At 38.5% G+C, this 72,089-nt stretch overlaps 1 protein-coding gene across 1 annotated transcript; it reads right to left on the bottom strand.

Annotated features, from left to right (window-relative positions):
- Nucleotides 1–28,121: 28,121 nt before the first annotated feature.
- On the bottom strand, nucleotides 28,122–71,624 carry C5 (complement C5). The gene is given in 42 exon segments (XM_067541794.1): nucleotides 28,122–28,755; nucleotides 29,063–29,201; nucleotides 29,928–30,011; nucleotides 32,402–32,491; nucleotides 32,863–32,949; nucleotides 33,148–33,253; nucleotides 33,369–33,443; nucleotides 33,983–34,085; nucleotides 34,787–34,838; nucleotides 35,382–35,463; nucleotides 39,747–39,809; nucleotides 40,248–40,400; nucleotides 41,272–41,477; nucleotides 42,339–42,510; nucleotides 42,927–43,022; nucleotides 43,913–44,072; nucleotides 47,811–47,886; nucleotides 48,353–48,565; nucleotides 48,916–49,005; nucleotides 49,594–49,654; nucleotides 50,448–50,657; nucleotides 52,039–52,178; nucleotides 53,319–53,395; nucleotides 54,608–54,698; nucleotides 54,935–55,135; nucleotides 55,893–55,958; nucleotides 56,315–56,444; nucleotides 56,857–57,006; nucleotides 57,182–57,388; nucleotides 58,523–58,726; nucleotides 59,952–60,152; nucleotides 60,403–60,518; nucleotides 60,877–61,003; nucleotides 63,964–64,069; nucleotides 64,478–64,568; nucleotides 64,783–64,865; nucleotides 66,841–66,932; nucleotides 67,919–67,989; nucleotides 68,648–68,810; nucleotides 69,914–70,106; nucleotides 71,561–71,588; nucleotides 71,591–71,624. Coding segments are annotated over 42 exon segments (5,019 nt in total). The 3' UTR covers nucleotides 28,122–28,625.
- Between the last annotated feature and the right edge of the window lie 465 nt (nucleotides 71,625–72,089).

Raw genomic sequence — 72,089 nt, 5'->3', positions numbered from 1 at the left:
CATATGTAACCTTTCAAAAAAAATCAGGCTTCTAATTTTAGTAAGATATTTTATGGTGAAAGTGGACACGTGACATAAATTTTGGTAAAGTTAATGTTTAAACTGATGGCCTTAAAATAAAGGCCACTTAAGTAAATGGGAGTTTGGGCTGAGTAACAATTACAGGATTGGACCAGAACACCATTCCATCTATACTTCCTGCTCCTATGTGCTGCAAGCTTATTCATAGATGTTCTATTTTCTGAGTGCAGGATAAACAGGGTTGCATACCATAGCATTGTCCTTTATGCTACCAAAATTAAAGGGTTACATGGAAACACTGACACAACCAGAATTCAAGTAGTGTGAGTGGCTAGTGGTAAAGATGAGTCAATGTTTCCATTATAAACCTCTGCTTTCATAGTTTTAGAATTAGGACCATAAAATTCACATTGGCTTGAAATATGACAGAAATTCTCATCCAGAGAATGAATTACTTTTTTAAGAAACATTTTTAAAAATATGTCTGAGTGTGGCCATTTTAAAGGAGGAGTGCAAAGAAATAGAAGTTAATGGTTTCAGAGGGGCTGCAGTAATGCAGTTGGATCAATTTCAGTTTCTGAATGAGAGAGAGACAAAAAACTCAATGTGCTAACAACTCTGTGTGTCTCTGCTGTATGTTAAGTGAGCCTATTCCCTCTCTTTCGTCTTCATAGTTCTGTAAAATATTACACCTTTATCTTAAAAGGCACTAAATTACACAAAGAAACTAAAGATAAGTTTTTGGTACTTTCCAAACTTGAGATATTTCCTCTGGTAAATTTCCCCCACATGAGATCAGTTAACCGAAAACAGGATGTGGCTCACAAAGAGATTAAGATTTGAAGTTTAACTATATTATAGACCCATTGCATTGATGCTGGCTTTGCAGGGGCACTGTATTACTGTATAGGGTGACTTATCAAATTTATATCCAAGAGGAAAATCTAATGCAGGGACATATTTAGACTAAGGGTAACATTTTCAAGAGCACCTAAGTGACTTAAGACATTTAATGATACACAGGTTCCTAAGTGCCTAAATCACTTTTGAAAATGGATTTAGGCTTACAAGTCATTTAGGTGCTTTTGAAAATTTCACTTCGAATACCTACAACATTTTCTCGGCTAAAAGTCTCAGTTTGCAGACAGACACAAAATGAATGGGACCTGGATGCCCATTCAATGCATAGATAGTTTCAAATTTATATAAAATGACTGAAAATGTATGTATGTGTTGGGGCTAACCCTGAAATACTGTTAAAACTAGAAAAAACCTAAGTTAATAAAACGAGGTCAGTCTCTCATGAGATGCAATACTTCCAGTAGTTACAGATGAGGACTCAAAGTCAAGATTCTTGGCTGTATTTCTTATTCTGCTACCGAGATGTTCTTTAACTTTGGGTACATCACCTCTTTGACTGTCTTTACCCAGTTATACCATAGGGGTAAATAATAACTATGTATAACTATGTACATACCTTCCCGAAGTTTTGTGGAGCTTAACTAATTAACGTTAGTTTGCACTGTGCTTTGTGATTTTCAGATGAAAAGTGCTATAAAATAGTAAAATATTATTGGATACCAATCCTTCGCAAATTGACAGCTTTGCCCCCATCCCACGTCTGGTCTCAGATGCATTCTTTTAGGTTGCCTTTGTTGTAATACCTCCCACTGTATTTACTGCTGGTTTTAGCTTTTGTATGTTACATTTACACATGGAGGACCTGGTCCAGCTTTGACTGAAGTAGATGGAAAGATTTCCACTATTTTCAATGGAAACTAGATTGTGCTGTCGCAGACGTTGGGAATCATAATTTTACCCTTGATCCACATTCTACCTCTGGGTTTTTCCAGCTTACATTTACTGTAATGTACTATTATCCTCAGTTTTCTAGTGAAGAAATTAATTTTTAAGGAACAGCCATTGAGGACCATCACTTTGGCACTTGTCAAAAAACGTAAGAGCTGTCCCTTACTGAGCTTGTTTCAGTCATTCACTAAAGCAGTTTCCATGATACAAACCAAGGAGTCATCTTAGCAAGAGAAGTGCAAAGATTAACATGCACGTCCTTGTCATGACTTGCTAGTTAGCTCTGGTAAACTACATTATTGCAGAACAAAAATCAGCTGACAAAAGTACCCAGCTTATCTCTAGCTTTAAGCATCATGATTATTCAAGCCCTGTCTACTCTAAGGAAATCCACAACAGTGTAACTGTATCGCTGTCACTACAACTAGTGCAAACATCGAATGTAGACATGCCGAACTGGCACAAAGCCAGGTTTATCCAGTGCAGTTTTCTCTGGGCTCTCACCAGATTAAACCACAAGGTTAGGGTTCCTATGGGTAGGGGCCTTGGAGCTAGGGTTAGGGATCCTATGGGTTGGGATCCGCGCCCTAGGGTTAGGGTTCATATGTTTAGGGTTCCTACGGATAGCAGCCTGTCTGCATTACAGGTTTTTGCTGCTGTAACACTATTACTGTTGTTACATTAAGGCAATTCACACTGGTGTAACCATATTAAAGTAATTTAATTCATGTAGACTGGGCGCGATCCAGACTGGGAAATTCTTACCTGCTCATTTCCTTTCTAATTGTTTTGCAGGTAACACTGGGGATGTAGGTCTGCCCACCTGGCAGGCCATTAAAGAGTTCTTCCAAAGCTCTGGATATAATACTTTGAAAAACAAGCTTAAATTTAACATCTTCCCACTGTGAAACAGATGGCAAAATAGTAATGTTCCACCTCTATATACACCAATTCATTGTTTGCTATATGAAACCTTGCATTAACACAGATAAACTTCATACCTTTTGTGGGACAGATTATTGGATATTTTTACAGGAGAAAGGAAACTAGCAGATAAGACATTCCCACTCTCTTACATAATGTTTCCATTACTCTTTACTGAAGGGAAGCAACAAGAAAGAAATGGTGTAGAGGGTGAAGGCGATAGTAAACCCAGGGGGACTCTGCAGAGGATTTATATTTAGCTGACTGGAGCACCCTTTTCCTGAAGGAGACATCAATGGACGCTTAAAAGATGAGCTTGTAATCCTTGATGGAAATAGAGAGAACCTCTATTTCAGCCTTGTATCTCTGTTCCACTGAGTAGCTTTAATGTCACTGGAATTGTTTTTTTCTGTGGTTACAGCTATCAACAGTGTATCCAGCTATCAATAGACGGTTTAAAATTATATTTGACCTTTGCATGTTGGACACTATGAGAGAAATATGCTTAAGCTTCCTTAAAACATATCTAACTGTTTTAAGCAGTGTATGGCCCCTGCAATCATGCAGGAGGGAGTTTCTTTTATAACACTTGTCTTAATTTTTAATTAAATCTCAATAAAAACATCTGAAGTTAAAGTGACTCCACCTGATTCTGTTGTCTGCTCAGCCAGACTGTCTCTACCACACAGGGAGAACAGGATATTGCCTGGGGCAGCAACCTGTCTAGTGACTGTTTATGTGAGTGACTGAATGCAGACCATCAGGAATGTACACATTGTCCAATTAGCCTAGGGAAGCAGCTCCTCTAGGGTCACAGGGCCAGCTTCTCAGTTCATCAGTAAATAGCTCAGCTCACTACACATTCTCAGCCTTGCTACCTGCAGACCACCCCCGGTGTGCGAAGTACTAACAAGGTGCACTAATCATACCACTGATTTACTTGCCTTTTACTTTTCTCAACTGAAGCAAATAAGCATGACAAAAATCACCTCTCCTGGCTCTCTTCAGTTAAACACCAACTTCTGGAAGAAGCCACACCCAGATGCTTTGATTCCTGTGTTGTAGGATCACTCACACTCTGGTAAACTGTATCTGTACTGTTCTGTGAATAATGGTGAATTATGAATAGAGCCAAGATTTTCAAACATGACCACTAACATGGGGTGCCCAGTGTGAGATGCCTTACTGAGGCCTGATTTTCAAGAGACGAGTGTTCAGTGCTTCCTGAAAATCAGGCTCCTTTAAAGTTTGTCAAGCTGGGCTCTCAGAACTGAGACACCGTCAAGCTGGGCTCTCAGAACTGAGACACTGACAATCATTAGTTGCTTTTAAAAATTTTGGACTAGATCACCTATACGTGCCTGTGGGACTTTCCAAAACACACAGAAAGACAAGGTCCCATCCCCGAAGGAGCCCATAGTTCCACTCAAAGTTCAGTGACATTTCTACAGTGCTTTCCATAAGAGGTTCTCAAAGTGCTTTACAGACATGGCTGAAATAAGCTCCACAACACCCTTCACAATGGCTATTATGATCCCTGTTTTACAACTGAGGAAACTGAGGCACAGAGAGGTTAAGTGCATTGTTCAAGGTGGCGCAGCAGGACCCTTGCACAACTGGGGACAGAACCTAAGGTTTTTTCCCTTCCAGTCTATATGATCATGCTTGTTACCACATGCAGGCAGAGAGACATGACTAATGAGGAAATCAGGGTCATGAATATTCACAGAGTAAGAGAGCTTTAAGGAGGAATTTGAAAAAGAAAGAAGCAGGTGCTTAATACTTGCAAAAGAGGGAACTTTTTGAAGCATGGAGTGGGATGGGGAGTGAAAGTGAACGAGGGAGAAAGTGGGTGTGGAACATGGCAGATCTTCACCTTGCTAATGTGCAAGCTAACTGTCTTCATGTCTAGATTCTGGAACAAAGTCATCTTTTGACGTCAAATAACTCAGCATCTTTGTCAATGAGAAGCTCAAAAAGTACATCATTGTATACAAGTTCCCAGAAGTAGTCTTAGAACTCAGCCAAGGAAACAAACCTTGAAACTCCATATGGAACATTTGCATCTCGGACTGGATGCTGGAACCACAGGGCAAATGGATGGGACACAAAGAATTTGGGAAATGAATGCTCCCATCTGTTCCAGTTCAGTATCAATGGGTCTTCCTGGAAGAAACAGAAACACAGACACGTTGCACAGTCTAATATTCCATAACCATATCATGTTTTCATAAACTACACTATCATTTGCTGTTCTTTGCTGTTTTGTTGTTGTATTTTCTTTGCAGTAGGTTATGCACAGAAAGAAAATGCAGCAATACTTCATCTGTTTAATTAAAAGCATACGTAAGTATTTCCACTACAATTAACTTTTACTTCACAGGCGAGGATTGGAATGTGTCACTTGTGAACTGGCTTATGGGAAGGAGCGCCCTCTACTGGGGCTGTCTCTTTAGGGAGCTGTTCAGTTCAGAACTAGTGACCAAAGGAAGAGCAGTAACAAGCTACATGTATCAGGTATGAACAGAATTGTATGAAACTTGGTGGTTTTGGGTCATGGGGATTTGGTTTCAATCCATGTTGGTTCAGATGCCCTGTCCTAAAGTCACCCTGGTGTAAATCCATTTACTCCAGATGATTTACACCAGGGATGAATTTGACCTCCTAAGTTTCACTTTGAGTTTTGGATGCTAACCCCAGACTCAAAGTGAAAGTGAGTTGATTCTGCCAAGTTTCTCCTAGTGTCATGTGGAAACTGCAAAATGGTAAATTTCACTCAGCTTTAATGGGAAGCCACAAATGGCCCCTGATTTGCAGAGAGACTGGCTTGAGTTATTTTTGCATAACCACAAGGTGGGCAAGTTTCATACAGTTTGTGGTTTTGTTATGAAAATGTTGCAGAGCTCTAAATGTGACAGGGTGTTTCCTAAGGCGGGAGGGGCTATGTCTCATCTTTGCAGCCATCATGCCCTGAGAGATCATTCCAGGGGCCAAAGTTTCTGTCACAAGAAAATACCATTGCTTTTTTTATTAAAAAATTAATCTTTACAAGAGACCAAAGGCCCCTCAGAAAGACCTATCCCAAGCAGCACCTCCTCTCAGATGTCTAGATGTCTTTATACATTCCACAACTGCTGTGAATAATGAACAATACTTGCCCTGCTATAGAGCCTTCCAGCCAAAGATCTCAAAGCATTTTGCAAACATTAATGAACTGAATCTCAATACGTCCCCTCTCCCCAAACCCAGTGACGTAGGGAAGTAGTATTATTCCCACATTACAGATGGGGGAAATAAGACACAGAAAGGTTAAAGGCCAGGATTTCAAAAATGGCCTCTGATTTTGAGTGTCTCAGGTTTGGGTGCCAACTAGAGATACTTTGGGCTTGATGTTCACATATATAGAATATTTGTAACTTCCACTGACTTCAAATGGAGTTGTAAGTGCTCAGTACCCCGACGAGCAGGCCGGAAGTTGGGCACCCAAAGTCAGAGGCCACTGTTGATGATCATGCCATAGATGACTTGCCAAAGATTATGCAATGAGTCTGTGGCAGAACCTGAACCTCATGACTGCCAGTCCTATTCTATAGCCATAAGACATGCTGCTTCTCAGGAGGTCCAATCCTGATCCCACAGGAGACAATGACAAACATTTGCTAAAACAGCTTTTCAATACATAATAATGTGAAGATCTTAAGGTCTGATACATCCACAAGCTAACCAGCATAGAAACTATTTGTAACCCTTATTGGACTTCAAATCTGTCAGTGTTCCAGAACGGAATACTCTTCATTGAGGGCCTTGTCTGGGATAATTTTGGGGAGAAATTTCTGAATTGGGAAAGACATTATTAATAAGGCAGGTTGATTTTTAGAAATAAGTAAATAAAATGATGGCTATTCAAGAGTTACTGAGATTCTGGCAAGGATGGATCAGTGAGTAGAGTGTGGGTGAGATCAAAGGTGCACAATAAATGCAATTTGTCATATAGCGCTGCAGTGTATTACATGGCTATCATCAACACATACGTTGTATGTGTGTATATTGAAAGTCAGATCCCCAACTGGAGTAAATAGCATAGAAGAGCTGAGGATATGACCCTGTATGTATGTATACATTTTGTAAGAAAAACTTTTCCTTTTAAGAGATTTCCAAATTACTTGTGTTTTTTTAAATCCGTAAAAGAAAAGTTATTTATAGGGCCAAATCCTCAGCTGGTGTAAGTAAGTACAGTTCATTGAAATCTACCTAACCACATTTATTTACACTAGATGGGGATGTGGCCCATAGTATTTCAATATACATTGTAGAGAGATTCTAATAGCTTGTAGGGAAAGAATGCAGGGAAAGAGGTTACGCTTGTAAAGCCAAGCTAGACAATGCAAATCCGTGAGCAAAATTCCTTGAAACCAACCTATAGCACACTAGAACCAGACTCCCAGGCTTTCTATTTCTCTTGGAGTTTTATTTTATCGGCGCCAGCGGGGCTGCCTGTTATTAAGAGTAAATTGATTTTCCATTGTAACCCCTAATTTCCGTGGTTTAATATCTCAGCTGATTCAAAATGCATCCAAAGTAGTGAAATTTTATTTTTGTATTTTATTTTTTTGGTAAGAAAAACCACCTAGGTTTGGGATGTTAGTTACTGATTAGCAAATAAATAAGTGAATCCTAATTTGAACCACAGCACTGCAGAAAAAATGTGTTTTTAAACAATGTGATCTAAGAATGTGGATAAATATAACTATTTATCTGTAAATAACCACCTGTGTATAAAGGATATTGCCTAGTACAGTAGAGAGAGGGCTGGATGTGGCAGTTTTCAATTTAGAATTTCTCTGCTGTTGTTGGTCTAAACTTGAATGTTCTTTTCATGTAGATTATGGGGTTTGATTCAAATTAGTGTTCTCCAGGAAATCAGTTGCTGCTTAAACTTGTATCCAAATTAATTCAGAACGTGAAAAGCAGATTTTAACCCAGGAAATGGAACGTTGTAATGACTTGGCAATTGGCAAAACCAAACTCCCAGCTCCCAAGGGACTGAAACAGCCAAAACCAAATATTTTTCCTAATTAGAGCTGAAAACATTATTAAATATCTTTAAAATTGAAAGCATATGTTAACTCCAATAAGTTGGGCTTTTTACTGGAAAATTACTAGTGCCCTTGCCAAATTTCAGTGGGTTCTGATGTAGGATTCCAACAGGTTAGAAAAAACATTTGCCAACAGACATACAGAGGCATTAACACTTGGATAGCCTGTAAATAAGCCTCTTTAGGTGAGGCCAAATGAAACAAGAGATGATTGATATCAACATTGAGGAGTCAGCCTTTGGTGACAGAATGATAACATTGGATTGCAACAGTGACACTATGTATGTCTTTAAAGATGACGATATCGGCAAACAAGTACTTCCCAAGCTTTTCTGTCAATATTCACTCAAATTAAAAAAAATGAGTTTACTTTAGTCTGAGTTCACTCACCTTTCATGTTCATTCCTGCAACTATTCTTGTGAAGGAGCTTACTGGCAGGAATGTTGGTGGAAACAGCAATTTGGTAATATTTATGGAAAGTGACTTTTGATCTTGTAAACATAAGAAATTTCACTGGGGACTTGATTCTAAGATTTATGTTCATCCAGCCAGGATACAGAATCAACTCCATGCATACTGGTGTCCAATCCAACCTAACCAATGCAGCTTTGATTATGTACTGCTTATATATTATCTACTGACCAAATATTATTCACAGAAACTATTTGGTGAATAATTTGGAATAATGAACTAATCTGAGCAGATTGTAAGGCATTTGTGGGCAATTTACGACCAGAAGAAACAGGCTAAGTGATGTGTTGAATAGATTATTCCCTATGAACTATTTGCTTAGCTCTAACTGGTAAAGAAAATAAAATGAAGAATTAGAATAATAAAGGATAATATAACATTTCACATACTGGGTTTCATTACAAAGTGGTAACGTCCCCTCCTGTGCAGAGAGTCAGCACAACTCCTAAATTCCACTGAAGACCACAGCACTTAGCTGAATTATAGCCAAAGGACTTCAAAGAACACCACAAATTGCACCAGTGAAACATAGCCAATTCTGGAGCGGACAACAGTAACTAACATTCTGCTCCCTACAAAGCAGTGGAGAACCAGAACACTGGAGCAAACGTACAGAAAGTGCTGTGAATGTCCATGCAGACCACACTATGCTTCTGCAGTCTTACCTGAAGGATCTATACACACACACACGAGTGCCTGAAACATAATCACTATCATTAGTCATGCAGCTCGAACAAAGTGTCTATGATTCTGTTTCTGATTCTTGTCTCTGTGCCTGAACAGACTGGAAGTGTTATAAAAGCTGCATGCACAGAACCTCCAGTGGGATCATCTTGGATTGTTTTCTAGCAACCTCTCTTATTACACTGTAAAACACAACACTGATTTTACCAAAAAGGAGGAGGAAACATTTTTTTAAAAAGAGGTCGGTGGATAGGTGATTTCGTTATTTATTGCAGGGACATGGGCAGCAGAAAAGTTATATAGTCACAAAACTACTGGAATTTACCCACTATCTGAACCCTATTTCTTTTACAAGTCATCAGATCCAATTTACTGGGGCAGCCTCTGAATCACATGATGCAAACTTTAGGCTATTACCATATGCAAAATTGCACCGTCCTGAAAGAAACGCAGAGCAGCATGTCTGGGGAAGTTTTGTGCATGCAGTTGTACAGTGTCAGGTAAAGAAATAAGAGCTTTTGGAAGTGCACATATTTTCCTGAAGTAATGCCCATCATGGGTCAGATTTGGCTTTTGCAGTCACAGCCTCATGAGGAGACAGGGAAGGAAGAGGGCTGTAGCACTCAAGTGATTGTGTCCTGGGAACCGTGGCTATATATAACAAAGACAGGCAAAAATCCACAGGGAACACTGGTGGCCCCCCTTCACTCCCTATTCCACCTTTAAAAAGAAGTAGCAAGCACTGTCTCCATTTCACTGCTGCCTAACTGGAGCAGGTGTAAGAAAGGGGAGGGGCTATATCCACACCATTCTCCTGGCTGGTCATTTCCCTAAGGGCCAGATAGTACAAGGGTTCATTGCTCAGCCCAAAGCAGAATGCGAGGGCTAGACTCATCCCCGTGGTGGTGCTAGAACCAGCAGGAGCGTAACAGTGGGAAATGTTAAGAACAAGTGCAGCCTAGGCAGTAAGATACCCAGATGTTGGATTACAGATGTAGCTTTGTGGATCTGAACCTCTGGCCTTGCCCCTTGTAACAGCGTTGCCCTAGTTACAGACATTTTAGATGTGGCAGTAGTCAGTGTGCTGTGGAGTTTCCAGTCACTGCAGTTTGTTTGTTGGCTACAAGAATCTCTTGGCCAGCAGATGACAAACATTACCAGTCTATCTTTTATATTTACACTGGAGCATGGCCAAGGTCTTCAGAGATTGTGATAATTAATGGGATTCGTGTGGTGGGGGAGGACAGTTTATTCAGCTGATAAATATGAGGGCAATAAATGCTTATAAAAACCACAGATGGATGGATAGTAGCACACAGCCATGAATAGTTAAATGGATGCTTTGTCATCAGTACAATCAAAAGGCAGAGAAGGCAACATCTAGGAGTGGGAAGGCAAAAGTGACATACAAAGGTGAGATCGGAAACAATTTGGAGCAGTAGTCATGGCCATACTTTATCTGATTCCAAACTGGGAAAGCAAGCTGACTGCGCTTACCCTGAAGAGCTGCCACTATCATACATGTATACAAAAGAATCATGGTGCATTGTTCTGTTTTTGCATTGATCTGATAGCCTGGAGAAACAGACGCTCTAGAATGAAAAGGTGGCCATTTCTCTGAATGTCAGAGGGTCTTAGATTCCTAGTGATTCATCACAACAAAATAAAAATAATATGGTAGCCTGGACTTAAACCCAAACCCTACTGTCTCAGACAAGCAATTTTATCCTTAAGCTATCACTTGGTCAGGACATAGTTCAAGATTAGTCAAGAAGCAATGACAATAGTTATGTAAAGATACATTTTTTTAAAAAGTAGTAACTGTTAACTTGCAAATTGGATCTCATACTTTTGGTATTGCAGGACATTCTGGAATTAAAAAAAAAGCTCTGATTTGGCACTGGTGGGCTAATCCTAATTTGAGCTGTGGAGAAGCCAGAAAGAGATTAAATATATAAATGCTTTCGGCAGTGCTAGATGAGGAAAGGCTGAAAGAGTGGGAGAAAGTTTGGCTTCTTGTCTCTGATTTGTCATAGTAGCTAGAGCCTGCAGAGTAACTTTCATGACTAGACCATGGAGTGTGAGTTTCACGCATCACTGTGCATAATCTGGTGGAATTTGGTCTAGTCAACTGCATATTAGTTTGGTGCCTACTGGATGAACTTGTGGGTACAATGTGCCAGTATGAAAACCGCTCAAAATGAATTATCTGTTTAATAAGTCAGTAAAATACAAATGGAGAAGTTCTTTAAAAAAAAAAAAAGATAAAAATTGAGGACTTAGAGGCTTATATTGTATTAACCCTGAAAGATATTACCTCACTGATTCAGCCAATTCAATCCTAACATATCTGCCAAGAGAGTTCAGAGTGAACCAGTTTAGAAAGGTCTAAAAAGACAAATGGAATGAAGATTTCACACTTCAGCTATCTTGGAAATATATAAAATAAGGATTTTAAAACCAATGGCTCAAATTCAGCTCTTTCTTACAACCTCATTATCTTCAATAGGACCCTTTGTTTACAGAGAGGAGTGCACATCACTAAAAGCACCTTCGTATTTGACTTTAGAAACCAGGTTGACTTTAGCGGGGAAAATGATTTTTAGACAAATCCTTCTTATACAGCTTCCTAGGCATCCTGCCAAGTTTGATGGAATCAAGTCCCATCATTTGCGTTCTAGCAGAGGTGAGAAGAAATTTTGACTAATGCATACAGCTTTCCGGGCACAGTGCGCTACACGTAATACGTAGGCAGACTGGTAATCATGCGTGCGGAGGCTGGCACTTGGACAGAGTACAAAACTGTCACATTCAAATGCCTGTTTCTTTGAAAGCATTAGGGCTGGGATACAGAGTCTGGAACATCTGGAGACTTGCGCACCCTGTATATAAACAAACAAGGAACATAAAAACACTTTATAAAACTCTGGATACAAAAGGGTCTTTCTGACGTTCAGAATCCCCAGTAAGTGGTAAAACTGTTGGATGTGTTCCAAAATAATTTCCATTTCCTACTCCAAATGGATCCCTTTGGGCACTGAATTTGACAGAATATTTCGTTCTCTAAGGGCCCAATTTTTGTGCTGAGCACCCCCAAAACCTCACTGCCTAAGGCCCAGTCTACACTTAAAATGTAGGGTGACAGAGCAATGCTGCTCAGGGTTGTGTGGAAAATCCACATCCCTGAGCGCCATAGCTATGGTGATGCAATCCCCCGTGAAGACACAGTTAGGCTGACAGAAGAATGCTTCTATTGACCTGGCTACCGTCACTCAGGGAGGCGGTGTTCCTATGGTGACGGAAAAACCCTTTCCAGTGCTGTAGGCTGCATCTACACTATGGGATTATGTTGGCATAACTACAGTTCTGTAGCTATACTGCTCTATCCCCCATAGTATAGGCCTGGCTTAGAAGTCCCTGGAAATGGCCAGTGATCAGAATCTTTTGGGTTAAGGTCATAAGTGTCTGAAGTCACCCAGCCTCCCTCGTCTAGCTTAACGAGCTGGAGACAATGGAAATTTTCCTCATACAATCTGCTCATTTTGAATGCAGGAAGAGTTGCATGCTAGTTCTCCCCGCACTACGTGGAGCTGAAGAGGATAACACATCTTGCTGGGAAGGTAACTTCCCCTGGGTTTGCAACGTTTTAGAGATGTGCTTTTTTAAATGGCTCAGTGGTATTACTCTGCATTTAGAGAGAGAAAATTCTGGGTAAAAACAGAGTAAAAGCTACCAAGATTAACACTTTTTAAAAGTCAATGCGGTACAATTATATTAACGCTGAAGGGGCAGCAGATCTATAGACCAGGGTATAGTTTTAAAAAGGGCTTAAGATGGCAATTAAATAACCGTGACCAGCCTCTCGCAGGGCGGTAAAATTGCAGTGCAGAGCTTTGAGTTTGGGCTGGAGCCCAGGCTCCAGGATCCTCCCCCTTGCAGGGTCCCAGAGCTCAGGCTCCAACTTGAGCCCGAATGTCTACACCACCATTAAACAGCCCCATAGCCCGAGCCCCATGAGCCTGGGTCAGCCGCAGGTGTTTAATTGCACTCCAGTTGTCTCCTAAGTGGCTTAGGGGCCTAAGTCTCATTGAAAGTCAACAGGAGTTAGGCTCGTAAGTGCATAAGTCACTTGTGAAAAGGAGCCTTTGGCTCTAATGTCATTTAGGTGCTTTTGAAAATGTTGCTCGAAGTTTCATTTCAGAAATTAGACTTTTGAATAGTCTGATAGGACCTACAGAATCCAGCTAACTCTCAGCCAGGAAGGCCATATTTGTCAGCAGGTTTTTAGCAATCTTAAGGCTGCTCATAAGTTCCAAACTCCCTCCGCCATCAATGCTTTTCATTAGCACTGCAGCATGAAGATACATTTTTGTGCTTCTTAAAATAAATGAGCTGCCATTTCCCTGAGCCTGTTTAAAATAAAGGGGAAATGGCTTTACACAGCCACCTATTGTTTCTTCCTGTTAGGGAGGTAGTGTGGTCCAGTGGGTAGGGTACCAGAATGGGAATCAGGAGACTGGTTAATTGCCCTGCTCTCCACTGACCTACTGTGTGACCTTGGAAAAAATCACTTCACTGCTCTATGCCCCAGTTTCTTCATCTGTAAAATGCAGATAATAATTCTTTCCAGTCTTTGTAAGATCTACAGATACTGCCAAAAGGATTCACAAACCCAGTAATGTGGTGGTGTTGGTAGGTGGGGGTTGTCAGGTTAAATGCTATTTACATGACAAATCCTGCCCCTACAGTGCTGAATCTTATGCAAGGATCATTGTGCACAATGGAACTGTGTTCTGTGGTTATCATTATGCTCCAGCTTTTGGGCATGAGGCCAGTGGTTCTAATGCTGCGTATTCCCCTTGCTGAGAAGAGCCAGAGGAGCTGCAGTAAACTACTGCAACCCATGCACAACTTATTGCATTTGGCCCTGCTGTATAGACATTGGTTAGAAGTTTTTGTTGCAAACAAGTTCTAGCTCTTGCAAAGTCACTTCTCACAATCTATATCCTGAGTTCTGACATGGCCCTTCTTGACTTTACCAATCACTTACCTCATCTGGGTCCAGGGGTCCAGACGGAAGAAAACCATCCTGCAGACCTTCGGCTGTAATTCTTTCCATCTCCTTTCTCTTGTCTTCATCTGGTTTGATCTGTAGCACAGTGCGATGATTGAAAGTGATAAAGAGAGTGATGTAGAATATGTCATTATATATGCTATGATTGCCATTAGCACTGTGAAACCAGACTATTCAGGGGCAGGCACACACAGTTTCAGAAATAGGGACAATGCAGGTGAGGAATGAGATAAAACTTTTTAACAATAAGAAAAACAAATATTTGGCTTTGTGTTTCCAGGACAGCCTCAGCAGAGCCACGCTATTTAGTGCTTTCAGCACAGTATCATGTTAGCAGTCAACCAGTAGCATTTATTTTTGCTTAGAATGCAAATGCATTAAGAATGTTTGCGTTATCAGTACCCATGAAACGTGCTGGTACAAATAGAACGTAGTCGTCTAGGATTTTTTTAAAGTGTATTTGAGATTTATGTAATTAGCTCAAAAAATGAAAATCCATCAAATAATGGTATGGCACCTTCCATCTGCGGATCTCAAAACACTTTACAAAAAATCACGGAGTAAACCTCACCGCACCATGTAAAATAGGTAAACACGGTTACCCTCATTTTACAGAAGGGGAAACCGAGAAAGAGATTTTTATAATGACCTGCCCAGGGTCAAACAGCGAGTCTGTTGGCAGAGCCAGGAATAGAATCCAGATCATCTCATTCCCAGTAATGAAGCCACAATACTGTTCTAACCTTCCTATGTAACATGATAAACTGTGCAAGATCTTCAGTGCTTGTCATACTGAGTCCACAGAAGCTGTTCTTTCACTGTACCAGATACTTACATGCATAATTCCTAATACTAATAATTTGGCTTATCCATGTAACTCTGCCACAAATTTGAGGAGAAAAGGTAAATTAGTACGCTGATTGAAATGTTCAACATTATCTGTCTCCAGGAGACAACAGCTAGATTTAATATGTACTTGCTTACCACATTACATACACAAACACAATGGGAGTTACAGTTATATACACTAGGGCTGAATTTGGCCCAGTGATCTTAGTCCCCTGCAGAATTTACCTACAATGCAAGTTAAAGGCAGAACCTGTAGTTAACTTATATTTTACCTTGGTTTGCCACAGCCATAATGTTATTTTGAATATAGTTTGTGGTGCTTTTCATATATTAATTTCAATATGCTTTATACAAATTTTCTAGGTTGCCATGTTAGAAGGGATGACCGAGTCAGTGTTTCTGAGGCTTTAAAATCAGATGTGAGAAAAAGGAAGAAGAGTAAGGTACTTCTGAGCATATGCATCACTCATGTAAGAGAAATAAGTCTCCACTATGCGGTTACACTCATACAGCAACACTTTAAACACTGCAGAAATAGAAAACGAGCATTCAAAGGCAGACTGTTTAGACAATCCCAGCAAGTACTTTATTGAAACTCTCTGCCATTTGAGTTTATAGCCTGGTATTGTTGAGATATACAGTTTTCTTCTTCTGTTTCTTAGAAAAGCTTTGGAGATTAATGAGAAAATTACTCACAGAGCCGAAGTTAAAAATCGCATCATCAGTGACTATTTTCTCTCCACACAGTAAACATTCTGGATCAGGGATGTTTCTGAGAGGAAAAAAAAAGCCATTTTCAAGTAAAACTCTTGGAAACGTCATTGCATTCGGGCAGCTAGCCAATGAAAACTAAAAACTCTCATAAAGTCATACTTTGGGCCAAATTCTCCTCTCAATTTTATTGTTGAATCAACTGGGTTGCACTAGCACTAGTGAGAGAGGAATTTGGTCCTTTGCCGGCCACTGTTCAGAGGAAAATTCAAGCCTGATAACTGTTGAATTCAGACATCTGGTGCCAAATTCATACTTGGTATAACTCCACTAAGTTATACTAGGGATGGATTTGGCCCATTTTGCCTTAGAGTTCAGCTAATGCAATGTGCAGACCTGGAATGATTTGAAACTGTTTGCAACAACTAAGCAAAGCATTAAAACTATATACTAGTGACAGTATAGCATCCATGGAAGGAACTGGAATGAGAGCTCTGGAAAATAAAGTCCTCTGTTTATCCACCAAACAGGTATAGCATGGGCTTTGGCACTACGACCTTTTCCATTTAAATTTGATTCTATTCTAGCATGAAGGGACTACCTCTGGGGTGAAGAGCCAGGCTGCCTTTATGCCTGTTCAGTCTGGGCCTCTCTGCTGAGACGGAGAACAAGGAGGCCATTCAAGGTCAGTTCTGGTGGTGGTTTTCAGAACGTGGACACCTGTCTACCGGGAACTGGGCTGAGACCCACCAAACTTATTTTGCATAGACCATCAAGCAGCCATCACGTGATAAATGCTTTTGATCACTACCAGCCCGGATATGAAGGGTGACCCAGAGGTGAAATATCCCATTACAAGTCCCTTCAACCTTTCCATTTCCCAAGGTAAGGGTTGGCATGGGTATACATATGGGACATGTGGGAAGATGAGACTCGTCTCACCGTTTCCTTTTACTGTGTCTCCCATAAGCGTACCATCAAACTTGCTAAAGGAAAAATATCTTGGCTTTGCTCGGAAAGCAAGGTATTTTAAAAAAAAAATCACTAAACAGCTCCCGTGAGCCAAAAAAGTGTCTGTGATTCTATGTGCTGCAGAGATGCTGAAGAATAAGTTTCTCATTCTTCATGACCAGAATGAAATCTCTCAGCTTATGCCTACAGAAGTCTGGCTCCCTGCCTAAGCATTCAAACTCTGCGTAATGCCAAGAAGCCATAAATTATACCCTGGGGTTTCAGCAGGCAGCTAACAAACCAGGTTTTTCAGGACTATGACGGATCTGGGTTCTGGCTATGCTGAGCAGAAATTAACAAACTTTATCATGAATCTGTTGACCCCTGTGGCGTCCATCATGGGGCACAGAAATGTGGGAAGGTTGGAAAACTGTATTCTGTACAACGGAACCGCCTCATAAGCAAGTCAGTGATCACCTTTCAGTTTGCTGTTAGTTGGTTATGTTCACTGCTGTTGCTTTCATTTACGAGACCACGTGATAACTTAATACTCTGGGTCTAAGAGCCCCTTGATCCTCCTTTTCAGAATACTGGTGTTTGCTTGGAGGTTTCTGAGAGATAAATTTTCCAACTTATAACAAGGCTTTGAAAACTGCATTTGTCCATTTTTAGGCCATTTTAGCAGTTTCAAACACCACAGTCATCATTTGTTTCAAGGAGCAGCTGGAATCAAGCTCCTCTAAGGGACTGAAACCTGAGCCATCATGGAATCTTCACAATGTTTCTGTCTCCCTGAAAAGATGCCAATGCAATTAAAATTAAGAAAATATAGGACAGCGTGCTCTGTGGCTCCGGTTCCCTTTTGGTTACACAGGTACAATCCCACTGACGTCATCTGATCTATATGAAATTCACAGGGGTGGGTGAAGGGAAGTCATATAAAGCTCTTAAAACTGCAGAATGAGTTAATATATTTAGCAAATGACAATGCAAGGCATGGAAATATATATATGAAAATTACATTCTCTGGCCAGAAAACAGATTGGGAGGGGGCACAGATTTTCTCTGTCTCCCCTTCATCCCTACTTTTTCCCTTATATAAATCACTGGTTTACTATTATTAGAAGCAGAACCCAAACCTTAGATCTAAACATACACCCCAACTTTCTCCAAATTTGAACTCCATGTCAGAGGCCCCTCTCTACAGCACCATCCCAAGACTGAACCTGATTGCCAAAACAAAATGACATCTCTGCATTCCATAACCTGGCATCAGACAGTGAACAATTTAAAACAAGACTGACTTAAATGGGTCAGTGAAAACCAGTAAGGAAATAAGTAGAATGGGATATTGTGAGAAGCCGCACATTTATGCTCTGAGTAACCAAAAATTCTGTATTTTGGACATCCCAATTAAGTGGTCATGCTTGAAAACTGGGCCTGCAGTCCAACCAAACAGGAATATTGCTTTGAAAGAAGTATGGAAAATGATGGAATTTTTCATGCAAAAGAAATAAAAAAAAAAAAATCCCCAGTTTTGATCAAGTTACGGCCCTTGCTTCATATTAAGGAGATATTTTCATCACATTTTTGTAAAACCAATTCCAGAGAGGTAACAATTTACAATACAATATTGATTCTCTTCCCCTCTCCCCAAGTATGGGCCTCAAAAATAAAAAAAAATATTAAAAAAAACCCCAATCTTCTATAAGAATTTGCCTGCATGAAGAATGTATTAAAATACACTATCCAATATTTATGTAGGCTGCAATTTTGAAAATACTTATCTCCCACTGGCTGTTAGCCTGAATGAAAGCCAATTGGAGTGGTGCTCCTAAATCACCTAGACAATTGTCAAAATCCCATCCTGAATCAATATCCAGTTCAAAGCATGGTATCATTTAACCCCTTTGAGGATGCTGAGACATATAATGTGGCATCTTAATACAAAAAAAAAAAAAAAAACCCTACCAAAAAGAGGCTTAATCCTATAACTTTTACTCACATGAGTAGTTTGCAATGAGATGAGATGAGATTTGTAGGACAGGGTTCCGAAATCATATCTTTTTTTCAACAGAGCCAGTTTTGCTGATATTGTATCTAGTTACAGGTCAGTTTTGCTCATGAGGGCTGTAGTGATACTACCTAATCTCAGTTACTACGTTCAGTATAATAGGATTACCTTAATAACCATTCAACACAGGACATGCAGTAGTTGTGACCACATGGCACCTGTGCTGGATTCTCCAGAAACATTTTGCATAGAGGACAAATATATTTTGAGGAAACGTCAGCCATACGGTTCTCCAGAGCTTCTCCAGCAGTAGGTGAGCTCCTCATTGACGATGCACTGATGTCTGATGATAAATCCTCCAAATGCTGGGACTCTACAGTGTGTTCTGCCATGAAGGTGGTCTGAAGACTTCAGTCTAAAGCTATTCCCATTATTCGTTTACAAACTTCCACCTAAACGTCAGACTCAGTTAATAATCCTGAGAATATAGAGAAAAAAAATACATGAAAGTACATTTTGAGGGTTTTTTCCTCTGAATTGCTGAATGTAATGATGGACAGCCCAGTCAGTCAGTCAATAGATCTAAATGATAAGCATTCACAGGGGATAAAATATTTTTGGAGTACAGCAGGATCATGATTCTCTAAACTATTGAGATAATGGGCCATTTAAATAGAAGATGTTTGGAAAAAACAAGGTTACTTACCAGTAACTGATGTTCATCGAGATGTGTTGCTCATGTGCATTCCACTACAGGTGAGTGCACCTTCTTTCTGGCAGCAGGGACAGGGGGTGGGTTGTGGAATGGACATGAGCAACACATCTCGGAGAACATCAGTTACTGGTAAGTAACCTTATTTTCTTCTTCGAGTGCTTCTTCGAGGAGTCAGGGGAGGCTCCCTGACCAGAGATGCAGGCACCGGAGAAGTCTCGATGGGCCGGGACTGGTGCATCTCTGCACTCGACCCTGCCTGTACCGATGGCGCAGGGGATTGTCCGTGCGCCATGCTCTGCTTCTTTCTTCTCGGTGCCGGTGATGTTGCACGGTGCCAAGTGGAGGGCGGCACCGACGGTATGCTCTGTACCAAAGTCACGCTCGGTACCGAGGCAGAGCAGGTCGGTTCAGATGCCAGGCCGAGTGCTGCCTCCATCAGCAGGGCTTTCAACAGGATTTCTCGGTCCTTTTGAGTTCTCGGTTTGAAAGCCCTGCAGATCTTGCACTTGTTCTTTCTGTGGGCTTCCCCCAGGCACTTAAGGCAGCAGTCGTGGGGGTCACTGAGTGGGAAGGCCTTCCCGCAGGAGGCACATGGCTTGAAGCCCGGCGACTGGGGCATGGCCCAGCCGCGTGAAGTCCCCGCGGGGACTGCCTTACCTTTAACAACACTTAACTACTTAACTAAATAAAACTAAACTTAGAATACCAAACAAGTCTCTTAAACAAGGGGAATAGTACTTGCTGTGAGCAAGGCTAGTTCCAGCAACTGTCACAGGTGGAAAGAAGGAACTGAGGGGGGCATAGGGCAAAGGAACTGAGGGGGCGTAGGGCATGTGTGGAGCCGGCCCTACGGGATCTGCTAAGGGGAAAAAATGTTCCAGGTAACTGTGCACGGAGGCGTGAACACACCTATAGTGGAATGGACATGAGCAAGCACTCGAAGCACTGTGGAATTTTACCATGGTTAAGATTGCTGTACTATTTGATCAAAAGTGAGGTGTGTAACACTGATACCTCCTCATTTGTGCTAGAGCAATAAAGAAGAGAAACAGTTAGGTAAGAATAAGGCTTTAAAAATGTTTTTCTTGTTAAAGGTGCAGCATCAGTTGATTTAGGACCCTCATTTCACTTTTATAAAGACAAGATTTTCAAACATTTGCATCGTTTTAATGCATGGCCATTCAGAAAGTGAAATTGACTAGTATGTTTTATGGTCTGAATACTGTGCAAAATGTAAACAAATCAACAGGAATGAAGTAAATGATTTCATTTTTTCATATTTAATAATCAAATTTTTAACACAGGTAATGGTTTTTCAGATTTTATTTGTAATCCGACAGTGTTCTTTTAGTCATATTTTTTTTTAAATAAAGGCATACAGATCTGAGATTTAATGGATAGAGAAAAGATGGTTACTTACCTTGTAACTGTTGTTCTTCGAGATGTTGCTCATGTCCATTCCATGACCCACCCCCTGTCCCTGCTGTCAGAGATGACGGCAAGAAAGAACTGAGGGGCATAGGGCCGGCAGTGCCTCATATATCGCGCCATGTGTGCGGGACTCCAGGGGGTACCAAAGCCAGCCCTACAGGATCTACTAAGGGGAAAAACTTTCTGGTAACCATGCACAGGGCACACACATACCTACAATGGAATGGACATGAGCAAGCTCTCTAAGAAGAACAAGGGTGGAACTCAGAAGACCTGCATTCCCAGTTCCACCACACACTTAGTACTTGACCATGTGTAAATTACTTAATCTCCTCAAACCAGATTTTTTAAAGTGTGTAAATGCCTAAAGATGCAGATAGGTGTCTATTGGGATGCTGATAGGAGCTTAGGGGTTTATCTCCCAATGATTTTAATGGGAATTGGAAATTAAGCATCTGGACACTTTTGAAAATCCCACTAAGCACCTATCTGCATCTTTACACACTCAAATACATTTTAAAAAGTGGCCCCTATACTCACCAGTAACCATACAACAAGAACACTCACCCAGGAACCTATCCCTGCAACAAACCCCATTGCCAGCTCTGCCCGCACATCGACTCTAGTGACACCATCAGAGGTCCTAACCACATCAGCCACACTATCAGGAGCTCATTCACCTGCACATCTACTAATGTAATATACGCCATCATGTGCCAGCAATGCCCCTCTGCCATGTACATTGGCCAAACCGGACTGTCACTACGCAAAAGAATAAATGGACACAAATCAGACATAAAAAATGGTAACATCCATAAACCAGTCAGAGAGCACTTCAATCTCCCAGGACACTCTGTAGCTGACTTGAAAGTTGCCATACTTCTACAAAAAAACTTCAAAAACAGACTTCAGCGAGAAACTGCAGAGCTGGAACTCATCTGCAAACTTGACACAATCAGACTGGGTCTGAACAGGGACTTGGAATGGTTATCTCATTACAAGAAGTAATTATCACTGTTCACACATTCTCACCTTCTAATCAACGGTTGTGAATAGGCCTCATCTACTCTAACTGAATTGACTTTGTTAGCAGTTGCCCTCCCCATTGTTGTTTCTTACCTTGGATGTGTATATATATACCGCCTATCTGTGGTTTCCATTTCATGCATCTGAAGAAGTGGGTTGCAGCCCATGAAAGCTTATGCCTGCAGAAATTAAATTTGTTAGTCTTTAAAGTTCTACAGGCCTCTTGCTGTTTTTGCTGTATACAGACTAACATGGCGACCCCTCTGATAAATTTGTTGACTGCAGAGATTAGGGCCTCAGACAAGCCATTAAGGGTATGTTTATGCAACATGTAAACACCCGTGGCCTGGTCTCTGTCAGTTGACCAGGGCTGGCGGGGGGGGGGAGGGTGTTTGAGGGTGAGGGTGTGACCTCAGACTGCAAGGCTGTAAAATTGCAGTATAGATGTTTGGACTCCTGGACCCTCCCCCTTCACTAGGTCTTAGAGCTCGGGCTTCAGCTCGAGCCCAAATGTCAACCGCAACTCTACAGCCCTGTAAGCCAGAGCCGGTCAGCAGACACAGGCCAGCTGCAGATATTTAATTGCAGTGTAGACATACCAGTGCTTAATTTGCGCCAGGGCTGAGCTCTGGCACCTCTAAGGTTGTCAGTTCATATCCCCGGCACCTCTGGGCTTGCCATGTCAGGTATGAAAGTAAAAAAAAATTGCTTGCGCTCCGGCACCTCTTTCATTACAATCTAAGCACTGAGCTGTACTCGAGTCTGACTCAGGATTCTTCCTCAGTATAAGTCCTCCATAGTGATAGCCTTTGAGGGCAGAGAGAGCCCCTATAGCAGAAAGCGAAACCAAAGACTCCTGATGTGGCTCTTTTGGTTTTAGCAGCAGACTGCATTTCCACTGTTCTGGATTGTGTTTGACTTTCTCAGTTCCTGTATCTCTCTGACAGTTGGTATCGTTTCATGTAGCATTTCACCAACTACTTTTCTAGGTTCGCACGCTTCCTTTTGTAAGACTGTGACACCATCCATTCTTATTTTCTAAATATAAAGGCTTCATGTGGTTTATGAGAATATGATCCTTATTTTCCCATGCAGCTATAAATATTAAGGGCCAAATCCTCAACTGGTAGAAATCAGTGTAGCTCCTTTCAAATCAATGAGGTATTATCCAAAGCTCTGGGCACTGCTGCACCATTGACCAAGACCTTTGTGATTTTTAGGTCAATTTTTTTTATTGCAAGACTAGCAATTTTGATGAATTCACATCGCTGTTATTGGCAGGATGTACAGAGCAGTAAAAGGTTTTTGAAGTGAGCTGACTTTGTATAAAATTAAACCACAGAACAACCTAATTTGCTGAAATACCATTAAGTGTCTGTGCTAAACCCACAAAAGCCAGGAAATTCTAAGATGAAAGAGGAAAACTACTGATAGACTATGCTTTAAATCATGCATCATCCCACGCTCAAGCCAGGAACATTACCCACTGCTCAAAAACATTGCAACACCTGATCATATAAGGATTAACTACGGACATCCAGGACTTTTTCAGCCTTAATTCTGAAATTCCTGGGTTTTGTGCTTTTAAGTTGCAATTGGGCTAAGCTGTATGCACACAAGGGAGTCAAGTCAGGAACTGGTGTGCAGGTGCACCAACCATGAGGAATTTCCAAGGCACCGAGTCTCGGAGAGGAGCGTGGTAGTTACACCATTCCCAATCGATTGGCAGCAGCACTTGTTGGAACAGCACTTACACTCAAGGCTACAGCAACAGCCATTAGAAAGGTCCTTGCACACCTGTATGGGGCTAGTCACTCTCTTGCCCATTATTTTAACAGACAATTATGGTTCCTTTGGATAGTGTTAAAAAATTCACTGCCAAGTAATTTAGATCTAAAATCTGACCAACAGCCACGGCCTTAAAATCTGACCCATCCACCATGGGATATCTCACCTTGAGGGATAATGCATGTCCTATACAGAGCTTTTCATCAGTAGATCACAGAGCTTCGCTAAGGATGTCAGTATCAGTATCCCCATTTTACACATGGAGAAACTGAGGTACAGAGAGGTGAAATGACATGTCCAAGTTCATCCAGCAGGTCAGTGGCAGAGCCAAGAATAGAATCCAGGTCTCCTACATCCCAATCCAGTGCTGTATTCACTAGGCCAGTGATACTCAGATATCAGTGGTTCAAGAGTCAAATGTATTTATTTATTTTCTTGGTTATTCTGACCAAGTATTATTTTATTAACTACAATTAGTTAATAACACAGTAAAAGAATCCTGATAGGTTAATAATTAAATCACACAGTGTTTTAATATCATGTGCTGCAAAGAATTGCAGAAGACACATTAAAGAGACACTTGCAGCTCCCGAGCCTTAGTCTGGGAATGATCCCAGAAGTCTCAATATTTGTATGTTTTTAAAAATCCTGTTTTGAGAAATATTTTTTCTCAAACTACTAACTGCTATTTTTATAGGACCTGCACAAAATAATGTCCTTGTGCTCCCTCTGCCGTTTCTGCTACAGCAGCAAACAAAGAAGCCATGTTGCTAAAGCTGTACACATTCCTTTGGACACTGCCACAGACACCAGTGAATAAACAAAAAAATTCCATCATGTTGCTCCAGTAGAACAGAGGAACAGAACAGAAATCAATATTTTTCAAAAGTAAAAGGAGAAAAATGTTTTTTTTAAAAAAGCCAATCACACAGCTGAGAAAAAAGCAGTTGTCCTGTCTCTCCAAAGACTGAGCCATGTATACAAGATTTGATGTTGAGAAATACCTCACTGAGTCTACATTTGTACAATCAAGGATCCATCTCAGGAGTACATTGATGAATTCTTTTCTTTGTTCAAGTATATCAGCAACATTTAATTCAGCATGAGTTCTGAATTTTGTTATTGTTATTTAATCAATGCTGTTACCATGCTATGAAATGTATGAACACAATTGTTGAAATAATTTCTAGCAAGGATTAATAATACCCAAGACAAAATCTGCTCTGTTTAAATACAAGCTGGAGGGAATGTTTTTCCTAGTTTTAAAATACAGATTGTTCCCCTTTCTCCCCAACAAACTGAAAAAAAAACCAACACTATTTATCAAAATATGATCTGCAAGACAAAAAGAATAATATAAAAATTGATTGAAAGATCTCTGTATAATAAATAATAATGTTTCAAGGCAACTTACCAAACGGGTTAAGAACTTAAAATTCTTAGCATAACACCAGCAAGAGGAAACACTCAATTCAATATCTCTCTAAGTGGGATTCCCCTATATCACATGTTTGTTTTTTCATTACAGGCAGCAGGTTTACTTTTCTTTGCCTTGGTTTTGCACGGCCTTCTTTTAATCCTTGTACTAGGCACAATACCAAATCATGAAGTGACCTTTCTTGTACCAAGCATTCTTCTTAGATTGCATATCAATTCTACAGTTTGATAAGGGATTATTGTTGTTAAAAAATACAGTATTTTAATGCTCAGCAACAAGAAAAGCCACATTTTATTGAAAAGGTTGCTCAGAATCTCATGGGCAAGTCCATTTTTATGAAAGTACTATTTTTTCACTGTATATTGGAGTTTGCTATTATTTTAAATGTAACACCTATAAACATGAGCACACCGATTTTCTAACTCAGTATTTCAGGGCCTTACTTGGACTTGTGCATATATAGCAACAACTAAATATCTGAATACCATGATCAATACTCATCAGTTTAGTTTAAAGTTTAAAGCAAGGAAACCAGGTTGCAGACTGCCGACTTTCTTTTTATACCGAAATATGCTTTGCCAAATATTCTGAAGTTAATTGATTTAGCCCTGTAAGAACTTTTTATACTTTTAGTATTACAGTGGAAAAGTAAAATGTGAGTTTATAATGTGTGGAGCTGTCTTAATCAAAAATAGCTCTCATCTTGTAGCACATCCACGGCACGAACAGAAACATGTTAGAAAAAACCCTTATGCCACATCACACATGCTGCAGGTGCTTCTGTCATATTCAAATGCTACTGGCTGGTGTTTTAAAAAATGTGTTATGCTCCTTAGAAGGGTCTGTGAATTGTTCAGTGACATGTACAGTGCTGAACACACGATCTACACTTTCCAGACAAGAAAGAATAACTGGTTGTGCAAATTCAAAAAGCGTCTAATAAAAAGTGACACAAATTATGTACAAAGATGCTTCTTGTGAAATCTATTGCTAATAATGACATGTTACGGAGTAGTTTAGATAATTATACTTGGCCATGAGAACTTTATAATTTGAAATCCTAAATTGGAGTGTAGCTGAAGAGTACGTCTTACGTCCAAATAGACCTAGGCATTTCCAATCACTGCCTGGATGGCTAGATCAAGATTGGTATTGATGGCCTCTCTCCTGCACTGCATTGACCACCAAAGGATTTGGGGTGAGGTGTGAAAATAAAAATTCCACACCTTGAGTTGAGACATGATATTTTTTGTCAGCACATTTGCAGGTTGGAGGGATGGAAGCTGGGGTCTACCACAGAACCTTTGCAGGTTCAAGAAGAGCCTCACTGATCAGTAATGCGATCTTGGAGGAAGAGGATGTGTGGAAGATACCTGCAATTTATGCTCCTGGTCTTTGACTTCCTCCAATGGGATCTGTAGGGATTCTGCACTTGTGTGGAATAGATTCTGAAAGCGTCTGAAGTCATCGGCAGATGTAAGGGGTGGAGGCACATAATAGCCTCGTCAAGTGAGGAGGAAGAAAAATGTAAAGTTGGTGGAGCCTGCTTCTCCTGCTCTTCCTCCTCAGTTGGTACCACTGGCAGTTCAACTTCCTGAGGGTGAGAGACCGATGGAGAAGGGAGATGTGCAGGTCTCCAGCTTTGTTCTCTGGAAGGGTTCCCGAATTGTGCCCTGTACCTGGCCCAAGGGTCCCATATGGTCAGTTAGGTGTGAATGCTACATGTGGCTGCATTCACGGTGGCCCTGACAGGATTGGGGACCAGAGGTAGACTGCATATTGTGAGGATAAGCCAGTGAAATTTGTCCAGATGGAGCCCTTGTCCTCCTCCTCACTGGGGAATGGAGGCTCTTGCAGGCACCCCGTCTCGGCCCCCAGAGCTGGGAAACGGTACTGAGGGCTGAAGGTCTTTCACCAGTTAGGGTCTTTAGACCGTTTCTTTGAGCCAGTACCAGAGGTACTTGGGCAAGCCCTGGAGATATGTCCCGTCGGATGAGGTTGAGGGGTCTGACCTAGCCGGGATGGTGTTCTGGCGGGCTGTGCCTCAGAGTGTGAGGAGGAGGAAGCCCATTTCTTGTCATCTGCATGATCATGGGATGACTTTTTCTTCACAGGGCATGGAAAGTGAGGGTCAGCAGATGACCTGGCAGAGCGTGAGGGCCTCTCTGGGGAAAGAGTCCACGTCCAATGCTGGACGTAGCGATTTCTCCATGAAAAGTTTCAATCTGATGTCCCTGTCCTTTTTGGCTCTGGGTTTCAGGCTGAAGTAGTGGGAATGCTTTTGAGGGACGTGTCCTGTCCCAGACAGCAGATATAATGCAGGTGGCTATCCGTTATTGGGAAGGCAGCCCCAACATGAAGTGCACCTCTTAAACCCAGAGAGCCAGGCATCAGGGTGAAGGAAAAAGGCTTCCCAGGCGGGAAGTGGGGGGAAAAATGAAAACCTAAGCTATGAGAAGAACTGTAAAGGTAAAGTTAAAACAAAAACATTTTTTTGTTTGTTTTTTAAGATAGAGGGAAAAAGAAGAGGGAGGCAGTAAAGAAAAAACGGGGTGATCGGACAGCACAGTGCTATATATTCATCTTGCACGTGTGGTCCATGCTAGTAAAAATCTCTGATCCCAGGTGAAGGGTCGCTGCCACACCTGCAGTGGAGCACCCATAAAGACATCATTCAAAGAAGAACTTAGCTGGTTGCATCCCGATTCTGGGCTGCTCAGAGGGCTAGTGCAGTGTCCAGCATACTTTGAACAACCTTATGACATGTCTTCCACAGTTCTGGCACCAGTGGAAACTTCCTTGGCAATATCCTTGGCTTTTAGAGCTCGTTTACGTATCACCTAGCTTAGTGAGGCTGATGCAGGAGTGAGGAACTTACCCCTAGGTACTTCTACAGTATGTTGCTGGACCTGCTATAAAACCTCAGCACACAGAGAGGTTAGATAGAAATACTTGTTTTATTTAAAATGTAAACCCATTGTAAATCATTTTATCCCATAAAAAGAGATTGTGTGAGATGTAGCACTGTATATTTTATTATCACAGAATATATAACAGAATATAAATGAAGAAAAATAGTTATAAGAACAGTATCTGATAAACAAAAATACAAGGAAAATAAAATTAAGGGGTATGTTTTAATAAGATATTACATTTCAGTGGGTCCAACTTTGTTGGCACAAGGCAATATTTGCTCTCTCTTTTTTTTAAATGGTGTTCTATAAATTTCATCTGACTTCAAATGTCTTTGCAGTATTTCTGCAATATCCCCCCATCCCACTTTAGTGTCAATGCAAAAAGTTACAATTCTAAAAGCGTTACCTTATAAAAACAGGTGCTGTTAAATATAAGCAAATGAAGCTTTCCAAGTACACCTGGATATCTATAAGATGCCTCTGTGTTACCTATTTTCTGTATTACTGCATCTGAAGAAGAGAGCTGAAGGCTCTCGAAAGCTTATGTCTGCAAATATTAAATTTGTTGGTCTTTAAAGTGCCACAGAACTCTCGTTGTTCTAGCCATTAATGTTAAAGTTTGGAAAGAAATACTAAACAGCTAAGAATACATGTTTTTAGTGAGACACAATATGCAATTTTTACTCAGCAGAATTCTCCCAAGGAAGTTAACAGCCGTTGATAAAGAGATCTTCAGAGAATTCTTCCATTGTATCTACAAACTCTTTACAAGATGCACAAGCTGTATTTGAAGGCCACCATTCAATCCAAGTCATAGAGTCTAAAGGATACTGGTATCTACACCGACAAAAAAGAAAGCTCATTAGGACATAGGGAGTGGAAAAAAAATAAAAACAAGAGAAAATTCTGATATTAAATGGATTCCTTTGGCTCATATTCCTATGTTTACACGTGGACAGCTGAAGAAGTGTATTAGAATCAAAACAATAGGTAACACAAAATGGACTAAACAAGTCCTTAAAATATTGAATAAATTCCAATAAATGACATGATCAGAGGTGGACAAAGCACTATGCCACTTTTGACAAGAATGAAGCCTATAATTTGGAGAGAGCTCGGCACTTTCTGATAATAATTTACTTACTTGAAACTGAAACCAACAGTTATCTGAAAGGCCTCTTTTCCCATGATCAAATACTGATTTCCTGGATTCAGTTTAATATCAGTACAAGTCTTCTTTTTAACAAAGGTTATTTCAGTGTTTTTTTGGGCTAAAGCCTTTCCTAGAGTTGAAGGGAATGGAGTTATTACATTGGAAAATTTCACAGAAAGAATGATTAAAAACAACTGGCCTCAATTTTCCAGGGCCACACATATTAATTAGGCATAACATAATGCTGTGATAAATAGTAAAACCAAAAGAGGGCAAACCCAAGTCACCCATTAGCCACTAACTATATAACAGGGAAATTCAGACAAATCAAAACATAGATTTCCAGCCCTTTGGAATCAGTCAAGAAATATTAAACATGTAGCAATTTGACTTTCAAAAGCAGCCCTATACAAACCAAATGTGTTTACTAAGATAGTTGCAGATGCAAATGGCAAAGCATGAGAAGACACACAATTCCCACTGAGTTGCTCAGCTAAACCTCTGCTCACTTTGCTGCAACCAAATCCTACTTTATAAAAAACAAGTATTATTGTTTCTTTTCCTTGAATCATTGTCTACTTGTTTGCTTGCCTAGATTGTGAGATCATCAGCACAGGGACTACAGGTACCACCATAATAGCAGCAATAATAACGGTGTTAATAAAGCTTAAATACAGTGAAATTGGTAAGAGAGACTATTTTCAAACATCAACCCAAAGAATCTTCAAATTCAGCGTGTACAATTATTCTCCACCTTTTTAAGAGACAACTTAGCACTGATTTTTGTCAGTTGCTTGAATGGTCACTGAAAGGAGCCTTCACTGTAAATTAAATACATTGCAGTTAGTACTCTCACCTCTTTTATAGAGATCCAGAAGAGTTGCAGTGTACTTAATAAAACTACCTTCTTCACTGGAGGACAAGATGTTCACCTTATAGACTATAAAGAAAAAAAACCACAGTTGCTACTGTTTCAGGCAGAATTCTTGCTTTCACTCTGCACTACATCCATTTACATCAACTACAGAAGCTCAGATAAGATAATATTATGACCATTTGTAAAATTTATTGTTGATCAAACTGAAACACTTACAAAGCTAATCAACACTTATGTTTCAGGATATTAGCTGATTACCCATGGATGGATGCGCACCCAAAGTACAGCATTTCATAATGAGATGCAAGATTTTTCCCCACTGTCCTCTGAAGCATCTGGCACTAGCTACTGCCAGAGATAGGCTACTGGACTTAATAAACCAGAAAGGATTTTTCCAGTGTTCCTAGATATTGGAAATCAACACAAACACATGTAATGCACCATAATTAATTAATTAGGAGGAGTTTTATTTCTTTTGTGTATTACAATGTACTGCTACTATTTTACAAGGACACTAGATCTTTTGCCCTAAAGAATGCAAAGAGCTTTAACCACATACACACACTTTTAAAAAAAAAATCACAATCAAGGTTTTTTATGTTGCAATTCTTTAGACTACTTACATGTCATAATATTTATCCAATGTTGTTGTTCTAAAATTGGACTTAATTGTAAGTCTCCATTGCACGTAAATTCATTCTAATCTCTACTACTCAAAGCAGACCTCTGCTACTTTATGTCTGAAGTTTTAACCAATTTTAACAAGCAAGCATTACAGCAGTGTTTTTATTTAGGCTAAAAGCTGAATTAATTTAAAAATTCTGAAGACATATAAACACAAAGGAATTGACGTAATAATTTCCACATATTCAAATCCATTTACAAAGGATTAGTGTTGGGGAAAAAAAACTAATTGTTTTTGCCAGACACAGAGAATACGTGATTTAACACTTCACTCACACATACACAGAACTGTGCAAGCACATTTTTAACATGAATCTAGAATGGATTTACATAACTAAAGTGGACAGCAGTTTTTAAACCTGAGAACTGCTTTATAGAACCATACTACAGACTGGCATGAGGGTAGATGATAGGATGGTGTGGTTATCATAGTCTCAGAAAAAAAATATCAAGTCACACAAGTCAGAAACCATGTTAGAATGCTGCTATAGCCTAAAATAGGATTAAAGTCAAAATCCTTAATATGATTTTGATCCCAACACTGACAAGTCTTTAAAAAACAAAAGTATGTTTAAATAACTCTATAAGACATGTTCCCTTTTTTTTTTTGTATTTTTGGGGTTAACATTTAAAGTGCAAACAATACAAAGTCAAAACCTATATGAGAAGAATGTAAGGGATTACATTATTTGCATTTAACCAATAAAGTACAGAAAACTCAATTACATCTAATGCTTTGTTCACAAGTTGCCTCATGTGTACCTAACTATTTAGAACACATCATACAGCACATCAAATCATCACTGTTCAGAGACCCTTACAAAACCCAGAGAAAAACAGAATGTGTGTGTGGGTGAGTACATTGTCTTCTGGGTTTGATGTACAATTGTGTTTCTATTTTTTATTACCTTTTTTCTAGGGGAAAGGTTCTTCCTTGCCTGCCTAGTTCGGCAGGCAAAATGAGAAAACTAGGTGTTGTATAGTTTCCATTCCAGTCTGATGCTGCTCTTTCACAGGAATGAAACAAGATTATCACAGCCTGTAACAAAACCTCAGCGCTGCAGACATATTTGAAATAGGGTAATTTACTTTGCAAAAGTTAGTTGAAAATCACCAAGGGCTTTGATTTTTAATTCTGAAAAAAACGTGCTTGATTTTAAAGAACACTTGGTGAAAGATCTATTTTGAGGTCTGTCTTTATCCCCAGTAGATCTACTGGTAGCATCTATAATAAAATACTGGAACCAATCCTGAAAGGTACTCAGCAACCTCAACTCCTATTGACTTGAGTAAGAATTGAGGGCCCTCAGATCTGCTTAGGAGACAGACAGCTCCTCAAACATCGGGCCCATTAACTCTATGTAATTTCCATAGAAGTTGCTTTTATCTAGGTTTCATTATTTTAATTTATAGGCGCTAACAGAGGTATGTTCACCTCTATGAGCACATGTTGTTGTTAACAAGAGCCACATGCCTCTAATGTTCTTGTAGATATACTGAAAAATGATGCATCTCTCAAAGCAACATACATAAAAATATAAAAAGTGCATGCTGGAGCATCTCATCATCACTCATCATATAAAAACAATGAGAATCCTGTAGCACCTTAAAGACTAACAAATGCCCACAGAAATTTGTTAGTCTTTAAGGTGCTACAGGACTCCTGTTGCTTTTGCTGTATACAGACTAACATGGCTACCCCTCTGGAACTCATCACATAGCATCCATTTGTTATTCAAAGTAATATCAATCAATCATTCAAATCTTACCATATGCAATGACTTTCTGGCATGCAGCATCTCTCCTGGTATCAGCAGTTATTGTCAGATCTAATTTGTTTTGCATTTTACTGCATTCCGCTAGGTTTAGTGAAAGATATATGAAGTTAATGCCAAGAAGCAACAACAGCACAAGCCCTCTTTTAAAGTATATTTAATTGCAATTTGCTCATGGCAATCTATAATAGAGGCAAATTTTCAAATAGCAGCAATGGAGTTAAGCTACTCAGTTTCCATTTAGTCAACAGATCGAAAGTCAATGAGAGTCATGTAGCTAAATTCCATATGTCCTGTTTTAAAGTTTAGAATGTAATGAATGTTTAATTTATTGCAAAGGCAACGTTTGCTGTTCTGAAATAGAATATACAGTGCTCTCATTCACAAGGGTCTCAAAACATTATACTGTATTCTCCACCTAACTGCAACAGAATGGCATTTTTAACAAAAGTTACCTTCCATGCATTTACACTCAGCTCCTTCACATAGTCTCAGAAGCTTGTCATTTCCGAAGGGGTTATAAAAAATGGTGCACTGTTTATCTACAGAATTGAATAGGAAAAATGAAATGCATGTAAAAAGTTGAATTCCTAAACAGTACCATCCACTGACTGTGACATAAAACTTAAGATAATGTAGATTAAAAGTTGGAAAAAAGGGAGAAACTGTCAGTTTCTTAACAGGATGCAAAGAATCTCCTGAAAGCAATAGACATGAATTTGAAGAACTGGAACACATACCAGGTGTGTGATATTCATATACAGTGAATGTGGCAGGGCTCCGCATTCCAACACGGAAAATCTCCCCTATTCGGAACGCAACACACATGAATGTATTAGCTGGCACCTGTTTGAAGGATGCATGAATTATAGAGAGACCAAAAGAAAGCACTGTGTCACCAAATAAACAAAATAGTGCTTGCAATTGTGAATAATCTTAGGAAATAAAAAAGATGATCTACCGAGTCTATTTGTAGAACAATATGTCCATCTTTTATCTCATAATTTGTTATCAACTGATCAACTCCACTTGCAAGCTAAGGGAAAAAAAGAAAAAGGTTTTTGTCAGTTAATTAAAAAAGACTTTACATGGTCTTGCATAAAAGTTTTGTGCTTAATGGTTTTAGCATGGTTTTGAGGAGTAAAACATTTTCTACCAGTGGTTCTTGAGTTATTTTAATGCTGCCTCATCATGAATAATTCCATATTTTAAAGAAATTATTCTTTCATCCCCTTGGGATAAAAATAATAAGAACAATAATAATTAGAGATGTACCAAAATTAAAACTATGAAACTCAACATTCTTGAACTTTGGTGAAGTCTGAGTCCAGATCCAAACTTCCTATTTGTCTCCAATTGCTCTAGGCGTTGACTCCCATTGACATAACTGGATAAGGCTCATAATGGGCAAAACCCAGAATCTAAACTCAAGTAGACTATTCCAATTAGCATGAGAAAAATGCTTTGCAGTAAGATAGACAAAATGTTGAAAATCTGTGCTACTATCTTAAGAAGATATAAAGAAGAAGGACAATAAATACTATAAGTAAAGGTAAAATGTTCTTTAATATTTACAGTAGATAAATCTTCTGTATTTGCTTCCATTCCGCTAACCAAAGTTATATCCATCACTGCATGGGAAGACCCTGACTGTGGTTCTCTCTCACTAGGCTTGTACCTAAAATGGATAAAAAATTAAATATAGATAGAACCAAAACTTATAAATTACAGTACAGGTGTCAGAAAAGCCTCTGGGGCAAATTCTACTCTTGCTTATGCCATTGTAAATCCATAACAACTTCACTGACTTCATCTGACTTACTCCAGATGTACACCAGTAAAATCAATAGCGATTACAATTATTATTCATATTACAGTAGTGGCCAGAGGCTCAATCCAAACAAAGTTAAAGGAGTCCGTAACCCAGAAAGTTCATAATCTTTGACCCTTATCCTCATAGGCTTACACAGATGCATATAAAAATGGGCATAAAGAGGGAAACAAGGGTCAATCAGTAGTAACACAAAGTGGCAATTATTAGGAAATGGGTGATGAATGTTTTAATCTCTTTTTTCCTTTTAATTTTGTTTTTCAAAAGAGAGGGAAATTAATTAAAAATGTGTTGCTAAAGTAAGTTAAGGCTACAGTTTTGAGCATTCAGAAAACAGGAAATGCACAAGTAACCTCTTCATAGTAACGTTGGCACTGCTCCAATCATTTAAGTGCCAGATGGGAATTTCACTGCTGTGTGGGGAATCCTGAATAGTGCAGAGCTAGGAAACCAGGAAGCTTTGCTTTAGGATTAAACTTAAAAGACACTTAGACATGTAAAAGCATTGAAATGCTCGGTTATATTACTGAAAAATCAACTGTACTTACTTTGCGCAGGCCTCTAAACGTTCAGGATGGTCATCATTTTGTTTTCTTTCACCTTTTGTATGTTAAATAGAACAAGTAATTTATAGCTCTTCAGAACCAGCTGTCCAGTACACAGCATACTTATTTGAATGGGGTCTCATAAAATATTTTCATATTCAGGAGACAAATACTTCTCATAAATTGTTTCAGCCAATTTTTAAAGAGGAACCCATGGTCTATTCATGAACAAACAACATAATTTTTCATTTATACTTTAGCTAGAATTTCAATTTTTATAACCTGAATCAACAAAGCCCTTATAGATGTACTTAAGTAAATGGGACTACTCATACAACTAAATGTAAGTGTTTAAGTGCCCAGCACCTGCAGAATTGAACCCCTCAGACCTCTCCTCCCAGATCTTTCTGCAAAATAACAGCTGTGCATTGTTAAATTAGCAGGTATGCATGACATCAAAAATTGACTGGGTTAAAGGTAAAGTTATGCGCCAAGGATAATACTGACCACTTGATTAATCAAGATGCATTTTTCCTGGACAGTCCTAATTAATGTAAAAACAAAAACATGTTTTTAAAAGTCACTACTAACACTTTACCTTTATCTGTCAATACATTAATCTTCAACTCAAAGTTACATGTCTCCTCAGAAGTACTGAATTTATGATATACAGTCCTCACCTGCAAATGTGCAAATAAAATTGACAGTTAACAAAAAACATGCACAACGAACAATTCTCAAAACTGATAAGTAGGTGTTGACGTTTGGAGATAATCAGACAAAGGCAGACAGTCAAATGCACTGCAGAACAAGATGCCAGTGTTTGGCGGGCTTAGCTGAACCTTGGAAATTAGGTTTGTCAGGGTCATAAACCTGATCACAGGTAGGTAAACTCTGGCTGTTATGGCATCCAGAGAAGCCCCTGTGAAATCTAACCATTGTACTGGGATCAAAGTAAAGCTAACCTCTGGAATAGGTAGTTTGTACTGAGGAAGGAACTTCATTGTACAACTGGCCCTTGAACAGCCAATCACTGAGGTAAAGGAAGACAATCATATCTAGACATGATAAGTGAATGGCTACCACCTGCCATGATCTTTGAGAACACCCTTGGGGCAAAGGAGAAGCCAAAAGAGAGAGAGAGAGAGAGAGAGAGAGAGAGAATGGAGGTAAAATGGATGGTGTAACCTTATGTTACAATTTCCAGAACCCATTTGCTCAATGTAATTTGTTCCCATAGAGGTCAAAAATGTGAAAGTCAACCTCTGAAGAGTGGGAGATGGGTAGGCTAGTGCAGTTGAAGATTCACAAAGCAGGGATGTTCTAGGTCCTGACCACGCCATCAAAATTGATGTTTGGTTGAAGACAACAATTGGGTAGCGATAGCAGTTGTGGTAGGAGGTCTTTTCGTTTGAAACCTTGACCTCTTTTTAGGTGGTTCTATAGATCTATGAGAGGTAGAGAATTGAACTGCCCAAAGTCTTTGTGTGGTTTGAGAGCTACTCCATTTCCTCTTACTTGCAGTTGTGTAAATACCAAGATCTGAGTGTGGTCCTCAAGTCCTTCAAGATATGAAGAGATTTGTCTGTGGATTCAGAAAAGAGTTTCAGTCCATCGATGGGGAGGTCTTCCACAGTATTTTGGACAGGCCTAGGAAACCTGGCCAGTTGCAGGCATGACATCCAGTGCGTGATGGCGGCAGTGGAGACAAATCAAGTCACAGTGTCAGCTGCATCTAGAGAAGCTTGCAATTACACCTTTGCTAAAAGATGACCCTCTGTTATGATGTTTTGAACTGTTCTCAATGTTCTTCAAGAAGTTGTTCAATAAAATTGTTGAATTTGCTGAAGTCAGTGTGGTTCTGCTTTGCGATCAGACCTTGATAATTTGTGATCCTGAACTGCCGGGTCACTGAGCAGTAGGTCTTATGCCCAAGAGATCAAGAAGTTTCTGGTCTTTATCGGAGTGCATAGACATAGCAAAATGCTGCCTGTCACATTCATTGACTGTTTCCACAACTAAAGAATTTGGTGGTGGGTGAGAGAACAAATATTCTGAATTTCTTGCTGAGACATGATATTTCTTGTCTGCCCATTTACAGTAAGTGGTGCGGTGGCAGGAGTCTGCCATGTGCTCTTAGCAGGTTCTGGTAGAGATTCATTCAAAGATATTGCCACTGTCCAGAGGTGGTGTAAAATATCCAAAAGCTTATGTTGTGATTCTTGAACCTCCTCCAAAGGAATCTGGAGTGAGTCAGCAATACATTTCATCAGCGCCTGGAACTGGTTGAAGTTATCCATCAAAGAAGGTGGCGGAGGCATTGCAGCCTCATCAAGTGATGATGATATGTTTGTTTGAAATGTCACTTTCTTGTCTGCTCTGACCTCTTGTTCCTCAAAGATCTCCTCTTGGGGTTGAGGGTCTTGAGGAGGATGCAATGGAGCAGAAGAATATATATCCCTTTGCTCTTCATCAGAGTAGCTAGGAGCTCTTGAAAACTGCTGGAGATACAGAATCCACAAGTCCCAATATGAGTACTGAGAGGAACTGTAATGTAAAAAAGTAAGAATCCAGTGTTGGTCATACCAGGGAGAAAGGGCTCAAAATTGTTTCTGCCTTGGAACTTCCCTCTCAGGATGGGTATTCAGGGAGATGTCTTGTCTATGGTAGGTAGGAGATCCCTGGACAGAGATCTGGAAATCAGGGGAATCTTCCTCAACATAGTTCAATGGTGGGCAGACAATGAAGGTGAAGCTAGGCGTCTGTCTGATGTGATAGGTCCCCAAGAGCAGGGAGGCACTGGTGAAAGATAATGTCTTGGTGATCCAGTAGATCACATTACCAACAAAAGTTCAGTACCCATTAGATTCTGATTCCTCTGAAACAAACAGGTCCTTGAAATATCTTGTGCTAACAGGTGTATCTGAGCCAAGGCTGAATGAGGCCCTACAACAATAGGCTTCAGTACGAAGGTTGCTGACTGCTTTGGTGGTGCCTGTCTAGAAAATGGTGTTTGCACCAGAGGCATGATTGCTTTGGAGGTGCATATCTACTGGACGGTATCAGTACTGGAGATGTTGATGGGCTTCTGGCATAATGGCATAGCATTCTGGGATACCAGTTTGGGTACCAAGGTAGTAGATGTTTCTAGCTGCCTGCAATCAAAGCACTTGGGGCTCATAGGCTTCCCAGCTTCCTAGAAGCAGAGCACTTACATTCTCTGCTGGAATGATCATATCTTATTGGCATCAATTATGGTTTCGATACTGAAGCATGTTTAGTACTATGACTCTTGAAGAGCTTGAAGTCTTTGATGAGCTCCCAGTACCAGAGTACCTCAAAGCCTGGTTGGTATGTTTGGTGCCTTTATCCTGTGAAGATCCCGGCACATGGGATATGGAGGTCAATGGGGCACTAAGTGCACCTGAAGGCCAGTGTACAGAGGGTCCTCTGAACCAGGGTCTGATGGTGGTCTTATGGCTTGTTGCATCACAAGCAATCTAAATTTGATTTCTCTGTTTTCCCTAGATCCACTTTTAATGATGCGCAGATCTTACACTTTGCCAGTATCTCGGTGTCTCCCAGTGGAGGCAGTGAGAATGTTCATCGCTAACGAGAACGCATTTCCTGCAGAAAAGGCAGTGGTTAAGGCCTGAGGATTCTGGCATAACAAATGATGACCACCCCTCAGACAGGGCCCTTCAAAAGTGGAGGGAAACAGCGGTGGTCAATTAAAAGAATCCCAGATAAAAAAGGGGCTACCAAACTAATAAAGTAAAATAAACAAACTAACTAGTAAACTAAACTGTATGAAGACTAGGATAAAAAAAGTTAAGCTACAGGGAAGCTGAAAGCAGGCATGCTAGGTGCTCCACCTCAGGCCACAGGGCAGCTGAGAAAGAATTGAGGGTGGTTCACTCATGCAAGATCTATATATACTCTGTACGGGGCATGAGGATGTCTGGTGTGCATGAGGGGGCTAAACAGGCACTGTTACTGAAAATTACTGACCAAAGGTGCCTTGGGCACAAGCACTCTGAAGTGGCAAATCCATAGTGACACTAATCAAAGAAGAAATAGGCAATGTATCACACATGCAAGTTAATATAAAGGTCTACAGTGATGACTCCTCTTTGAAAACTGCAGAGGAAAAGGGTTAAAGACATGAGAATACTTGAAATGTATATTAATCCAGCCTGTGCATATGAGACTAGGTTGTGGACCTGTGTTTATGTTATAAAAGAATAACAAATATCAACCATCTTAGTGAAGTGCCTTTGTGAATCAGGTTTGTTCTGTTATGAAAGGTAGTAATCAATAATTTATTTGTGAAATGCCTAGAGGTATAGAAACCAAAGGATAAATAGTATGTCATAATAGCATTGTAATAAATTTATAAACGATAATACAGAGCACAGAAAAAAAGATAAAGAGAAAGCACATTCTCTGTTACAAAGCTATTGAGGCAAAGCTTTTCAAGAATGTTCACTAATTTGGGGTTACTCCATTTTTGGGTGCCCAAACTGAGGCACATAGAAATTGGTCTCTCAAATTGGGCACTCCAAATTTTGGCGTAAATATTTAGAACTATGGAACAGATAAGTGTGGGGAGGACAGAGGAATTTTCATCACTTGTTTCACTACAAATAAATCACCTGAGGTAATTCAATTATTTTACTGCTGTCAAAATTTTCCAAAATTAGATAAAATATTTTAGAAGTCATATGACTTAAGACAAATGAGTCGAGTTGGTGTAAAAGCAGGTGTAACTAATTATTTCAATTGAGCTTCACTTTCTTACACAAGATCTAAACGTATCCCAAATGGCTTCTGTCACTTTGGTCCAAGGAACAGGTAACAGAAGTGGGGGCTTAGGGGAAACCTGTCTGTATCCCTTTCATGGCCTATATTAACAAGACCAAAAAGGCTTCATTTCTTTAAAAAATTTTACTTAAGCACTTACAGTTACTGTTGCTAAGCCAGTGCTACTCCCAGTGCTTACATAGATGTCATCATTCAAAGGTACCTAAAAATATAAACATAAATATGATTTGACATTAAATATTTGCCAAGTAATAGTTAAGATACTACAATTAGCAATCATATAGGTAAAAGTCACATGAATCTGATGATCTTTTTTACATTTCTTTTTACAAGTTAAGGGCCGATACCACAAACACTTTACACATGTAACTTTACACATTTGTGCAGTCCTACTGAATTCAATGGGACTACTCATGTACATAAGTGTTTCTAGGAAGGGGTCCTCCATCAGTGAATCCTTTAATCACTTGCTGCATCAAATGAATCTTAGCAGATGAAGATAACAGTTAATCGGATGGTATCTTCCATAGACATGTTTTCTTTTTTGTAAATGTGTCTAGACTTCCTTTTTAAACGGAATTTTGTAAGTTATTAATAAGATTTTCGTTTTCACTTTTCAAAGATAAAACTATTCACTCACGTCCAGGGGCCTTGTTAAGTAATTTTCTTCTGTCAGTTTATAGCGCTGAATGTCTCCGTAATTCTTATAAGCCACCTTGATATCCATGTTCAACAAAAGATGTTTAACGAGAATGGAATATTCAGTCAGGGCTTCGAGGGCATTAATTGTGTCCTGTCAAAAAATCAGTTAGAAAGTATTACTATTAGAATGGAAACAAAACTGTAACAAAATTTATTATGAAACATTTTACTCAGAGACATTTATTTAGGAAGATGGATAGTGGTAACCCTAACCAGCTAAGCTATTTAGTAATGCTTTAATATACTCTTAATACAATGGTAGGATATTTAACACTGCCTTGTGGGCATGTTTGTATAGTTTATTGTTTTATTAAAAGTTTGTAAATAAGTGCACAGCTTCTGGAAATAGATGTTTTAGAAGTAAGCAAGCTAGTAAAGAAATACAACTATAGCTGTGCAAAACTAATGTATCATCGGTTTTCACTTCATAGATTTTTTTTATTTGTGAAAAGACAGAGTTTACAAGAATTAGCAAATTTGGTCAAGAGTGTCTTTTTGTCAGAAAGCATATGGGAGAACATTGAAATTCCACTAATCATTTATTAAAAAACCATATTAGCAAGTGAATTCACTGTTTATAGTATGTAATATTCACTGTAATATGAAAAGTTTTTCACCTGTAAATACTGCTTCTCATTTTTGTGAAAAAGTGAAAAATTCAATGTCACAAAATATATTGTATTTATAGAAAACTTGGTAAAAATGAGTTTTTTCCTGGTACGGTTTTTTCACCTGGCTGTGCCTAAAGTCAATAGAGTGAGCCTTCAGAGATACAAGTAGTGATTTGCTGGAACTGCTAAGAAAGTAATATTCCTGCAGCTGGAGGTCATGTTACTAAATTCCTTTGATTGCCACCCAACATACAAGACACACAAGTTGTCAGTTCGGCTCATGTATTATCCTGCTAAGGCTTCTCAGGTTTCATCATCTGGAGAATGGGAGAGAAATATTTAAAAACACACCTGAGTGGAATAAAATCCACCACCATATCTTTGCTCTTCAGACAGCCATCTGACAACTGGATTAGCATAGACTTTATCCCCACTCAGCAGAGTGGTTAGCAAGGCATAGGCAGTGGTTTCCACAATCTGCGCAGTGCTAGCATTAGGAACATAGTTATCTAGTTTAGTGGACGTATCCTTCCAAAAACGATAAATAGGTGGGTCACCTGGAAGAGTAATAAAATATTAACAGGGGTTAAACAGATTGCAATAGGAGGGAGCTCTCACCACACAAACCAAGGTGGAGGGGAAGTACTGCTTGCGGAAGTCAAGAAGAGAAGGAGGGATTCTCCCTCTGTTTTTATCATAGATGGAGTTATGCTCCCCTTATTCCTAGAGGCTATTTTAACCTCTGAATATAAGCTGACCTGATGCAAAAGACAATTTTATTCTTTAACAGGACAGGAAAAGTAGTGGCTTATCCTTTGTTGCTACCTTCGTTGTGAAACAGATAGTGGTAGGTTTATGTTCTGTTGATCTTGGTGGTAATGTTGATGCATTATAGGATATTTACAAACCAGTAATAACTGGTAAAAGGATTTTTAACTACATTACCATTAAATTTCATGTTTTATACTTATATACTGTAAACATTAACAGAGACTAAATATTACAAAAATTATTAAGATAAGCAACTTGTAGTGGAACTAAATTGTGCATTTTGAAATAAACAAGGCTGCTGAGAACCACAAGGCAAAAGAATTGCTCATCTAGGTCCTCTCTGCATCCCATTGTTTTGTTAAGGCAGTCCTAATATCATGGACATACAAATCATTATAACAATCATCCCTCTGCTTTTACACTATTCAATAAACCCCCACATTGAATTACTTGAAAGGAGATGGAAATTATGGTTATATTAATTTTTAAAGAAACAAAATGTGTATTATAACTTATTAAATATTTCAATTCATCTGAAAGAATCTGTACAGTCAAGTTCATCCATGCTGCAAACTTTTGGTTACCTATGGACCATCTACTTCAGTAATAGGTTCTTTAGGTTGAATAGATAGTTTAGTAAGTCATACCTTTTACAAGAGCTTCCTTCTTCAGTGCAGAGAAGGCTAAGCGTGTACCAAAATGGTTTGGATCCATGAGAGCTAAAGCATAAGCAGCTATTGCCAAGGTAAATGTGCTTTGGGCAGCTTTCACATTTTTCAGCAAATACTCTTCTGCTTTATTTTTACCGTCTTGAATTTTCTGAAAAGGTGAACAGGAGGTTATATGCATTGGAAGGATAAACATAAATCATATTACCAGGACATTATGTATTTATACAATACCTTCTGCAACCAAATCCCCAGTTAAATGATCTAGGTTGTTCTTTTGCTTATTTTGGAAGCTGCATCACCATGTGGCTCATTAAAGACTAGATCACCATGTAAATATTAACACTTGACACTGGAAGTAACTTTTATGATAAAATAAAAGAACTTTGGTTTGTGGGTGGTTTGGGTTGAGAGACTCATGGATGCTCATGATCAACCCCGACTTGCCTCTGGATCAGGGCAGTGGGGAAGGATGGAGAAAAAAGGGGAAATCTAAGGACAGCGGAACACAGAAGCCCAGAATATGATTGCCTGGGGCCTTATTGGAGAAATGAAAGAATTACATACCTGTGTTGGGCATAAGTGTATAGCTTTTGCAAGTCCAATAACAGAAAAAGCTGTGAGATATAAAGTATTTTCTTTGGATTCTTGAGGCAAAGTACCCTAAAAAAATCCAAATATGTAAATAAAGCTAGTTAGAAACAATGTGTTCAATTGATAAAAAGAATATTTTACAGTTTAGATGAGGAACTGATGAAAAATTTCTGTAAAAGAAGTATCAGTCCAATAGCAATTTTATTTTTACACTGAAAAGAAGTCTTTTTTTGTGAAGAAGTTAATTTATTTAAAAAATACAAACAAACTAGACCAAAAATACATGGAGAGATGATAAGCCAATATTTTTTCAGGACTTTCATATCATGATTAGAAAAAGACAATATACATCTTGCTTTCACAACATCTAAGAACTTGTCTACACTGGCGCTTATGCCAGCAAAATGTTTGTCACTCAGGAGTGTGAAAAAAACACTCCACTGAGTGACAAATTTTGCTGGCATAAGCGCCAGTGTAGACAGCACTATGTCGGTGAGAGAGCTCTCCTGACAACATAGCTACGAGCCTCACTAAGGTGGTTTTATGATGCCTGCAGGAGAGCTCTCTCCCACGGACATAACGCGGCTACACTGGCGCTTATGCCAGCAATACTTATGTTGCTCAGCAGGGTGTTTTTTTCACACACCCGAGTGACAAAAGTTTTGCTGGCATAAGCGCCAGTGTAGACGTGTCCTAAGAAGTGACATGCAGATATCTGTAGCTGAAAAATATAGTGAAGCTCAAAAAACTGCTATAAAAGTGATTTTAGAAGTAGAGACGTGGGAACATGTATCTAGCAAAATTATCTGAAAACCTCTAATTCAGTGAGCATTTAAGTACTTGCTTATATACTTTGATGAATCAGGGCCTAAAGCAGCTTTTGTGTCAAATAATGGAGAACCTTACTTCAACTTTAGCCTTTAACACATGCATAAAGAAAACACGTTCACTTGTCATACCTGTAGTTTTACTGGCTGATAACTTGAAAGTTCCCTGAATGACCCATCTGGCATTTGACATTTTTCAATCAGCCATAACAGTGAATTACAAACAGAAATTTGATCCAGAGTAATATACAAACTAACTTGTCCAAAAATCCTTAAGGCAAAAGCTGTCAACCTGTCAAGGAAATTGAGCAAAATATAGATGTTTTATTCAGTGTGTGTGATTAATTTTTTTTTTGGTAGTTTAAAATACCAAAATAGATAGAGATGGCCTATTTAAGCACAAAACTTGCATTACTCAAGATGTGGGTTTACTGTAGGATGCAATGGGTCAATTAAACCTTGCTACAGCCCTTTTAGAATGGCTGGACAGATATATGACTGTGACACTTGACACTGGACTGTGTGACTGCAGCATGAGGAAGGCTGCAGGCTCAGCTACAAGCAATTAAACACTTTCTGTTGCGGGATTATGAGCACCTGGGTGGTAATTACTGGGTTAATGATGTAATTGGAAGGATATAAGTGGAAGGCCCTGGAAGCAAGGGGCTGCTCAGAAGGAAAGCTCAGAGGGTGACTGCATTGCACTTTAAGCACGGGGCCACTGTCTGGCTTGTTGTGGGAAGGCGTCTACCTCTTTAAGGGGTGGAGAGGTACAGAATGACTTTTGCAGCAGCCGCAGAGCAGGTCAGAGTGGGGACGCTGACCCATCCCTATCAGGGGTTGGGTAAAAATACAGGCTGGACAGTGAAATGCCAGAACCAGGTGGAGAAAAACAAGCTTACTTACCAGTAACTGATGTTGTTCAAGATGTGTTGCTCATGTCCATTCCACCCTCAGGCGCACCATCAAAATTGTCTCCTCTGGTTGCCTGACCTCCTGGGGGGCCCCTGTTAGGGAACTGAGGACGAGTTGGGGAGCTGATTTCTTCTTCTAAACCCCCTATTTCTATCCCTATTCCTATAGGGTTGAAAAGGCATAGGCGGAGGCCTTGGCTGCTGCCATGCCTGGGGTTGTGACTGATGCCTGGAAAAGTGGGGCGTGTATAAGCCCAGGGAGCAAAATGTGGCCCTGGAGTCCTTCAGACTGTGAAGCTTCGCATCGGTCTGGTCCAAGAATAGGGCCGACCCATCAAAGGGGAGGTCCTGAATAGACTGCTGCACCTCCTGGGACAGGCCCAAGGATTGCAGCCATGAGCACCTTCTCATGCAGATGGCGGAGACTATGACCCTGCCCGCCGAGTCAGCAGCATCACAGGATGTCTGGAGCGCTGCCCTAGCTACCATGGTTCCTTCCTCCACGATGGTGCTAAAGTCTGCAGCCTGGTCCTGGGGCAGGGCCTCGGTGAACCGCCTGAGGGAGTCCCACAAGTTGAAATTTTATCTACCCAGGAGGGCCTGATGGTTGGCAATCCTGAACTGCAGGCTTGCCATGGAATAAACCTTTCTCCCAAACAAGTCCAGCTTTTCATTGTCTTTGTTCTTGGGAGTGGACCCTTGGCTGACCTTGCCTGTCTCGCTGTTTAGCCACGTCTACCACCAGGGTTCCTGGGGCTGGGTGAGCGAACAGATACTCAAACCCTTCGGCCGGGACATAATACTTTTTCTCGGCCACCTTTGACGTAGGGGCGACCGAGGAAGGGGTTTGCCACAGGGCCTTTACAATTCTTTACAAGATCTTCCTCCCCATACCGGGGATCTCCACCGCCATTCAAGGGTATCCAACGCGGGTTTCCCCCGTGACACCAGCCCCTTCTCCCTCGGCGGGATGGGGGGGAGGTAGCGTAGGCAAGGCCAACAAAGCTCTTGCCGCCTGAAAAACCTCCGGTGTCAACGGTGTCGGCAGGGGCACTTTCCCACTCTCAAGAGTCAGGGGAGGCTCCCTGACCGGAGAAGACTCAACGGGCTGGGTCTGGTACATCTCCGTACTCGACCCCGCCCGTGCTGACGGTGCAGGGGAGCGTCTGCACTCCGCGTGCTGCTTCTTCCTCCTCTTCAGTGCCGGCGAGGTGCCGAGGTGGAGCGGGCTGGCTCGGATGCCGGGTGGAGTGCTGCCTTCATCAGCAGGTCTTTCAACCGGATTTCTCGGTCCTTTGAGTCCTCGGTTTGAAAGCCTTGCAGATCTTACACTTTTCTTTTCTGTGTGCTTCCCCCAAACACTAAAAGCAGTGGTTGTGGGAGTCGCTGAGTGAGAAGGCCTTCCCACAGGAGGCACACGGCTTGAATCCCAGCGACCACAGCATAGCCTGGCTGCTCGAAGTCCCCGCAAGGATTTGCCTTATCTCTAACTATGCTTAACAACACTTAACAACCACTTAGCTAACTAAAACTAACTTAGAATACCAAACAAGTCCAAACAAGGGGAATAGTACTTTCTGAGAGCAAGGCTAGTTCCAGCAACCATCACGGGTGGAAAGAAGGAATTGAGAAGGCATAGAGCTGGCAGCGTCTCATATACCGTGGTATGTGCATGGGGCTCCAGGGGGCGCTGGAGCCAGCCCTAGGGGATCTGCTAAGGGGAAAGAAGTTCCGGGAACCATGCATGGAGGTGTGCACATATCTATAGTGGAATGGACATGAGCAAGCACTCGAAGAAGAACACCCACTCTTCCATCCAGGGAAATGGCGACATACTAGGTTTGGTCAGGTGCACTGTAGGCACTGCGTTAGCCGTTCCTTTCTTGGGGAGCTTGGAAGAAATTTTTTCCTCACCGCCAAATTGGCCAAGGCAGAGGGGGAGTTTTTTTGCCTTCCCCATAGCAGGTTCGGGGGGAGGGGGCAATTTAGCTGGGGCGAACAGAGAAAGAGAGTTAGGCTATGATGTCGCAACTCATTACATAAATGTGGGTCAGATGTCCAGTGCAAATACTCTATAGAGAAGGGATAGAGTGATCAGATAAAGGGACTGGTAAAGGATTTAAAGGAGGCACTTGTTAAAGGAGTGGAAACAGGGGAGGTTTGAGGTTCCCATGACTGACACAGAAGAGAGCCAACCCCCCATTTATAGCCCACCTTAACCCTCATTTGAGGGTGGGCATCGTAAGATCCCAGCAGTGGGTTGGCTGGGGACCGGGATGGGAAAAGGGGTGGGGGCTGATGGAAGCCTTAAGGTATATATTGAAATGACCACAGAATTACCTGCACTTTACACTTTTATCTGCCAGATACAACCAGATAATTAACAATAAAGTTGCGGCCTAATTAACCACACCCAGTGTCTCCTGTCCTTTTTCCAGCAGAGCTGGACAATCAGACTGGGCTGAGAATGAAGGCTGTAAGAAACCTTTTTCTCTTGCTGTAAGACTGCAGTACACTGTTACACTTTGCAAGGAAGTAATAAATATACATGTGGTAAAAAGGTAACAACCTGGTATATGTGTCTGTGACTGTGAGGCCAGATGAGCTGGCCAGGCACTGAGATACACTGGGTAGCCACAGAGGCAACCTGTGACAATGACCAATAGTATTTTAAAATTAGCATTCTAAAGTAAGGTTAATCAAATCTCATGCTGCAATGTGCGAGCTGATCTCCGCAGAGCACAGGAATGTGATTTTTTCTTAAATACAGTACTGTACAATAGTCTTGGAGTATTGTGGGAGATTTTCCATCCTTCTCTGAACCAAAAGGAATTAGTCACTTGCTGAGGCAAGATACCAGATTAAATGGACCAGTTTTATTTGGGATGGCAAATTCTGTTTTATACAAAGAAAACCAGTTTGATAGCATCTTCCTTTAAATACTTAGCCACATGTTACCCATGATCCATAAGTGGAACTAACACTGGCACTGATGAAGTACTGTGCACAGATTAATGGCAATACAAAATATGGCCCTTAAACTTAGTTTCTGTGGAAACATAGGACTGAATCAAACCTTCCAAATCCACTGTAATAAAATTATCATTTTAACTCACCAAGTGCTGGATGTCCCATCCTTCCACATGCTATAAGAGAAGTCTCTGTTTCTGAATGACAGGATGCTTACAATACCTAAGATATACATAAAGCAGACTTACTGTTTCTGAAGCACTGATTTCTATTCCAACTGAGTTTCATCACTCAGAAGAAAAATTCATCTTCCTTTGATATTGACCTTTAAATTGCTTTGTTTCTAAAAAACCAGCAAATGGTTAACTTCCAACTCAAAGAAATAATATTAAATTACCCTAATTGTTCATGTCAGCTAAAATGTTACTGCTTCTAAATATAATATAATATTTTATAGGGTTTTCAACATAGGTTTCAGTTCTTCAAGCAATTTTGTAGTTCCAGCCACTACAGAAATGTTATATGACACATAGCTCGCTCCACAGTTTTTGTTAAAAATATTTTTTAAACTACATTAGTTTTATTACATTTTCATAAAATATTAAACATTAATTTTCCTATCCAAAAGTATCTACAAGTCCTCATAACTTTGAAATCAGACCAGAAAGTGAAGACCACATTTTTCTACCTTCTTTCATCTTCCTCCTCATGTTAACTCTTGATGTTATGGTTTCAGGGCCAAGTAAATTCCAGTTGTCCGACTTTTCCAGGTAGTGAAAGACATAAAATATTGGAGTAATACTCATGAGCTCAGCCTCTGCACTGCCCTTGGGCAGATTAGTAAGAAAATGGACACCTTCACGTTTGAGAACAGCAGAGATTACCTCACCCAAAAGCTGTCCTGTGAAGAAAAACAACATGGCTAATTGCTGCCTCAGAAATACAGGCATAACTCCCATTGACTTAATTGGGAGTTGAACACGTATATCTGAGGGCAGAATTTGGCCCATAATGTTTTGAGATACTGTAATCATTTTCTATTTAAAAAATCTATTAATAAAGAAAGGACTATAAGACAATATAATTTCTAAAGAAAAGGCTTATCTAAATAGCCTTTTCTCAAAAGAAAGAAAGATCCTGATTGTATAGTCAGGTGGGTAGAGTAGGAAAAAAAAAAGAAATTAAGAATGAGAACAGCCATGTATACAGAAACTAAATATAAAATACTGCATAGATTTCATTTCAATTTACCTTTTACACTCACAGTCTTGTCAATTTTCGTTTTGGGGACCATATTTAATGGTGTCCTGTATCGAAATTCTTGTCGTCTTCTGATTATACCTGCAATTGGAGATATATAAAACATATTTATAGCATTACTTATGTAATTGCAACTTTAGCCCCAATAGAACTGCTGAGTCAGATTTGAGGCCACAGCTATTTGCTAAATTAGCAAACACACACACAAAAAATCATGAAAACTACAGTTGGGCCCAAAATCAAGCTCCAAACAACTCTAAACTTTGAAAAAGTTCAGATCCTGATCCTAATTCCGATAACAAATTAAAGCAATACTCTAATCTTTAGAAAAGTTCAATTCTTGATCAGAAATTTGGGATTTAGATTAATCTCTGATTAAACTGGATTATATTCTATTTTAGGAAAAGTAGCTTTAATAAATTCAGAAAAATCTTAAAGTCTGCATGCCATATAAGACATGACTAACTGTTCCTCTAACCATTCCAATTAACCAAATCTAAAAAAAATGGCTAGCTACTTTGAAAGGGAGTCCTTTACTGTGTGCTAGCACAAGTAATTTCACAATAGAGATATGTGAAGGATGTGCCGTGAATAATTGATTTTTATGTTTGTCTGAGATTGCAGAGTAAAAGAACAGATAATAAGATGTAAAAAAATCACTTTCCATACCGTAAGCACCTTGTGGATCCAGAGTAAAGCCTGCATGAAGTTCTCTTTTAATACCTTCTGGCTGCAATCAAGATGAGGCCAAAACTAAGCAGTACATCAAAGTGCTTTGTTTAATTAAACACACTGGCTGAAGCAATAATTTTAAAATATCATACAATAATCTATCTAATTCTCAATTTAAAGGTTTTCTACTGCTGCCAGCCATTTGTTTTAAAAACAAAATCGTCAGCCATATTTAGCAACAGACGTAAATAAAGCCTATGGGAATTATAAAACTATAATAAATACATCTTTATAATAAATGTATTTAAGTATTTGAAGAACTGATGCAAACTACATCATCAATTTTCTATACTCTATATTTGCTTATTTTAAGTTACAAGCTTCATACATCATATTAACACCTTCTATTTGCCTGCTAGATGTCAACCACTGTAATCCATTCATTATAAAAAGTAAACACTTAAGGGCCCAATCCTGCAGTTGCATCACTGCATAACTTGCAGTGAAGTCCATGAGAGTTTTATATGCGAAAAAACTGCAGGATCAGGCAAATGTTTTATGCTTTTTTATATACATCAGAATGGAGATTGTTTAAGTGCTGCTGCTACTGGTAGATCTGTTAAAAAAATGAGAAGGCTATTTGCAGGTTTATTATTTGTTACTTTACAGCATCCAAAAGCATGAAAAGCACTTTTTAATACAAGTAAATTACAGATGATCCCTGGATTTGGTAAGTCAAATGCAGTTATGTTCATATATTCTGATTTCATACATTAATAAAATAGCATCCGTTTATTATGACTCAATCTATTCAAAAAGAATAAGAGTTCTAAGAACAGTTTTGGTCTTACCACTACACGCAATGTTTTCATTAAAACTTCACTGTTCTGACCAGCTGACAATGTAAAGTTGATTGTATGAAGACCTAGTTCCAGAGGGAGTATTCTGAATGTAACTGACGCAACAGAATAGCCATCTATGTTCTGAGATTTACGAAGCCGAGCATTTGCAAAGCCTTCAAACAAACAGATTCCATCTCCGACTGTTGCTTTAACAGAGAACTGAAACATCAGAAAAAATTTTGAATGTTTACTGATGTTATGAGCAACATGGATAAAATATTATATCCATGAAAAAAATGTTACATTGAGCGTTAGATTATACTAAATAATGTTACTGTTGTTAGCAATGTGTAAAAGTGATTAATGTTATTATCGTTTGCATTATAGTATCACCCAGGGGCCCTAACAAGGGATCAGGGCCCCATAATGCTTGGCATCATATATACATTTACATATAATTTTTCTTTGCAAAATTTTTCTGGAAAATTTCACTGTTCTGTTTCACCCCTAAAATTTTCTTTTTCTTTTAAATCTCTAGGCAGCATTTGTTACTTGCTTTCTAAAATGTGTGACCAAGAAAACCATCTTCCACATAAAATTTCAAACTCAAATTTTGAGCAGAAGCAGAAGTGCTATATTATTATTTTTTACTATATATATTGGGATAGAACACAAAAGTTGCTGGGTAATTTCCCAACACAGGAAGATGCAGTTCTTATGCCCCAAAAGCATACAATTTAAAAAGACAAAGAGACAAAGACTAGGGAAAAGGGATATGACATCCAAGCAAGGCGGTTAGGGTGATAATTGTGACATCCTATTAGTACAGCAGCCATCTTTAAAAATTTTATTTTGTGCACTATACATGAGAGAAGTCGGATGCTACAGAAAGAGAAAATTGTATAATGCTGCTGAATGTTTCTGCCACTAATACTGACTTCTCCCTGCTCTGATTCCAAGATTCTTTCTACCAAAGCTAACGCTCAAAAATATAGTCAGTGCCCGACCTGTGTGTGTGTGTGTGTGTGGGGTGGAGAGGGGAGTGGGGGAGAAGGACTAGAATAGTGAGCGAAGTAGAAAGATGCAAAGACTAGTGCATTTCTTGAAGTATAAAGTTGTTTATTCTTCAGTTCTAAAGTTTCTTCCAAATTTGATCAAGAGCGCTGCCCTCTCAGTTCAGAATGTTAGTATGTGGAAATGCCATCCAGGCTTATTAGAGTCCATTAGAGTCCATTGGTAGCTGGCTTCAGAATTTAGTGTAAGTAATTTTGTGTGCCAGTTCCTCTTAGACCATTTTAGCTTCCCTTTGTCACCTCCTCTCATTGAAGACTGGCTAGGCCACACACCAGGATACTCTACAGGTACAGCTATTGTTTATGTCTGGGCGCAGGGTGATTTTTTCAAAAAACCCTTCATACTATGCCCAAATACAATGTGATGGGCGCTACAGGAATAAAATAAATTATGAAGTAGAGTGCTGCACTTCGTAACAATTGGAGAATCCTGGCTCATGCATATTTACTGGATACTTGCAGAAGCAAATCCTTTGCCAGTTAATCATAATAATACTTATATAAAATTCAGAAAATCCACAAATTACCATTGTTCTGGTATTTTTGTAGTTGTAAACAGATCCTTTTAACTCAATTTGTTCTCCACGCACAACAGAATAAGGTATATACACACTTAGGAAAAAATCTTTTAAAACCTGCACTTGGAGTGCATCAGCAACACATATACCTAGGAAAAAAATAAAATAAACACACAATAGCACAATATTATATTATTACATAATGCAAGTAAAAGCACACATTTTATGCAGATTATTCTCTTGTTCCAAGAAGCAGATCCATATCACACCTCACATCCTTGTCGCTGTTCTGGTCTCCTATCAAACTACAAAATCTATTCTGAAATTGTCAGGTTGGGTTTTCTGAAATCATCAGGGACTCACTCCACCTTCTCTGAGTTGCTATCTGCCTGCTAATCCCATGTGCTCACTCCAGTCCTCCTAACCTGGCTTCTTCTCAGTCCTCTCCTCCCTGGTGCCAGGATTTCCTCTTTCAAATGTAGTACTCATCTATCACAAACACTCTGCTCTTCCCTCTCTTCAAGCGATTAGGTCACTTGCTCTCTTTAAAACTTATCGTGGAATTTTCTTTTTCTCTTTAGCCTCCTATATGGCAACTGTAAAACAGAATCGTTGCCAAGGCAGAAGTATTAACATGTTTTTAAAAATTTTAAATTCTGAGAAGTATGTAACAAATATTGAAACAACAAGTATATTGAAAATAATAGTAAATTAGGTGACATGCTTTAAATTCTGATTGCTGTCTTTCTTTTGGCCCACACAAAAGTAATTTCCATGATGTTTTTGCATTCAAGATTCTCACAAATTCCTAGCATCAAAGGTTGATGCTTTATTCCAGTTGACAAATAGGATTAGAAGTTTTCAGATGATGTATAAAATTGATTCTGGTGCTTACAGTTTTACAGACAGTGGTAAAATCAAGCCAGAATTAAACAAAGAGTAAAAATACAAGAAGGTAATCAAAATGTGGTGATTTTAATGTATGATATTTCATAAGCCAACAGGGCTAAAGAACAACACTCTCTTTCTAATAATACATAATATTAGTTTCTGTTCCTGGCATTCCAAAAGATATCTGGAGAGGCAAAAATGAAGGCCATTTATCAGATAGGCCAGGATGCCTTCAGCATTCCAGGCTTCTAGGCAGTTTTACCATGATACTGATGGTCAAGGGGTAATATTCAGCTAAGTTATATATTAATGATGAAGGAAAATGTCTTGCAAAAGAAAACTAAATACAAAAGCTCCCTAATTATTTTGGTTACCAGTAGTGAGGTCTCAATGCTTACCTTTATCTGAAATGCCAACACCTTGTATTTCCCATGTAGTCAGAGAATCAGGCAAAGTCAGTGAAAGGGCCTTTGATCTATATTACAAATGTTTTTTGACAATTAGTACATTTTATAAATTATTATTATTAATTTGTTAATACCAATAATTGTCTTAGCACTGTACAACATACAGATAAAGAGCACTTCTGCCCAGGGGAGTTTGTAGGGTTTAAGATTCAAGTAAAACGTACAGACTAGCTATAGTTTTGACTTAGAACATTGAACCCATTTTTCTCCGATTAAGCTTGGTATTGGTTGATCTTGCAGAAATCAGTGAGTTTTTAAGAGTAATATGAATAAAAAGAGAGCGGGGGTCTGACACTCTGGGAATAAGAGGTCAGTTTCTGGCACAGGGACAAAATAGGAAAAAATGTCAAGGGGAGTGGGCCTAGCCTCACCTGTGATTCATCATCTACCTTCCAGCTGAGACTGATCAAGTGAATATAAAAGGTAGCAAGTGGCTCAGTTGGGGAGAGGAGCTGTGGAAAGTAGGGTGATGTCACTGGCTGGCACTGAATGGAGAAACATACAGGGAAACACCTCTGGGCCCCAGCAGCCTATTTTGGTCAGGGGAATAGCTTTGTGTTGGTATTCTGGAGTGGGGAGACAGGCCAGCAGCCTACAGTTCATATGGTTAAGGACAGTATCATAATGCATACGCACAAGAGAATAGAATTCAAATTGCACAGATTACCTTAATTCTTGCATTTCCTAACTTCGGAGTTCTTTGTTTTTAAACTAATGTTCTCTTAACAATATTTTTTAAAAATGGAATAAAAATTCAATTATAAAAAACGATCAAACAATTCAACTCATGAGAGAAGGGCAGGATAACCAAAAAACTCTCTTTAAAAAAATAGTCAGTCAAATAAAACCCTGCAAATTCAGAGTGAAGGTATTTGCCTCCTTGTGAGCCAACATGAACTCTTTCCACTGATGATATGTCCACCCTGCAAGTGAAAGCGTGATTGTAGCATGGGCAGGCATACCTGTGCTAGTTTTAATCTAGCTAGTATGGTCATGGGTACCCATGCTTCAATTACACCTTCACGTGCAGTGTACACATAACGATTGTCCACTTCTCTTGGTCAGCAGCAGGGGAGTCACTTAGCGTTTCTTTCGCTGTATTGTGAAAGGCTTTCAATAAGAGATGGATATCCTAGTTTAGAAAACGGGGTCCCTTTGGTTCTGGGCAACAGCTGAGCTCTTGTAAATCAAATGACATTAAATGGTTCAGACTATAGTACCCTGGAGGAACTTGGTGGACTTCCCATAACCAGCTTTCAGGAAAGTAGCTTCGAACCTCTGGCTTGTCCAGTTCCAGGACAGCCTCGAATTCTGAAAAAGAGAAACAAATAAAGCAATTCAGAGATTCCCAAGGCTTTCCACACACAATCTCAAAATCGCTGTTTTTTACTTTTGAGATCCTCCAGCCTAGAATTTGTGCTTCTGTTTTTGTTAAATAAAAAAAAAAGGGGTTTAATGTTCTTACAACAGGTTGTCATTATCCTAACACATCCATATACATCCACATAAATGTATGCATACAGTCAGAGATGACATTTGAAACTTACGCATTCTTGCCAATATTAAAACTTTATGGGTCTCGTTCTCCCGTAGTTTTGTTGCAAATACACAGCAATCCTTGAATGCTTTTTTGCACTTAAGAATACTCTTAATACGTTCAACTCTCTGATCACAAGTCTCCTTGAGTGGAGATTCTTTTACTCCAGCCATACAGCACTTCCGGATTTCTAAATTCACATATTTGGATGCTGAAATAATAATAAGATATATTATATAATCCCACCCTTGAGATAAAATATGTTTAAAGGGACGGCTGTAACTAGTCATACTGAAGTGAATTTTCAATCATTCAGGCAATCATGTACAACCATGATAAAGATATAGTTTTCAGGAAGAAATTAAATTTGTCATTTTTTAAATCCCCATGTTCAAAGTGACCTCTTCAAATTACTATTACCCTGAATCAAAATTTTAAAATAAATAAGGAATAGGAAGTAAAAGACATTTTTAAAGAAAAAGTCAGCCACAAAAACTATAACCACGTTTTGCTCCCTCTCAAGGCCTATTTTGCATGAATTGGTGGACTCAGTCCAGTCATTAATGGATAGTATCCATATTAGAAATGCCACCTGTACAACTGGCACACTTGTGAGCACAGACGCCGAGAATTTAAAGGCCATAAGGACAAAAGCACTCTTCTATCCCTATGAGTGGGGTCAAAGTTGGGACAGATTGCCATGCTGTTAATTTGTACGGTGGCCATGATTCAGTAAGGAACTTAAGCAATTGCTTAATTTTAACAATGCGCTTAAGTTCCACTGACTTCAAGTTACACGTGTTTAAGAGCTTTGCTGAATTGGGTCCCCTGACAAATCTGGAAAATGACATTGCAATCTAGCTCTTAGCAGCACTGAGAGTGCACCCTCAAAATTTAAACTTTCATATTTCTAATTCCTAATGTACAGCCTCTTTTTTCCATACATTCAAACAAAACTTCTGGAGCACCTGTCTTTTGTATTTCCTCTTCAAAGGTGGATCTTCTAGGTCTTACAATTGCTTTACAACTTTCATCTGTTTTAAAAAAAAAACAAGAACATGTTATAATATTTTTTCCACTAACTCATCTCAGCTTTAAAATAAACTAGTAAAAGTATATTATAAGATTGATCTGTGAATTTGGGAAGTTTTTGTGTTTTGTTTATAACTTCAGTTCATTTTTAATTACAATAAGGCACTCTACGCCCTAGAATCTAAGGTATGTATTTTTTACCATAATTACAATCCTTAGCACATGCATAGCTGTGAGACAACAATTCCAACATTGTTCTTCCTTATTATATAATTAAGCTCCAACACAATAACTGTGAGCTATGCTACAAGCCATACAGAAAAACAGATCTGAACTCTCATGTGTACAGGATAAGTACCTGATACTTTAGAGTCATCTGCATTAGCATTGGTTAGAAACGTAAGCCCAGCTAATCGGAATACATCAACATTGTTCTGTCCTCCTCCAGCACCACATCCAAGGTCACTCTTTTCCAAATCTAGCAGTACCTGTAGAAAAAAGTAAGTCAGGGGCTCATTTTAATGTGGAAAATATATGACCGATGGAAGCATTATGAACCTGGGAGCATTAATAAGTTATTTAGCCAGTAGATGATACAGAAATACATTGTATGCAGTGTCATTATAGCCATGTCAGGCCCAGGATATTAGAGAGACAAGGTGAGTGAGGTAATATGTTTTACTAGCCCAACATCTGTTGGTGAGAGAGACAAGCTTTCAAACTTAGACAGGGCTAGGACTGTTACTCACAGTGTCAGAGCCAAATACAATGTGGTAAACAATCTGTTCCACCTTAATTGGGACCTCCACTGGATATAAATCCCATCATTAAGCCTTCTGAATGCATGCAACACAACACCAACTTTTAGACAACCTCTATATTTTGTGCTTATTACTTAACTCTATCCATAGGCCTCTTTCTTGTTCCAGTGACTCCATATATTGCCTTGTCCATAGACGACAAAGCAACAAAAGAACTGAACTGAGTATTCATGTTAATTGATATAACCTTGCCCGGCTTATATGACTCTTCTTTTGATAATAACTGAACCTATAAAAGGAAAACAAATTTGGGTTATTAAAAAAAAAAATTGAAGGTTGACACTAACATTTTGGGAAAATATTAGAGAATCTGCAGTTCTGAGAGTAGAAATTTGTTCATAAAATGAGCACACCACTTAACTCTAGAATGTTTATGGAACAATACAAAGATTCATAATACTTACCTTGAGGCTATTTCCACACTTCTGTTCTATATTCAGCCAAACTGAATCAGCTACTAATTCTGCAGTTCCCTCTCCAGTGACAATGTAGTAGACAAGGAGACGGGCTGAAGGAACCATTTCTTGGGTTAGCTGAAAGCTTAGATTTTCATAATCTGAGCTCATCCTCTCTTGAGTTCCAAAAGCTATTATTTTCCCTTTGGATAATATCTGTAAGGTGGAAAAGAAAAAAAAGAAGAAGCCCCAGCAAGTGTTCCTGACTCCCTAGAAAACCACTTTGTCAAAGAGACACATTGCAGATAATACACCATTTGTATATCTTAACTGGTGAAAAATAACAAAAAGGAAATTTAAAAAGTTAAATCTTCCTTTTACAAATACTTTTGCTCTTCTGTGTTGATTTTTCCATGGAACTCAAATCACTTTGTAAACACTAATTAAGCCTCACACAAAGTGAAACAGGCAACTTTATCTTGAATTCAGAGCATATTAAGAATAAAACATTTGAAATGTTTAATGTAAACTTTCTTAAATTAATGTAAAAGAGCTGTCAATTGAAATAGTATTGTTTGTTTCAATATGAACAGATTCTAGTATAAGTGAAAGTAGCAATTTTTCATTCTGTACATCATCCTATAAGCCCTTAGATACAAATCAATGTAGCAGTGTACCTGAAATTTTGTTTTAGTCTAATATGCCTATTGTTTGCTGGCAATGTGGGAAAGTTAATCTTCCCCTATACAATGGACCAAATTTAGACCAGTGCAGGAAAAAGGACATAACTCCCTATTTCCAATTAGAAGTAGATATGCACTGCCACACATATTCACACACAGCACTCCCTAGAAGATTCTTGCAGCTGGGATCATGAACAATTTCCCTATGTGAGTGTATGACTTCAAAGTGAAGCAAGCACGCGTTTTAGTGTTATGCTGAATGAGGGTCTTTAATCAGGAAACTATCAACAACAACAAAAAATCAGGTCTACATGTCCTTTGCTGCTGACCACTGCTGCATATCCTATCTGATGGTGCCATTCTTTGAAATGTAGGAGTTCTGTGGGAGACTGACTTCATAACAGACTCAACAGATACTTGAGGCTGCTGACAAGTAATTAACACAATGCTGTTACAAATGCAGACTGATTTTTCTTCTCACCTTTACAAGTTTTCTCTCCATGTCAAGATTGAGGTATAATATAGGAGCAGTGGGGGTAAGTTTGTGTTGCTGTCTGAACAAAACCTATTCTACAGTTAAATATAGGACTTCCATCTCTGGTGGTGGTGATGTGTACCCATAAATTACAAAACAAAGTTTTAATATGAAAGTACATCTGTTACTTACCAAATAGCTGTAGCGATGTATTTTATGAATATAGTGGCTATGTGGATACACTTTAATGCTCATATAATCCCCTACATGTAGTAGTTTATAGTTTGAAGCCCAGTCAATGTATAAATAGCTTTTCTTGAGAGATGAGTATGCTTTTGCGACATAGTCTTCAATTGCCTGATTTTCTTCTGATAGACTTGCATCTGCAGTTTTTACCTATATATAAATAATTATATATAAAATAAATATAAATAATTATATTATATAATATACTATATAAATTATATTATGTTATAAAATTATATTAAGAGCATAGGAAGATTTAATACCAACAAATATTCTGATGTTTTGTACAATGCCTTTCATCCAGGATCTAAAAACTCTAATTAATCAAGTAACCCCATAATAACCCTGTGAGTTAGGAATTATTAAAATCATTTTATAGACAGGTAACCAGAGTTCAAAAGAGGCTCATGGCCTGATTTCACGAGTGCTAAGCACCCATAGCTCTTGAGTCAGTGATAAAGGAAGGATCAGAAGTCAGGCATGCTGACTTCCAAATGCATTCTTTAATTATGAAATTATACTTCCTCCTATTAAATAAATATTAAAATGTAATACAATATGTAGATGAGGTGGATTAAATGGTTCTGATAAAATGACAGTCAACTCAAGCTTTTGGCTGAAACTTTTGGCTGGTTTAAGAAGGAAGCTGAAATCCCAAAATACCATCACAAATGATTTTCTCCATCTGTTTGAGATGGCCAGAACAACGAACAAATAGAAATTCTACAAGGAAGCCTGCTTTGAATAATTTCTAGACCATGAGAAATTGATTGATATACATTGGTTGATATACCAGTATCTGAACTTTTGGGTGTTCATACGAACTGAACCTTTTGAATTAGAGATTATCTTTAATATACACACAAATCAGCTTCAACCATTTCATATTTTCTTTTATAAAAGTTTTAAACCCAAATAAAGTAAAAAGAAACAAAAAACCAGCAATAAAGATTTATATGTATGTATACATATAAGCAAAGAGAAAAAGGTCAATAACATACTGAAATCTACTGTCATTTTGATCAGATGACTCCAAAATGAGAAAAGCACTTCCAAGATTTTTATTGTTAAACTTTTAAAATTTAAAAAATCCAAATGAATTGCTTATCACAACTAATCACAACTTTCCCCCCCCTCACCCCCCCACTGTTGTCAGCAAGGAATTAGTTTCAAAATAGTTTAATATACACAACTTTGCTTTAGAGCGGTCGTAGTTGGTAATATTGAATATTTATCAGAATCCCATTGTTAGATTATAAAATTGACAAATTTTCTAATCCACTGGCTTCATGTGTAAAATCTTCCCATCTGTGTTGCAGCAGTCAGAGAGTAAATACTGTGCAAGAAATACAGGAGGCAGAAGAATTTAACTCACGTGAAATTTCAGTTCTTTGCTAGTAGATGGAATATTAACCACAAATAAAGCAGTTCCGTCATTCATGCTTGTCTGTCTTTCCCCAGCATCTGAGCCTTCTGGAATCAACGTAGTTGAATCCATTTCTTCATCAAATACATTTGCACTGAGAATTACAGGAAGGTTTCCAACAGGTTGGTCCAATGTATCCTTTACCTGTACCTGTTCATCAGAACAGATAATATTTGCTATAAAAATGCTATCAAATCATTCTTTAAATGTGAGCATGAGCACCATGGCAGAAACAGTCTGTTCAGCTGTCACAGTACTTCCACAAGAACAATGGAATCAAAATGGAATAGATGTGTGGAAATCAAGAGAGTGATTGGGGCAGGCAGATCTCAAATAATAGGCATAAGGAAAACATGATTATATGTTATAGCATGCAACAATACTGCTTGTGTTAACTAACCTTGATGAAGAATGGAAGCCCAGGCTTCACAAAGAGAGGAGTAGCAACCAAATTCAGTTTGTAGGGAGACAGGGCATATCTGACTCCAGCAAATTCACTTTCTTCACTAAGTCCACCTAACAAAAAATTATATTTATTCTGAGAAGTGTCTTTCAGAGATCCCATTTTCAACTTTTGCATTCAAAATCCCTATTTCAGGCAACCCACGCCAGTTTTTATTCTCAAGCCTCAGTCTTTACACTCAAGGATCAAACTTTTACCAATATGAAATGAAATAAAAAATACCAAAGCTTTTAAAAAAAACATGTAACATTGTGCTGGTGATGTTAAGTCATCCTTCTTGTATCCTTTTTGGTAAGGGGGATTTCTGAACACAAAAGAAAGTCTTAGGCCAGGAATTATGTCTAATGTATTTTATTCAGACATGCACATAAGTATATTCAAATGAGGGACAACAAAAACCAAAATCCCTACCTGTAGATTCCAGCACTGTTACAGCAATATACAAGTGTGACCCATCTAACTCTTCTAGGCTTTGGTAGCCTATTTCATTAACTGCCTTTTTACTGTTAAAATTGATCTCTGCAACTCCATCAACTATCTGGGAATAAAACAAAGAAAAGGATAAATAAATTATGATACTGTTCATTGTATAAAAATAATCTCCAAAGACATGGTATACCATTTCTGTCTCAGATGTGAACATGCACAAAATCTATTTACAGCAGATACCAAGGATAAGCAATTCTAATGAAGGAGAACAGAGTTTGCTCCCCCAAAAATTAACCAAGCAATAGCATGTGTTTCGAGTTGTGTCCCCGGAACCCGCAAGAACTAAGAGTCCAAGTGATCTTCTCTAAGATCATTCCTGTCCCATGAACAAAGAAAGAAGGCAGAAGATTCTCTAAGTGAACCACTAACTAGGTAAGTGGTAGAGGGTTTTGGTATTGTGGAACGCTGCTCCACCTTCAATGGGGAGAGGAGGCAGTATAATTTGGAAGGCCTCCACCTCAGCAGGAGGAGGATCAATCTCTTCAGGGACAGGCTGGCCAGAGTAGGCAGGAGGGGGTTAAACTAATAAAATGAGGGAAGATATGAGCACTCGGCACAAAAATCAAGATATTGAGAACAAAATTAATCAAGGAACAAACAGACATGAAGAGAAAAAATTTGTGAATTGCCTCTAACACCGGTGCTAGGAGCCTGGGAACAAACAAGAAGAATTGGAATTGCTCATTTATGAGTATAAACTCAGTCTAGTTGATATAACTGAAACCTGATAAGATGATTTGCATGACTGGAACATTACAATCAATGGTTATAACCTATTTAGGATCAAGCGGACAAAGGGGGAGGGAGAGTGGCACTCTAGGTCAAAAATGGCATTACCTGTTTTCGAGTCACTGATAACTAAGAAGAAAATGATCTGGAACACTTATGGAGCAATGTCTTAACAGATAAAGCACAAGATAGGGTATTAGTTCATGGCTGCCACCTCTTTATGAACCTTACTATGTTTAGGAAAAAAAGCTGCGTGATCACAGGGGACTCCAGTCTGAATGACGTATGTTAGAGGTCCTATGCTACCAGTAGTAAAACATCCTTGAAAATTTAAAACATAAGAGATGTCAACTTCCTAACTCAAAAAGTGTTGCTGTCAAATGGGGGAGTTTATTAGACCTTGCCCTAACAGATAAAGAGAAACTGATCATAGAACTAAAAAATAGTGATAGCTTAGATACAAGTGATCATGACTAGATCACATTCATAATGTGAAAGCAGAATGAAGTCTAGATCAGTAATATATATACTTGGTGCTTTCGTAGGGCCAATTTCACAAAATTGAAAACAATTTTGAGCCAAGTAAATTGAGAGGAAGAATTTAATAAAAAAAATGCACAATTGGTAATCACTGAAGGACGTCTTACTGGATGGCTAAAAAGCCATAATTACACAAAAGGCCATGTTGGTTAAAAAACCAATCTAGTTTAGAGGGGACGTGAAGGCAGCTATAAGAAATGGAATCATCATCAAATGGGTGTGTTTCCAGGGTGGTCCCTCATGGATCAGTTCTTGGCCCAACCCAACTTACATTTTTTATCAACGACCTGCAAGAAAACATAATATCATCACTGATAAATTTTGCAGATGAAACAAAAATTGGGGGAGTGGTAAATAATGAAGAGGACAGGTCCCTAATTCAGAAAGATCTGGATCTCCTGGCAAACATGGCATAAGCAAACAATATGTGTTTTAATACAGCAAAATGTAAATGTATACATCTAGGAACAAAGGATGTAGGTCACACTTATATAATGAGGGAAGCAGTGGCTTATATAATGGGAAGCAGTGGCTCTGAAAAAGATTTGGGAGTTGGGAGCTGTGATGGTTAATCAGCTGAACATGAGCTCTCATTTTGATATTGTGGCCAAAAGAGCTAATGCAATCCTGGGATGCATAAACAGAGGAATCTCAAGTAGGAGGAGAGCGGCTATTTTACCTCTGTATTTGGCACTGATATGACCACTGATGGATACTATGTCCAGTTCTGATGCCCACAATTCAAGAAGGATATTGGCAAATTGGAAAAGGTTCAGAAAAGAGCCATGAGTATGATTAAAGGATTAGAAAACATGCCTCAAAGAGCTTACTGTATTTAGCTTAACTGAGAGAAGGTTAAGGGGTGACTCGATTACTGTCTGTAAGTATCTACATGGGGAACAAAAATTTAATAATGGGCTCTTCATTCTAGCAGAGAAAGGTATAACATAATCCAATGGCTGGAAGTCGAAACTAGACAACTCTAGACTGGATATAATATGTACACTTTTAATAGAGAGGGTAATGAATCTTTTGAACAACTTACCAAGGGTCACGGTGGATTCTCCATCACCAATAATTTTTAAATCATGATCAGGTATTTTTCTAAAAGATCTGTTATAGAAATTATTTTGGGGAAGTTCTGTGGCCTGTGTTTTAAAGGAGGTCAGATTGGATGATCACAATTGTCCCTTCAGGCCTTGGAATCTATGAATCTATGCAGAGGGAACATTCTTATTTACCAAGGGGAGAGATTGATTCTTATCATGATTAAATGCCTGAGCCAAAAACCTAGACTAACTTCGGAAGAGTAAAACTAGGGGAGAATGGTGACTCTAAAGGACACCCACTACATTTAGAGTTGTCTAGGTCTTGTTATATGCTTATTATTATTATAATTAATTCTATGTTTAATTTCCTCCATTTACTTTCTAATCTTCGGTGTAAAAATTGTTTCATGGAAAGTTATATCCACATATTATTTACTTAAATGGCCAAGTGAGCCAAACTGAAATTGCTTTCTGTCTGAGACATCATCCATTAAGTTTCAGTCCAAAGTGAAGTTTTATGCCTCTGATAATGGGGGTTTTAATGGATGTGCTGACATTGAATAACTGGGAGTGCAAACCATTGCACTGGCTTGCAGAGGCCTACTCCCACTCCCATTCAATTCAACAGAAAGACTTGAATGGAAATTGGATCAGGCCTGAACTCAACAAATATGGGTCCTCTCTTTCTTACCTCAGTTACATGCATTGCTTTTTTCATCATCCTTTTTTCAGTTCCTTCAATTATTCCAAAACGCATATAAACATCTGCACTGGTGACCCTCTTGTTATAAAAATAGCTTGAGAACAATAAAACAATAAAAATACTCTTTTAAAGTTGTTATTGCAATGGATGCAGCAAAACTGAACATAAAATATGTTATGCACTTATTTTTAATAAGAAATCAGATTCTGAACAAGAGATGGCATGGGAAAGAGATGGTCTTGTATGTGTGTCTCTGTCAAACCCTTCTGACCAACACAAAACCACTGTTGGTAAGTATAGAAGGAAAGTGCAAGCCCTTGTCTTCCACTGCAGAAAGGACTAAGTGATATGACCTTTTGAGGAGGCAGTGAAAGGGAAAAAAATGGTAGGACCTTTCAGGTACATCTACACTGCAGCTAGGACCTTGCCTCTCAGCCCCGGTAGATAGACATGAAGTAAAGAAAAGACAAATATATTTATAGCCCAGACAAAATCTCCTTACCTAGCTTTAATAATAATCATGAATTTCTCAAATTTCTCAGAACTAATTACGTTCTTTTCTGGTTCTATGGAGATGAAAAAGCCCGGCATTGCTGAAAATTAAGTAGAAAATTAAACATAACTTAAATGTAATTTTAAACATTAAGCAATATCAACATGAAAAGATGTAATTGAAAATGGTCCAAAGAATCAAATGTCTGTTTTAAAAGATTTTAATTGCATACTTAAAAGGATTGGAAAAAATAAGGCTATTATTTTCTTATTTAATATTCAGAATTGAAAAGTCCAGTAACTATCATATATTACCATATTCTTTGACTTCAAATTGTACCACAGCAGAAGTTGTGAAACTCGTCTTGTACTTGGCTTCAATCTTCCAGTTACCGTATCTATACAAATTATGACATTTTAAAGATGAAAATTAATTTTGTCATCCATTCATATAGTTATGTTAATAATTTTAATCTGGAGACTGCTTCCATAAATAATCTACAGTTTGGAGTGTTTTTTTGTGAGAGGACAGCCTGTACAAAGCTGCACATATATATATATATATATTCCTATCTTGTTTATTTCAGACAAATTAATCAAGGTCATGTTGAATTCTCATCCTGTCGTCCAAAGTGATTGTCATTTAACTTGAGGTAGTTGGAATATTTGTAAAGGCCTGTGTGGATACCCCCCAAATGCTTGCGCTTCATCCTGGAACAAACATTAGGAGTTGGGGCTGTACCAAAGGGTATGTGTTAAACTGTATCCAGGTCGACATTAGGAAAGATGTGATTTTTTAACATGTGTTACTTAACATGTTAAAATACTAATGTAGACAAGGCAAGTTGTAGTTTTAACATGGCAGCTGGTTGAGATATTAAAAATACACCTTTTTTCCTCATGACGACAAGGTCTGTGTGTTGAACTAATAAACAGCTCTTGTAGAGAGACTGTGTGTGTATGGTTGAGAGTGTTAGGAAAAGATGTATTTTTAATGTGTGTTAACTGGTCAAGTAAATCCTCCAAATGGGATTTGTAGAACTCCAGTTGGGTCCTGGTACATATCTGGGGCTTGCAGACACTAACACAATACAAACAAACTAATGATAATAATAATAATAATAATAATAATAATAATAATAAAGTACATAAAAGGAGTGCCTGAAATCTTTAGGGTCTAGATCACCTCAAGCCAAATGATGTATGACTGGTGTTATGAGAAACCCAGCACCTGATAGGGATGAGAAATCAGTTTTTTAAAATGACTGAAAATACTGTTAACTTTTTCTAGTGGAAAGAAAATCAGATAAAACACTGCTTTAATCTCCTCTAGTACCACTTTGCCAACCGAGTGTACTTGCAGCACCCCCTACAGGATTCAAGGAAAAATTATTAGGCTTTCATTTTTAATTTTATAACTGCAAAAATATATCTTGCCACATATCTTTCTATCCCTACACCCCGCCTCACACATGCAAAGATTATAGAGAAAAAACAACATAACACAAATTCCCTGTTTAAATGTTCATACACTTACTTTCAAACTACAACTAGCACTGTTTGCTTGTATCTAAAAGTTCTCCCTCCTGGAAATCGTTGTGTCTTTGACCACATGCCTGATTATGGAGCAGGGAGAAGTCTATAGTGTTTTACTTTTCTTGAGCATTTGAACATGATAGGCCTATTATCGTGCTATAACTGCAGCTTTATCCATCAATATCTTCACCTACCACTTCTCCCTATTCCCCATTTCCACTGTGACATTTTCCATACACCAGAAACACAGGAAAGTGAGCCTCCTGTATGGCTGCTGTTACATTGCTTTCTGATTTGACTGACAGGAATAAGACAGCATGGCTATTATTGCCTTTATAGTATGGTTGATATACACAATGCCAAAGACTCCACACCTGCCCCTCTTCCCCCTTCCAGTTAACTGATCCTCTTCTAAGTAAACCTACCCACACTCCAAAAAACATGGATCTAACATGACATTTGTTGCCATCACATAGTTCACTCTGTTTGTGTTACACGCCTTCTCCCATGCAGTCTGTCTTGTCTATTTAGACAACATTGTCTCATTATTTCCTTGTACTCCTGTCTGTCATCATCTGTGGTCTCTTGTTTTATACTTAGTATGTAAACTCTTTGGGGCAAAAACTGTCTTTTTTGTACAGTGCCTAGCACAGTTGGGATCCAGTGACCTGGGCTCCTGGGCACGACAGTAATACATATAAATAATAATAGTAATAATAATGATTACAAATTTCCAGTTCCATGCAACTCAAGTACCCTCCACATCAGCAAAATGCAGTTTCAAAGTCTTCGAGAAAAGGCACTAATAAGTAACATTTAATACAAACATAAGCCTACTTAGGATTAGAAGGAATCTTGAAGTCAGGAAAAGATACAACTCCGGTAAAGTCTTCCTCTTCTATAATATCCACTTCTACTCCATCTGGATCCTTTAGATCAAAACAGAAAAACAAAAATAAAAAATTATAGACAATCGAGTATCACATGTTTATATGGCACATTTAGAGAGTTAATATTTAATGACTTCAGCGAGATAATGATCAGGCTCATTTTTTTTCAGATTTTGTCCTTTTCACAGCACTGAAAACAAACCTTTTTCTGAAGCAATTCATATGTTGAAACTGCATCTTAATTTTATAGACTAAACCACTAACATGTAGAACTCCTGTCTGTTGCATTTAGAGATTTTAACCACATAAAATTAAGACCTAATTCTGAAAAAAAACAAATGCATAAGAATAATTTTACACACACAGCCTTATTGATATTAATTTGGGCTGCTCCCAGGCATAAAGTTAATCATGTACTTAAATATTTGCAGGATCATGCCCTAACTTTGAAATTGAATCCTCTGATGAAATTTGTGATTCATAAGTTAAAACAGCAGTAAGCTAGTGAGCTAAAGCTTGTGAACTTGGAATGACTAACTCCCCAGAGTTTGAAACTTTGACAAAATGTCTGTCTAAGGCACCAATAATTAAACAAATTTAAAAGATAGTTATCACACGATGCTCAATATTATCACGGTTATATTACTGTGGTAATGACAATAAAGTAAATATTGAGCTATTGATTCCTTTGCATTTGAACTGAAAGAAATGGCAAAACTGAAAACAATTTATATATGCAATGAAAACTCTCCTACAAATCCTTGCCTTAGCAGTGTTTTCCACTCTGAGGCTAATCTTGAGCTAAGACTTACAAGCTAAATTCAACTGTGCCTAATCACTTTTAGGACTTTCAAAAGGCTGATTATTAAATTGTAATAGCAATTCCCTGATCAGCACCGTTAATTTTTTTTAAATATCTGGGGATCAATAGGTTTCCATACCATAACAGAGTAGTTTACCATTAAACTATGGTCTCATTATAGTCTCTAAAATGTCAATATTAAATTAAATTGTAACAGACTCACCACAAAAGTTAAGACAGTTTCTCTTCGGGCTGGCTTCAGTTCTTCATTCAAAGAATAAACTCTGACTTTCACTGTAAAAATTATTTGTAATAAATTTCAAAAAGGTCAAATAACCTTAAACTTCTACAGATATTTATTCCTAAAAATCTTTAGTATTCAAAGAGAACTCTTGTTGCATGTTTGAAACCCCCTATAGAAATACATTGAGCCATTTTATTCATGTTATTAACATAAATAGGCAGATTTTGCATTAACAATTGCTTCAGATTAAATAATCAAAATCCATAATAAGTTCTTTAGCTTCCATAAGCCCAGCATTCCATTTTTCTGTGGGAGGAGAATGTTGTAAACTGAATCTCAACAAAGATAGTAATCCAATTCATTTCTTTTCAATGCAGTATTTATTCAATAATATTTCTGAACATATTTTCAGCAAAGATCTTTCACTTCTGGGCGCCTCAGTTTACTCATCTGTTAAATACTTCATGGTGAGATATGGGGAGTGGGAGTCAAGGAGGGAATGTTGCAAGAAATAATTTGTTTATAAAGTGCCAATATATTGCAAATTATTATTTTGATGTTTAAATAGATGGTCTGTTTAAAGAGTAAGCAATTGGTAAATACCCAGCAATGGGGTTGATTGTTTAAAGTAAATTTAAATCCTAATTCATTGGTAACGTTGATTCACTTTAAAACTTTAAACCAAACAAGAAAAAAGCATTACTGTACCTGACTGATCAGGAGTATAAATGGGTTTGTCCGTCTGAATAAAGAGAAATCCATTTTTATAGGTAACTGGCATTTTTTTCTCTCTTGTAAAATGTAAAGAACTAGCTTCCAGACACACATACAGGACTGAACTCGCTGTTCCTGGCAAATCATTCAGTTGAATCTGCCAGGGGTTAAGGGTGGGCGAGAGAAATAAACACTATTGGTAAATATTAAAATAATCATACCATGACTTTCCCCAGCACTTTTTTTAATAGAATATCTGAATGATAATTAGCATTCTGTTAATTATTTAGTAAATATATTCATTGACACCAGCATCAGGAAGGAATTGCTTCTCCACGTACACAACGTATAAATGGTCATGTGCATTACAGTGGGGTTCACCTTTTTCTGAGGCACCATTTAGTGGCCACTTCCAGAGGTAAAATGACTAGACGAACCAATGTACAGTTAGTGAATAACTCATCCAAGTTCCATTTCACTCCAAGGGTGAAATCCTGATCACATCAAAGTTAATGGGAGCCTTGCCACTAACTTCATCGAACTACGATTTCACCCCTAAACTAGTCAGCAGATTTCCTTAGACTGAATACACAACTAATCAATTTTGTCCACTTCCATTATTTCTCCCTTCCTTAACTTTTCCTTTTTAAAGCTTAAATTAGTTGGATGATTTAGTATTTCTAATACTATTAGTTCAATATAGGACTCAAAAATATAGGACACAACATGTCTGTCTGGCCCATGAAAACAAAGAACATGTTTCGATAACTGATGTGATCATCAGCATAGTAAACAGACAATTGAGAGGTATGTCCATAGGCATAATGGATAATTAAAGTAATAAAGTAGTATTCTTTTGGAGCAATTATTCCTATACTAAAACTTTTTTTTTTACATTAAAACTTGAATCAACATTTTTTTCTTGCTTGTTTTTATCTCCTTGTGCACAACTGCCCCCATGGAAGAAAGGGCGTGAATATACTACAGAAAAATGTCACTTAGAAAGAAAAAAATTATGTTAGTACATTTTTCTATTTTTGGTGCCTGATTCTTTATTCCATTATACCAGTTTTACACCTACATAACTGATGATTTCAAAAGAATGAAACTTACACAAAATTGGTGTAACAAACTGGAGAATCATACCGCTGCTCTTCACAAATAAAGAAACTGGAAACTCATCATAGTGGAGTCAATTCAACCTATTTTTACAGTCAAATGCAAGCATAAAAGAGGACAAAAAATGTTTTGAATACATACCATTAAGGTTACAGAGCCTTGGAATTTGTTGGCTGGGGATAACTGAGCCTGGCCAGAAGCATAAGTAGTACGCTTATCTGGAAAACTTTTGATAGAGATGCTGACAGGAAATGCAGTTTCATATCCAAAAGCTTGAATTACCACTTTCTCAGATGCCCCAACACGGAAGATCTTTGGTGCTGTAATGACGTATCTATACAAATTTTTTTAAAAAGAAACAGGCCAGGGAACTGTCAGTCTCTTTTGTACTGATAATTTTAATTTAAAATTAATTTAAAAGATTACTGTTAAAGCTGACAGGCTAAAGATTTGATCTACTTCTATTTTTATTTACATTTTCTATTAAAATGTTTCCTGAATAGTAAAAAATAAAAATTACAAAATGGGGATTCAATAAAAGATCAATATTTATGAAGAGATACCATCGCCTTCAGTGGTGCCAGGCTGTGGGAAGTTCAGTATGCTGATAACACAGCACACAGCTAGTTCATCCTAAAAAGAAAGTCATGACACAATTCTAAAGTTCAGCCCTGCTATCAAACAAAGCCTAATCCTTGCCATCAGAAGATCTGGTAATTTCAGTAGATTCCATTAACTATAGATATGAACAATATTTGGCAGGCTGATCTGGCAAATGTTTTTTTTAAATGCAAATTATTTTTGTGACAGAATGCTATGAAAAAGTGGACTGTATACTGGTTAAACAAAACTATTCTGATTAGAATTATCTTTGTTTCAAATCAATAGGTATTTAGATATTTAAAATAGCCTGTAAAATAGGTGCAAAAAAACTCCAAACAAACCACAGTATGTCCAGCTGTGTCTGGGTTCAATTCTGGAATAATGTACACACATGAATTAATTATAATTGTATTACTCAAGCGAAAAACTATTGTTTGCAGGATTCAACCCTGAGGCCCCAATCCTGTGAACACTTACACACACTATTAACTTTACTACTGTGAGTACTCCTGTTGAAATCAGTGAAACGACACTTGGCAGTAAAGTTGAACATGTGCATAAACTTTTGCAGGATCAGCACCTAAATTCATACAGTTCTTTTTAAACTGGAATGGCTATCATTCCGAAGCAGCACATACAGCATTCAGTGGCTGCAAGCAAAGGAAGTCTGCTTACTGAGAATACTTCTGATGTTTGTTGAACAAATATTCAATAGGATGTGCAGTAGTCATCTCCTCTGTTTTAAATATAAAAAGCTGTTGGATTCACTACTTTCTAAATTTTTTTTGGTAGTTATAAGAGGCCAAATGAGTGCTACATAATATAATTTTTTAAAACTTATTTAAACAACAGCTTACAAATAATAGTGTGGTGAAATACACTTCCATGTACTTTACAGAGTCGGGCAAACATTATCTTTAAAATATTTAAAACTTGCAACTCTCTGAGATCATTCTCCTGTCAACACATGCAGAATTCACCAATGCACATGAAGAGATCAATATATCCCTTTGGTTTGTGACTGCAAATAGAGCCTAATTCTGCAGTCCTTTCTTAACCAAATCCAGAGTTCTGCCTGATCAAGAATTGCAGAATCAGGCCCATATAATGCCTTTTGTATTGCGTTTGATTGATGGCTACTATCATCGAGCAATATTCCCAATAAACACACTGTGTTTTACTTACGTTTGCTCCTGACTCAAACTTCTTCCACAAATGCCAAAATACAAATGAAGCTTAAAGTATTCATGATTGGCACAAGCATGAAACCAAAGATGCTAGTGAAACTTTGGTGAAAAGGTATTTGGCTTTTGTTTCACTGGAGAGTTTGTGATATTTGTATTTATCTAAAGATTAATCATTAACATCAGATCTCTGAAAATGCTGCTTTACTATATATTATTTCCCTCTTCCCTATCCTATGGCTTTGAAGGAAGTCAGCACAACTAATTTAGGACTTGATTCTGCTTTTGATCTGTGCATAATTATAAACATTTTCAGAATGGAATGTTTTGATTTTTTATTTAAAAATGACGTTTTGTTTAGAAATTTATTTTATATTATAAAAAGTCAAAATCAGAATACAAATGTTTCAATTGACCTGAAACAATTTTTTTAAAATTTCATTTTGTGAGAAATTTCAAAATTTGACATTATGTTTCAATTTGGAATGAAAACAAATTTGGAAATCACAGTTTCCAGTTCCTGCACAGCT

The sequence above is a fragment of the Emydura macquarii genome, unplaced genomic scaffold (assembly GCF_026122565.2).
Source record: "Emydura macquarii macquarii isolate MOO-44397 ecotype Brisbane River unplaced genomic scaffold, CSIRO-AGI_Emac_v2 contig_691, whole genome shotgun sequence".
Taxonomy (NCBI): Eukaryota; Metazoa; Chordata; order Testudines; family Chelidae; genus Emydura; species Emydura macquarii.
The sequence above is the reverse complement of the archived record's forward strand: the minus strand, read 5'-3'. Positions and strand labels throughout refer to the sequence as shown.